Raw genomic sequence first — 72,089 nt, forward strand, 5'->3', positions numbered from 1 at the left:
GAAAATCTCCGGAAAGAGCCACCGACCCACGAGAAGCTACTGACAGGCTTTCTCACATACCCACATTGACCGAATCTGAGACTCGAACCCACGCAGACAGAGGTGAGATGGCAGTGATCCGTAACGGTGAGCGCTTTAGACCACCCGGCCACTCGAGGCCCCTTTTATCTTGTAGTATTTTGGGACAAGTGTCGAAGTAAATGTTAATTGTTTTCTCGCAGAATTGTTGTCAAAGCTTTTAGTAGCTTTGGTATTTTAGTAGCTAATAAAACTGTTTTGGGATTATCGAGTTTAGAGAATATAAAAAATAGACAAGTAGCTAAACAAAATATATAAACTGCAACAACCATTTTTTGAATATCTAAATTTCTAGTATTTCCCGTTTTGGAATTAAAAAGAAAATGTTCCAAGGTCTTGGATTATGATAGTCAATGGTGCCATGGATTTCGAGTCTGCTGATCAAAGTACTCACAACTCCTATTCTTCAAAACTCTGAAAGACATTTTAATCAATTTGTAAAAAAATATAACGTTGGATGGTTCTAAATTGAAAATCTTCCTCTTTCCCTATTAACTCTTATACAAACTTACAGCGTTGAATCTATACACATGCTTGTGTTGTGCAGTTTTCGAAACATAGGTAGCCCTGCCATATCTTCACGCCAATTGAGGCTGGTTATTTATATATTCTTTTCATTGAATTTAATATTGGTATTATTTTAATACTGCTATAGGGTACTTAAAAGTTTAATCTTATGAAGAGAAATTAAAAGAGCATAGTGGTATAGCTGGCTCGAGAGTCTGCCAGTCTCATTTTTCCGCGACAAGTAGATGTGTACTAGTATCAAATCAAATATTACGCAGAAGGGCAGTTTATTAACAACGGCGAGGGTGATACACAGACAGTATATTGCCAAAAGAAAAAAAAAGGAAAAAAAAAGAATTTGATTCAGATGAGTATAAGATTGTTGAACTGAATGAGAGGTTAGAACAGGACGGCAATTTTCTACATCGTTTGGATTAAGTGTCAGTGTCTTCAACAAAGGCTTAACAAAGGAAGTTTTTAAAAATGACGGGAATTACCCGGATGAGACAAAAGTATTGATAACATGTTAGTGAAGGCAATATTGAATATCAGCACTCTAGCACTGGTGATGTCAGAATCGGGTTATTTTTTATTTCTTGTAATTCTAAATATTGTCAAAAGAAATTGAAACAAAACGTGAAAACTTTGACAGTTCTCTTTCGGAAGCATTTTGCACTATTCGGCACAATAGTTGTAACCATTTGTGAACTATGTTCAATACAATGGACGAAAATTATCAGAGCTAAAATTACACGTTGGTTAGCTGTGAATAATACATATAAATGATAACTGTAACAAGAGATGTCACCCTTATCAACGTCATGACGTCTGTTGTTTATGACGTTATTCATATTGATGTAATGTAATGTTTACAGTTACTGTTTTTATTTTAAATTTTATCAATCGTACTTGGAAAGGCATTCAACACAATTAACCTTGGTTTAATGCTTAATGATGATGATATAAAAAGAAGAAGTAGAACAGGAAAATGCCTGAAAATGGATACCACAGAAAGTAACAGATTCTACTACCGTAAAACTTCAACTAAAATTATGTAAAATTTCTACTCCCGTCACACCAGAACTACTGTTATTACCACCACTACATACACATTTATCATCAGCTGCAGTAACACCCCACGATCAGTACCATATAATAATACTATTAATAATAATAATAATAATAATAATAATAATAATAATTGGCACTACATTTTGCAAACGGGTCGTATATAAATTATACATAAATACATAATTTTACCTATCTTGTGGTGGGGTAGGTTGCGGGGTTCCCTGACACTACCAGACAAAAATAAACCTTCACAATTGCCACTTGGAATTTGGCCATCATTTTATTCTTGCGCACGTTTTTTGTGTTTCATGAACGCTTTGAGTAAATAGAGATATAGATTTTTGCTTTTGGTCCCTTTCAAGGAAAGTTAGGGCCCTATTGAAATTTTAGAAAACACACCCCTCCACATCACTTAGCCTGATCCGGACCTAGTGTCGTCTCTCACACTCCTATTACAATACGTTATTACATTTATCACATTATCCTTTTCTCAATATATTCAGTAGCAATAAACATATAATATTACGTCACGGCGGCCTTGTGCAATATTCGGCACTAGAATTGTCTCCATTTGTTAAATATGACAAAAAGGATCGACAATAGTTACACATCTGAAAGGACAGATCTGTTTTGATGTGAGTGACACATTGAAATTGACATCGGTTTTAGCTAGATTATGACGTTGGATGTTTATGACGTTAATTGTGTTCATGGTAACGTGATGTTTAGAGTTACTGTTCTTTCTATAACTCGTTGAAACAAATCTCGCCCAATTTACCGTGCTTTTTGATTCCTAATGACGATGTTTTGAGCTACCGTTCTTTTTAGTGATCGTACTCAACACATTTATACGTGGTTTTATTCACAGTGATTACGATATCAAGAAACGTAAACCAGAAATTCACAGGAAATATTAATTGAACTTCAGCCAGAAAGAAGTACACAACAATAATACCTTCGCAGTATGAAAACCAAACCTGGGAGTAATGACAACTACCAGCACAATCGAAATTATTATCATTATTATTACCGCTATCAATAATATTATCATCACCATCATCAGCACAGCCACCACCATTAAAATGCAATAATAATAATAATAATAATAATAATAATCCATAATTATTAAGGTAATATATAAGCTCAGCTTATTTCCAAGTAATGGTAAAAAAGAATGAGGAATAATTTATAATTATGAGAGTTCGTTAGAGCACAAAACACATTGTAAACTAGTCTTTGTTGTACGCATCAATACTTGCCACCCCCACCCCGAAAATGAAAAGAATAAATAAAAAACTATAAATAATGTGTGCCTTTGCGTAAAAACAACATATAATTACGAAAAGACCAAGATACCAATTTTAGTTGCAGATCAGAATGGTGCGCATGTTAACTGTGTGCTTTAGCCTTGGGACGAAGCTCATGGGGCTAAAAGTAGCCCAAATGAGCAAAGTAAGTGATATTTGAATTAGTGGATTCATGCCCAATAATTATGTATGTGGATCGCAGTTATTTCTAAGTCACGACATAGGGACTACAACTGTGTGCCACAGGGCGTAACTCATGGGCGTCATTCTACCTCAACATTTAACATATATTGAAACGAGAGTCGTTGATCACATACACCGATTCTTCCACATGTTGGCCCATATAACAAAAGCTATCTAAAAATCAACTCGCTCTTGTCATATCAATGTCCTCGCCATCCTTCATGGACTTATCAATAATAAAATTGCTACTGAATGGAACAAATATTTTGCTTTGTTGTTATATAAGATGCTTGCAACTCATTCTCGTTCTTTAAATGTGTCTTGATTAATAAGATAATGTCGTAGCCAAACAAGTTGTAAATGAACCGTGAGATAAATGTTTAGTAACCCATTTAAACTTGCTTGTTATGTGACCATGGTCTCATTAGTTGTTTATAAATATTTTTCTTTCACATGCATGACATGTACATGGCAAGCTTAATTGTTTTATGTCATCCTCCGTTTACACCATCGGTTTTGAATTCCTCGGCTGTAACGTGGCGGACACAATTTTTAATATCCTACCGAACCAGTTATAAAATACGTGACTGCAAACAGTCACTCAGTAAGCGATTGGTCCGTAATCGATCTGGTTAGAAATAATTTTTTCAGATGTTTAGATGCGTGCATTGGTCAAGATATAATCGCCTGTTGCATAGCACCATTAACATATATCGGGTTACTTCTTTGTCTTTCCAATAAAAATGTAAATGTCTAGCCCACATAAACATTCCAAGCACTTTTAACTGAACTTTGCACATATAATGCCCATGCGCCATCAAATAAAGCTACTGTTACATAAAACGAAATAGTTCCAAACAACGCTCAGTAGAATGTGCTTATATGTGAAAGAAAGCATCCTGGCCAGATACATCTAAAATGTATGCAAATGATGCCGATCCTCATTCAAGGATATATGTTATTGCTAAATATCAAATAGTCGTTGTTACTAATAACATATAATCCTTTAAAATTTTCGTTTCCAAAAATCGCTGGATACAATTTAATCAGTATTACGGAAAGCATAGTGGCGTTAAAAACGTTTTAAAGGTTGCACAAACGCCGCCGATTCACAATTAAATATTGTAGTCGTTACAAAATATAAGATCATTAAAGGTTCTCTTTACAAACTTCGCTCAACAGAATTTGAATATGATTTCATCGAAAGGACATTCAAAATGAAGGCTTTAAAATTCACATGATTGGAAGTCGTCCGGCATCAAATATATTATCCGTTACTGCCAAAATTTCAGTCTCGTTTTGCCTTCCAAGGTGGCCGAAGTAAGTAAAAATCTAGGACAACGCATCAGCTATTTTCCTCAAAAAATGTAGAATGGAATTTGACCAGATTGACAGAAAGCAAGCTGGCATGAATATCTATTAAAACTATATACAGATAGCAATCAAGTCTGATACCCATTTCTAAAAGGAGACAAACTTTAAACACATTTATCCCCAAAAATAACCCTGAAAATAAATTTTAAAAATTTGACAGTGCAACGTGCAACAGACAGCTTTCAAATTTGTATAAAATGAAAATAAAAATATTAAAACAATCTCCAAGTGCAGAAACGTTTATCATCGGTTACGAAATAATTCACATAGAAGGAAACTGGTAGGAGGAGAAAACAAAACATGGTCGAGCAAAGGTTGCATTCAGTAAAGGTGTTACAGAAAGGTTTATATTTTTGTTTTCTTCAAGTCTGTCTAAATTTTGTTTTTCACGTCCCTAAAATTTAAATGTGTGGAAAATTAATTATTTGAATATGTATACTACTATAAATTAGTTATATGCGTTGTTACAAGTAATTTTTTACTGAGGATTGTTTTAGCTGTATATTTGCTATATAAATATATTTCAATAAAAGTGACCAAAAAATCTCGGTCCAGCACAGTAATTTTAACTTGAGCAAAGACTGAATCTGGAACCCAGCACAACCAAACCAAACCCGTTCCATGGATATTCCGATTTTATTTTAATATACTAAAACAACATTGCATCAACTTTGTCAAGTGGCTAGAATGTACCATGGTTCATTTTACAAGAATGATGTGATGGTTGTGCTTTTTTTTTTCCAATCTTTTACCCAATCACTCTTTTCATTTGATAGGTGTGATTATGCGATAATACGTTGCTGTGAATCTTTCACCCCCCATGTGACGCAGTTGTGTGAAAAAGTATCCAGTTGTATCCTTTTCCATCCTTATACCACATATGATAATTTATGTTTGTGTATGCATGTGTAAATATTCTCATCGTTTGTCCCATCACTCTTTCGATATATATAATTGAGTAATGGTATTTTTGTGTGTAAATATTCCACCTCCTCCACATCGAACCATCGTGGCATAGGCCCAACTGAGAGAGACTATATTTTTATGTGAATAGTTCTACCCTCTTACCAATCACTACATCATTGAGACTGAGTGATGGTATATTTGTGTGTATACATATTTACCGTTTTCATTCCTTACACCTCTGTTCAGTTCCCTATGGTTATAAGGGCTATAGAGGTTGTAATAATTTAGTTTTGTTTATAAGAGGTTTGTGGAGGAGTTATAGGGTTGTAATTCTGAAAGTAGTGATTGTAGTCATATTTGAATCCTGCCCCATATTTTACATATTGTGTGCAACACATGTGTATTTTAAATATTACCATACCCTGTGACCCTTGTGTTATTGTTGTTCCCTCTTCAAAAAGAAAGAAAGAAAAATAATTATGGCCATTAACTGAAAATCTCGTGATAATTTCATATTCAGCTCCTTTTTTACCATTACTGCCAGTGCTAAATTCTTGTTATGCCTAAAGAACTATTTCTGACACACTATTATGGGGACAACACAGGGACAGTAATATTAAATTCCCACAGGTGCCTATAGCGTTATTTTGTGCTCTTAGTAGCCTCCTATGTTACTCAAAGGCAGGGATGTTATTCACTGCACTACAGCCACTGGATGAATCTAAAAGTGAATCTTTCCAGTTGATTAATGAAAGAAGGATATGTTACTCACTGCACTAGAGTCTCTGGATGAATCTGAAAATGAATCTATTCGGACCATACAGGGTGTGATCTGTATAAAGATTAATTTGATAACAAAATATCAGAACATCTCATTACATAACTGCTTTATTTTTCTCAAACATGATTTGTTAGTAATGGCAATCGAACAATCCTTAAATAATAATAACAACAATAATAATAATAATAATAATAATAATAACATAATATCCACTATAACATTGATTATAATGATTATGACTTAAAAGAATTGGCATTATCATTTTCTTATATAAACTATTCATATCTACTATAATATACAGTTGACCAATCATTAACTATGGCATCAGCAATGACTTTAATGACGATGATGATGATGAATCAGCATTATATTTGACTCTTGGACTCCCAAACCGATACCCTTCCTCCTAAACCTCGAATGAAATCAATACACACAGTTTGGTTAAAGTATGTGATGAAAGAACTGATAGTCCTGTGTAAAATCCATCTTCTTCTTGCAGTCACATCAACTTTTACCTTTGGTCTTTGACTCCAAAATAAACAACAGGTTTCTACCACCCCCACCGCCAAGTGCAATCATACAACAGATCATCATACATCACCCTTTATTGTGCAGAAAAACCTTTTTATAGTTTAGTCGCAGTGATCTTTTAATGTTATATTTGGACCCCTAAATTGATAGGGGTCTTGTACACGTATGTGTGAACTATCCACGCCCCACACAGTTTGGTTATTTTAACTCTTGGAACACTGGTGGTGCAGAAGACTTTGTTCTTTCCTTAGTGAGTGATCTTGACCTTGGCGTTTCTGAGAATGTAATTGCTTCATACTAGTCCTCCTTACCTCAAGAGAAAAGCATCTGCAAAGTTTAGTAACTGGAGATTGTACACAATTCAAACTATAAAGCATCTGCAAAGTTTAGTAACTAGAGAATGTGCACAATTCAAACTACTATGTGGAAACCAGCTAGTAACAGACATACATCATAATGACGCTATCCCTTACGCTTGGTGAGTAACAATGACTAAAACAGAATAAGTGAAATTCATCAAGAAATTTGCAACTCACAAGAAGACAAAAAAAGAAAATATATGAAATCAGCAGTACTGTGCAAAAGTTATAACACACTGGTAAAATGCATGTCTACAATGACAATATATATATATATATATATATATATATATATATATATATATATATATCTCTGTGTGTGTGTGTGTGTGTGTGCATGCATGTGTGTGTAGTATTGTTCGCAAGTTAAACAATACCATATAACTAAAATACAGGTCTATAATTGCATGAAATTGCAAAATTTTCGCCAAAGATAATGTTATATTATGTAGTAGTACCGAAACTTTCAAATACCACCTACATTAAAGGTAGATGGCTGAGACAACTCTCAAATACCACCTACTTTATAGGCAGGTGTCTCAGACAAACGGGGGAAATCAATGAAATTACAGTAACATAAACAATACAATATATCATCAGTCCTGAAAGAGGTGCTTAACATCTGTCCAATGTTTACGTCTTCCAGTATGGCCTGATTCAGCAGGAATCAGAACTTGTATCTGATGTTCATGCCAACAAGTAATGGAATCAGAACTTGTATCTGATGTTAATGCCAACAAGTAATGGAATCAGAACTTGTACCTGATGTTCATGCCAACAAGTAATGGAATCAGAACTTGTACCTGATGTTCATGCCAACAAGTAATGGAATCAGAATTTGTATTTTATGTCAATGTCAATAACTTGTAACATATGATAATGTCGAAAAGTAATGGAATCAGGACTTGTAACATATGTTATGTCAACAATTGATGGAATCAGAACTTGTATCTGATGTTCATGCCAACAAGTGATGGAATCAGAAATTATGTCTGATGTTCATGTCACCAAGTAATGGAATCAGAACATGTATATGATGTTAATGTCAACAAGTAATGGAATCAGAACTTGTATCTGATGTTCATGTTAACAAGCAATGGAATCAGAACTTGTATCTGATGTTAATGTCAACAAGTAATGGAATCAGAACTTGGATCTGATGTTCATGTCAACAAGTAATGGAATGAGAACTTGTATCTGATGTTCATGTCAACAAGTAATGGAATCAGAACTTGTATCTGATGTTCATGTCAAGAAGTAATGGAATCAGAAACTGTACCTGATGGTCATGCCAACATGCAATGGAGTCAGGGGAAAACAAAGATGCTGATTCAACCATATTTATATGCCAATATTGTGGCCTGGCAATTTTCCAAATTATTATTGTATATGTCTTATAACTAATGTCATTCAATTGATCAGCAATGATTTGGTTTCAATTTAGATGAATGGTAGGATCTCATTTACTCATTTTGCCCTTATTGATCATATTTTGTAACTGAATTCTCCCTATGCTTGATATTCCAGTTTGTCCAGCAATTATTATCTATCTCTAATTGTTAATATCTTGACGTGTTTCGAAAAGAGAGCCGTGAAAAAAATATTGTATCCTACTTTATACAAACAAACACTCTCAGGCAAGTTTTCAATTTTATGTTTCATCTTTTTACTTTGCATTCTTTGCATTTATTTTGCTTCAGTTCATATTGAAAAGTGAAATAATGAGATAACTATATGTAATCTGTTCTAATATCAATTAATTGGCGCATCAATGATTCTCCAGAATCAAAATGAAAAGAAGTGTCTTGGAGTTTGTCAGTTAAGAACACAGTGGTCTTCTATGCTTAGAATAAAACAGCAGAACACTTTTTGTCGGTTGCCAAGTCTTTTGCATGTTATCTCACTGAATGTAGGAATACACGATGGAAAAGACTACCATATGGAATGGGATCTCGGGGATAAATGACCAAATATGGTAGAAAATCCAACAGATAGTAGTGCTGTACAACGATATGGAATGAGATCTCTGACTGATAAATGGCCAAAAAATGGTATAAAATCCAAAAGAAAGCAGTGCTGTATAACCATATGGAATTAGACCCTTCCTGTTAGTACAGTGCCACTTACTCACTATATAATATTGCTTCCATTTTGTAGCATTCTAAAATAAATGTCTAATCATGTTCTAACAAGATACCCATGTAGGCCTAACATCCATCACTTAGGTAACTTACAAATATAACCTTGTGAAAGCAAATTCATCTATGTAGTGAAATTGTGGAATTGAAGCAATTTTTGAAGCACCTTGTTGCCACAATGTCTATTAGAAATAACAAAATACAAGTGTTTCTGGTTTCTTGCTAAATAAAAAATTGGATTGGATGGTTAGAATAAGACTTTTAAATTCTTTATCCCACCCCATTTACCAAAAGTGAACCATGGCTGCACCAGCTTGCTGTATTCGTTGGAGAAAGCCTCAGTATTACTCACGAAATAATTTTTTTGCCACTAGTTTGATATACCCTCAGTAGTATAATTACATCAATAATTTTCGTTTGTCACATAACTTGCTATAAATATGCATGAACCAAGAATAGTAAAATTCATAATCTTGTCTTTTTTTCTCTTAAATACCAAATATGGATCCGAAAAATGTGATTCATACCACTGTAATATCATAAATGCCATATAATAATGAATACACATGTGATAACAAAATTTTCTTACACAATGAATTTATTTGCATGTATCAAAACTGCTCGAAGAACACCTACCTAGTTTCTATGCACAATGCTGCAAATGCAGCAAATTCATTCCAACATTATGTTTAAAAGATGTTTATTGGCGTATATTATGGATGCACACACAAATAATTCAATTGGATAAACCTGCTCTAAGTTCAGGAGTAACTTGTTTGAGACCCTAATGATATGAGCAAATATTCCAGGTCTGATCAAAGATGAATCAGAAATATGGTTCGATCCAATCTGATACAAGAACAGCTCATTAATGTGCATGGACCTTGCTCATTAGTAAATTCCTTAAAGATGGTGATGGTATAAACCGATATTGCATGCTTCATTGAAACTGGATCGGCAATATGGATTCAGGAATTGTAACAAGCACCTGTTGCTGGATGGACACATGACAGACACTGTACTATACCATAAACTCACTTGGTCTTGTGATAATAATATATATAAAGTCTAGTACACAAATGTGATATTCTATAATACAAAATACAGTTATTATGTTATTATGCTTATATACATACATTCTATGATGTAAATTTACGGAAGTCTATTATATAAATACACATATATTCTGTTATACAGATATAGCCATATTCTATTATATACATGTTAATGGAGTAAACCCTGAAAAGATAATCCAGAGTGAGCCAACAGTTACTAGTTTCAAGCCCAAGCTCAATTTGCTTAGAGAATAGGTGCAAGAGGTTACCCACAATTGTGAGAGAGAATAATACAATTCAGTGGACAACTACTGCCTGCCACAAAGCTGGCCAGTCACAACAGCTGTTGTCCTGCCACAGCTTACCAGCTGCAATGGGTGCTTGGAACATTAAAGTTACCGGTATACTAGATATCCAGACTGAGATCACTGCAACAGGCAATAGAAAGAAGAAACGAACCCTAGAACAATGACACATGCCCTGTCTGAAGGACTCAACATATCAATGATGCACATACAACTTCTGTGATAAGTGTCATGCTGCATAGACTAAATGTTGACATTCCAACCCTCCAAGACACATCCCTCACATCATCAGCCTCACAAGGATTACACTGCTTTTGGCCAGAAGAAATGAGAATATGGAGCAGTTTCAGCAGTGAAAAGACTCCTGGGGATGATCTTTCTGCAGGTGGTTTGGACAGTACCTTGATTTTGTGCCTATTAATGTTTGAGGGCGCCATAAACTTTGTAAAAGGTGTGTGCCCCAACATTCTACTTATACCCCGAAACAATCCACCAGTTCTATGATAAATTCGAGGCCACCATCAACAAGATCACAAACTATAACAACCTGTATCAGTCAGATTTTAAATGTAGAGCAGGTGCTGCTCTTGACACATGGCCCACTATTCTTGGACATTATAGAGATGGGGAAATTATTACAAATGGGCAGAGACTACTTCAACTTTGATCCTACCATGACCTTGGCATCATAAATACCTACTTTTCTGACAAATACTCAATGCAAGATGTCATGGAGACATACCAGATCGGCCACTGGTACCGACTTTATCTGATCATTATCAGGCAATTAAGCGTCAAAGCATCCTGATCACTCACAGCTACCATGGTGCTGATAGCAAAGTATTCAGCAAAGTCAGACTTCCAATAATTTGCACTGGTCAAAACATAAATGAATCCCCCACACCAATGTCGGTACCACAGCTGTCAAAGATAAGTCACAGCTGCAACACGTTCTCTGCTTCAGTACCCCCGGTACAAGTCCACACCAGAAATGGGAGCTATACAAGAATATTATCTAAAGCACAGCCCTGTCAGGTCTTGGTGAGCAAAAGAAAAGCAATAATTGGTTTGAAGCAAAGTCAAATGACATAATCCAAGTCTTGAGGCCATGTGATCACCTTATTAACTAAAAGACTGACTTTATTCAGAATACCTTACAAGCAAAATGAGAGCTGCCAGATGCAATCCTTAACATATTGCAAACCACTATTTCAACGACTATTGATTGCACCTATGTCAGAACATCCATACAGTAGATATTGGCAGCATCGGAGCAATGCACAATGGAATCAAGAAGGCAATATGTACTATTTAGAAAAACGATGTCACTTCTAAAATCAGTAACCGGGGAGACAATAAATGCAGACCTGCCAACCCCAAGAAGAATCCTTGAGGGAGATTTTGAATTTTTTTTAGGCAGATTTAAATTATTTCAGGGAGGATTTCATCAAGGGAGAAACATGTTGAACACGTTTAGAAAAAGTGAACGATTTTGAAATAAACATACTAATTCAATTTTAAAATGGTTATTTTTAGATAATAAATATCAACATATAAATAACAGACTGAAGAAAACATAACAGTGAAACCCATTAATAAGTGCTTCAGCTTTGGTCTGCTTCTTCAAGGGATGAATCCACCAGTTTTACAAAATGTCACACATCTTGGGTGTTTCTCTTTGTCTGCGCAGATGTCAAGTGCCCGTGAAATAAAGTACATGAAATTTAAAATACTGACTCAGAAACAAAAGACAATAAAATATAAATTGCATACATTAGCAAAAATGAATTGCACTTAATGTCTCTTACTTTTTATTAAAACTTAAGGCACTATTAAGTATTTGTTTCTCTTCCCGAACATACTATATATCTTAGGTAGTTGTTGTTGTTGTAGGGTTTAACGCCATTTTTCAGCACAGGATAGGCTATACATGGCGGCCAGTATTAATGGTGGAGGAAGAACCCGGGAAAACCCCGGAAAGAGCCACCGACCCATGATAAGCTACTGGCAAGCTTTCTCACATACCCATATTGGCAGAATCCGAGACTCGTATATCTTAGGTAAGTAGATGTTCTCAGGAAAGAGCTGATACATCTAAATTGTTAAAGTACATTTTTGGGTTTATGGGCCATCCATTTAGTACGTACGCAAACATCAGGCGAATCTTGGCCCATCCCCCCCTCCCTGTACACATGCGTACTTTTTACCCACCCACCCGGCGTACATACGCTTGGCGCACCCCCACCTCCCGAGTTCTATAGAACGGCCTATCTTTTATCCACGCAGTAACAATCACGGATTAATAATATTAACGTGTTTAATAAAACAGATAGTTCACCGGCGTTGAATGTCTGGCTGCATCAAGGAAATAAGTTCCGTATCTTTAAACGTTTGTCTAGTGTCGGCTAAAATTCAAGCGCCGACTAACCCAGTCGAACAGATTGCGTATTATACAAATTATTTTCGAGGTTTCACACACACACCATTTGTGCGTACGTACATTATCATTAGACCCCCCCCCCCAATTACGCAAGCGTATGCATTTGGTTTACCCCTCCTCCTCCATGCGTACGTACTAAATGGACGTCCCCTTACGGTTAAATAGTAATAGATAATAATAATAATAATAATAATAATAATAATAATAATAATGATAATAATGAAGTCTTAGTATTTGTATTTGTATTATCTGCAGATGTATCGATTCAATTGTCGTTTATTCAACTGTATCTGATTTAACCGATCTATTATTGTATCCTAAAGATAATCATAATTTTGATGCTGGCATTCAAATTACAATTTGCAGCATACAATTAAGACCATAAAAATAAACAGTAAGATTAAAAACTTACTTTTGTGACTGGAGATGTCGACGACAATCATCGCGCCACCACTGGCAACACGGAAACATGAATTGCACGTCCTGCAAAACGCTGTATGTGTATCAGTACCACGAGTCAGGCATGGAAATTCCAGGCTATACAAAAACTTGGAAACCGAATCTCCCTTTCTTTTTGACATTGCAGAAGAGATCACCAAACATATGGATTCAAGTTTGCGCGCTTTTCAAAGAACTTCTGCACGCTTCCAGTCTTACACACTGAGGAATTTCCAAAACATTTTTCGTTAAACGAGACGAATTTTCCCCAATTTTTGTGACGAAACGATTTTTTTCTGCGAGACAAAAATAATGAGGGAGTGCGGGAGGTGCGGTTGAATTCACGGAGCCTCCCGCAAAAAACGGGATGGTTGGCATGTCTGTAAATGATTCTGACAAACAACTAGAATGCTGGGTAGAACACTACCTGAATGACACAGCCATCAATGCAAGTGAGTGCTTACTTACCTTAGCCGAACTCAGTGATGAACCAACTGTTGATGAACTTAGCAAGGTCACAGATAGACTAGCAAATGGATAATCTCAGTCAAAAGAAGGCACAACAGAAGCCGTCAAGTAGAGACATTAATACAATCACTGTCTACGAAAATAAAGGCAACATAAGCTATAACTAAAGTGGCATGTCCCTGCTGAGCAACATAGGCAAGGTGTTTGCCTGACCTGTCCTGAACCGACTTCAGAAACTTCAGAATCGATTATACCATTAGTCAAAAGCGGTTTCAGAGCAGAAGGGTCTGCTGCTATCAACATGTTTTCACAGACAGCTGTCAAAGAAGTACAAGGACCACATAAGGTCATTCTACACAACTTGCATTGGTCACAATACTCACACCATGAATAGAGGCTAAACTGTTTTCATCTAAGCTACCTCTGATACATCCTCAGAATCTCATGGGAGGATAGTTTGCATCACAGTGGATATATATCAGGCAGACACACATACCCACCCACGGCAGGATGAATATAAGGCTTTGGGCCTTGATGTTGGATAGTTGGGAAGTATATGATGCATATGACTGACGTAGCCGTAGGTACGAGGTCAATCAAAAACTTAAGAGAAGTGAGAGACAATTGTGATTAGCAGAGCAGAAAAGAGCCCACAAATAGAACAAGATGAAACAAAAGGTGGCAACCAAAGACACCAGATTCGAGTATGACAATTATTGTCACTCCTGTGTGGGTCTCTTCAGTCAAAACAGACAATTCTCATCAACTGACTGACTTCTTCAGAGTACAACTCTATAGTCTTCCAAGACTGAAGAATGCCAATCTGACAACACAAATACCATACTAAAAGAGTTATTCTGGTGTGGATCAATGGGACATTTGATAGAAAGTTATGTTTCTCTGAAATGCCTAATCTCTTTTAGCGTTAGGGTCTGATTTCTACCTCCCATGTCAAGCACAATCATAGACTTCAAAAGTCAATTTTCTCTATACCCATTATAGGTAAAGGAAAGCAACTCTTACAAATTACCTCCCTTACTCTGCTAGCCGGCACATTATTTGGAGTTGGGAGGCCTAGAAGAGGAGAAACCATGTCTTCTCTCACACCTTCCTGTCTGTATGCAAGAAGTAGGCTGAGATGATCTCCTACTGGATGGACATGCTTTAAGTCTTTTCAGAACTGGATTCTGGAGGTAGCAGATTAATTCCCTAACATTAACGTGGTTCGGTATTTGAGACAGAAATTAGCAATTTGATCAGACTTTTACTTAGGCATCTCTGAAAAAAAATGATCTAAACTTTACACTGGGATGCTCGTTTTAGTTTTCCTTTTGGTTAATGTTTTTTTTTTTTTATTCTTCATCTACTAAAGAGCAAAACTAAACTCCAACCTAGATACAAGATACAGTATAACTACAATCACACGTCTACATATGTATGATACAATAAACAATACAACTGCATCACAAGTGTAAATAAATGTATCATTGTAGTGTTACAATGTACAGTATAAATAAAATTATACATCTCATTGTAGTGATACAATGTACAGAATAACTACAAGTCTAAACATATCTCACTGTAGTGTTACAATATACAGTATAACTACAAGTCTAAATATATCTCATTGTAGAAATACAATGTACAGTACAACTACAATAACAAAACTGACTCTCATTGTAATCATACAAAATACAGTATAACTAACATCAGAATGGTAAATGATCAAAATAATAAATAGTGTGTAGTAGGGGTGAAATGATACGCCTGTGCCACATATTGATACGATTCACAATATAAAGTCAAAGACACGATACATATTGATACACATATGGGATATAAAACTTGATGGTCTTTCCATCTTTGGAAGATAGGTGGTGTCCTTGTATGTATTTTGACATACTGGATGCATTTATAGTACACATAATACGGACAAATATATGTTTTCATGCAATTCTCATTGATGACAAGATAAAAAAATACTTTTCAAAAGACTACTTAATGGTTGTCTGATAGTTTTGTTGAACGCTTTATGCCATATAAGGCAAGCTCCATTTAAATCACTTTAGCCACCAGACCCTTTGTTTTGCACTGCATGAACACTTTAAAAATATTTTATTACCAATTTGACATCTCAGTTAAACTTGGAAGTCATTATGATATCTTTAAAACAGAAGAAACAATGCAATTTCCTCGTGCAAAATATCTCCTCTTGAACAAATCCAGGCATGGGAATGAGGATAAATACTACAATAATCTATCGCATTGTACTTCCTGCAAATGCAAAAGACTTCTGTAACCATGCAGCGTCTATATTTGCATTTTAAGGCATTTTATCTAACGGCAGAATCTCCCCTTTGTCAAATAAGGGGTAGTAGAAAAGGAGGGGGAGGAGGAAACAGACAAAGTTCAATATTTACCTAACACTTCAATATCTAGCTCTCTTACTGTTCCACTTTGTAAGAGATCTGCTAAAACCAAAATCTTTAAGAGACCTCACCTCTAGTTCTATAAGCATTACTATGTTAAATGTTTGTTACCATATTTTTGTATGAATATTGTTATGTGCTTCCTTCAGATAGGGCATATATATGGCTAGGGTTTGTTAGCTTCAAAAGACTGAGAAACTTATCTTTATGAGTGTTACATACAATTTCCAGAGCTCACGTATATTATCTTTTGGATACAGCAACTCATAAACAGGATTTATCGCTAACATAAACATAGTTTCACTTTCTTGAATCAGTAGTTTACTAACTACTATGCCAGATTTATTGTATGTTCCATAATACTGTATTGGGGATTTTAGTCCATGAATGCCATAGTCTGCTGTTCAGAGTTATTCAAATAAATATTTTTTATTCGTATTTATTCAGTCTATCTTAGCCTTGATAGGACAACTAAATGGACAACTAAGTTGCCTAGAAATGAAAACTTTGTTGCTGTTAAGAAGGTGAAGATGACATCGCCCTGTGATTTATTTTAATGCACATTGAGATACTGTGCATTTTGAGATGCTCCCTGCCTTAACCATTTTTTCCGGTGTTGTAGAACAAGGTAAAATGTAGGAATCAAACCATCAAATAAATAAATTGCACTTACAAAATCTTGCACAGTCACAGGCTTGGATAGCGGATTGACAATTAACCCTTTCCCAAGTAAGTTACAGCTCAGATTTGTTATTACGTCTATGGTTATTGCGGATATCACTGGTCAATTTCTGCAAGTTATCATTTGATGATAAAATCATGAAAATTCGTGTTTCAACAATTAAACTATCGTAAGTAAATAGCAATTTGTCGTTTAAGAACAGAATCAGTAACCTAAAGATTTTAACTGCCACGTGTGCATTAATTTTTTCATAAAATAAGTCTGAAACCGTAAGTGAACCTTTCATGAAGAATTAATGACAGACATCACCCTGTCTGGGAAGTACCACTCTGTTAGATTGTCTGTTTTCATAAACATTTGGGCAGATATATTAAGGAAAATATTGAACTCATAGAAACCAACATCTAAATATTATGTTATTATATACTTAGCATAAAAATTCAATTATGTTGGTCCCAATATATGGGGAATTGCTATGTTGTGGAATTTAAGAAGGACTGTGAGATCAAAGTTTTTATTCATTTTTGTGAAAATATGGAAAAATTCAGTGAAGCAAATACTATTTAGTCAATACCTGATGTTACCAGACATATTAGTCAAATAATAAAAGCATATATTTGCAATCTTCCAATGGACTGTTGTAAAGAAGCTAGAATGCAAGTGGTTACATCAAGAAAGCCCCTCCTTCTAAAATAGATGCACTCACATGTTGGCAATTTTGATTCGGTCGGAAAGAGGGTTTTAGTTTATTCGCTTACCAACTATAATGATTCACTGTGTTATCTATGAATAGTTACGGTAATGTTTAATCAGCAAAAGAGAAACTGAGACAAGCAAAATGGTATGAAGATGTATGAATTTCTCTCATGTACATGTTACAGGGGTAGTGTCAAATATGTTTAAAATTTATTTCAACTACCCCTTTATTGTGAACCCTCATCAAGTTAAAATAATTCTTGTTTAAGGGTACTTCATAAAGCAGGTTTATTAACCTGCATTTACAATAATATAATCTAGTTACTCCTATCAGTCAAAATTCATTACAATGTATAGCTTCTACATTGCTTTTGAGTCATGTGATCAAAATACACTATATATAAATACAAGTTTTATACACATATAAAATGTGTTTATAATATGCGTTAGGGGATGTCACTTCCCCCTATAATTCCTGTCCAGCTTTACCCTTGTATATGGTTTTGTAGCATTTGATTTGCAGGGATAAATTGATTGATAAAAATGAAAACTGCATTCTACTTTTAAATAATATTGTATTTTAATTAGGCTCTGTGTTCTGCCCTTTCTACATTTAATTTCAAGATACTGCTAAAAAGGATATAGAACGGCATGCAATCTATTTTTGTCCATCCAACATGTACAACTGAGTCATAAATAAAGTCAGTTTTGGCATCAAAAATCAATCACTGGTATCACCATTAACACTTTCCCAGCTCCAATAATCAGATATACTTCATAGCTTTTCAAATTATGGTCAACATCACTATCATCAGCCAATATTTGTCGAATGAAGTTGTAATCTGAAGATGAACCACGTAAGTTCAAACTATGCTATAATGCTTATTCCATTGCACAATGTGCCAGTCAAGTTTAATAGAACAACCATTCATGTCATTCTTGAAAACCCATATGTGTTGACATTTGCCTACCCCAAAGCATATGTCGTATAATAAACACAGCATATGCTCATATGCAGGACTTTCAACTATTTTCAACTGTTCGCCAGGTGTGTGAATTCGTACAAATTATGCCTGATTCATGCAATTGCAGACCCAGGCAGACTCTGTTTAAGTACTTTACATATCAATTAATGACTTTTGCACAACTTGTCTGTGTTGCTCTGGTGGCACTTTCGGTTTGTCACACAGGGAATAAGCTACATCAATTTCTGATTGGTGGTTATTGTCTAACCTGGACCAGAACAAGCGATAACTATCAATGAGAGTTTGACATATTTCACTGAATGACACGCCAGAAGTGTAGCCTTCAAATCGTTCAAAATGGACAAGATAAAATTCAAGTAGAAACTTCACGTAAATGTCGTTATTAAATGATGAGTAAAGTACTTCACTATACACGTGAAACACATTTGGAATGCATCTGTTATGCTGAACATGCTGTCAAGTTAAGATGATTAGCATGGAATCTGAAGGGGTCAAGATTACAAACCATGTCACTTTGTGTTAATTTAGATGGCAAGTGACTATTCTCAATAGTCTTTTTAATTTCCCGTCACTGCAAATGCTGTTTCAGATGAACTCTAAATTTAAAGAATAACCAATCAAACTAATAATAACTATTCATGACTGCAGAAAACTAAAATATCTTGCATACTGTAGGTATCGTTTTGTATTGATTCTCCATCTCTTGTATCGATGTGTATCGTTACAGCAAAAGTATTGATGCATTAATATTGCGATGGATCATTTCACCCCTAGTTTGTAGGGAACTGGGTCTAAAATGATAATGATGTAGGACAAATGGCAATAATAGGGCTGTTCCATTTAGATATATATGGTACCAGGGAAGGCAGTTTTTTTTATAAAAAAAAAATATTTGCCAGGGTACTTTGATTTTACAGTGTTCATATTAAAATGATTAGAAATTTATAAATTGCATCTGCTGCTGAGTACTCACTTTAAATGTGCTTTCTGTGCGTCCCATGTATGTTTTAATGGAACATCTCTCAACTTTGCAAAGTAGAAAATATTAACAAACCAAAAATGTAATCATCTATGATCCCTCAAATGGAGTTATGCTCTACTATACAAAAGGAATTCAAGAAATAAAACATCGGTCTTTTATCCTTTTAGTCACTGAGTATCAACACTTTGTCATATCATTTTCAGTAACAAAATGTTTATCATATGTCTGGGTTGATATCTTCAAAGGATACCTATCTTATTGGCACCATTTCCATTTTAATAGAACTAGATACCATAAGAATCATTTTAGCTTAAACCCAATGTTGCTATAAGTATATATTCATCACAGGTAGATATATTAATAGTTTTAAGATGATCACCATAATGGTCATATTGGACATATGCCATTTTCATTTAGAGCAAACCAGACATGATAATGGGACTTTGAAAAAAATCATCATGTTGCGATATTTGGCTGCTCCGTTGCAGGTCAGATCAGCACCTTTCTTATTATAAAATAGACATCAAAAAAGTATTTAAATTTTTAAAAAAGACTTTATCAACATGACTATCTTTGTTTGGAGAAGGGGATGTCAATAAGACAATTTTCAAGTCAGCCATATTTTGATGTCACTAGGAACCTTATTAATATTGCATAAAGTCTTTCAGTTAAAACCCTTTATTGATATGTCTGTCCATTAAGGAGTAGTAGTGATAATATGCTTCTTAAGATGGCTTCCATGGTGGTCATATTGGCTGTAAGAGGGTTGCCATTTTCTTAAAGAACCATGCAGACCTTGGAATAAATGTGTTTGTAATGTTTCAATTCCTTCATTGTTTAAGAGAAGTAGTGACAACAACCTTGTGTTAACTGACCACAGATACCTGACACTGGACTATATACGACTCTGTCTTGTATGCTACTCAGGTATATAAATATGTAAAATGAAGTAACTGTTATGTAATGTTTCAATGTAATTCTTTCCTAGTTTAAGAGGAGAAGCAACAACCTTGTGGTAACTGACAAAAGACTACGGATTCCTGATGCTAGACTATGGACGAAGACTGTCTCATAAGCTATTCTGGACTTTAAATAGGTACAATGAGTAAAGACTGTCTCATAAGCAATTCTGGTGTATAGATATGAACAATGAAGTAATAATAATACAACTGTTCAATCTACATTCCTTACGGTTTTAAAGGAATTTTTATATTTCCTACAGTTCAAATGTCACCACACCTTGATGCTGAGCCTGAATTTTCCCGCACATACAGTAGTAAATCTTGGCATGTGCTGTGTCCTAATTATTTCCACATACAGTAACAACTCTTTGCATGTGATTATGCATGATTCTGGTCCAAATTATGGCCACTTACAATAGTGTTTCTTTTGGCATGGGATCATGCATGCTTTGGATTATGCATGAGCTGGGACTTAATTACAGCCACATACAGTAGGTACACTTGGGATGAGATCATGTATTCAGAAGACATTTATGCTGGTGCATTGGATCCAGTCAAGCATTCTTCTTTCACAATGGTAGTAACGTCCAACAGGGCAAATCTGAAAAATGCATACAGTTCTTGCTATAGATTCCACTTTAAAACTCCTATGGACTGTTAGAATTTCATTCGGTAAATGCTGAATGCATGTTTCATATCATCAAATCAATATAACCTGGTACAGTGCAATTTACAAGTGTGTAATTAAAACAAAACCCATAACTGTATAAATTGAATGAAAGGATACGTTGTTTTCCATGCCAAAAGTTAATAAAATATATAAACAGTTGCTAATTTATATATCAAAACTAGGCCTGTATATGTGTATGTATGCATGTGCATGTAGTGTTCAATGGCACTTACCACAATATTCGTTGTCTGGTGCCAACTAATGGTAAAGATAAAAAAAATGCAAAAGAAATCGCACAAAAAATTCAGGAAAAAAAACTTCCAAATATTTAAAGATGAATGATGTCAATGGAAAATATAAAATGTAAAGATGTTAAAATTCTATAAAAGGAGTATAAAATAAAATATTAAGCTAAAACAAGTAAAATCTTTAAAAAAAATTAATTCAAAATATTCCTTATATAATCATGTCAGCTTAGAGAAAAGTTTAAGATCTGGATTTCTGACCATACCCTGTTTGGAATTTGGGCCTAAAAGCTTCATCATCTACTTGATTAGATTGATTAGGGAATAGTAGGGTAATACACTGTGGAGTGGTTCTTTTCTCTTAATATTGCGGTTTTCCAAACCTGAGTTTTAAATGAATTTAAAGTAAAATTCCCTGAATATATACCATATCAAGCATCTGGAGGTTTAAGATTTACAAACCGATCCATACACAATTCAACGATATGAAGTTTAGATCTTACAAAATGGCATGTATAACCAGCACAAGAGCTTCTGATATGCTTCACAATCTGCCAAGGCTCTTATTGAATCCAGAACTTTTCTTACTTTTCTCTCTCTGACATATCTAATCACACTTTGTTTGCATAAAAACTAAGTTTAACAAATTTGCCCTCCTCCACAACAGGACTAAAACAGCCAGCAATCAAAACATAAGGATGAATCATCATGAATTCAGTACAATCAGCAGAAGTATATACATTTTTAGAGTTTGCAAATTTGAACCCATTTTCTTTTGCCAATTTCTAAGCTCAATTTATCTGTAGCTGATATTAAACAGTATGCATACTCTTTGTCCTGCAGCAGATAACAAAAATCATTGTCATGTGGACAGTTCCTGGATTAAATAATTGCACATTACTGTTAATGTTGATGTTAAACAGGTTGACTAACAAAATGCTCCCTTGATGTGCATTCATCTCCTGAGGATAGCTTTCAGAAAGGGTGATTCCTACTGTAACTCTGAAATTCCTGTCTTTTCAACTTTTGAAGTATACGTCAGGAAGGCGGCCCTTTAAACATAGGCTGAATATGTTATTCATTATGCTGTCCTTCCATGTGATGTCATAACCTTTCTCAAAGGTGAAAAAGATGGTAACTATATATTCATTCTTTATAAAAGGGTATCTGTGTGCCATGATAAGTTGTATTTATACTGTGCCATCATATTGTGTCCATGTTATACTTACTTGTATCTCTTACTTAGCTAACATGCTTCGTAGACAGAGATCACCTGTCTCTTTTGCTTCTCTAGTTGTGTCTTGTATCCCTGTTTACCAAGTGCATTTTCAATATCATTAAGCACAGCATCAAGCTTGTTCCAGAAATCATTAAATTCCTGTTGGCTAATCTTTCCATCCATGGAATGACCAATAATATGATTTCTATATGAGCGAATTCGCTCCACACTAGCTCCCAGAGATCTGTCCCTTGGGTTATCTAATGGATCATTTCCCCAGTGTGTTGATGGAGCAGGAACTGCGCTGACATTTCTGATCAGAATATACAACAAAGAAATGTCAAACTGGTCAACTGTAGCCATATACCGACCCTTAGGATCTGGGAAAACCACTTGACTTAGATCCTTGTTAAGAAGAGCATTCTGCCATTGTCCAGGTCTGACCTGTCGTCTGCTGGTCAAGATGGTTTTGTTGGCCAGGATTGCTTGGTAAATGCTTGTATGGGGCGCTGGAACTTGGGTGAGGAGGACTTCTCTCATGGCATTTCCACAAACAGTCACAAGAGCAACACAGAGACGAGCATGATTCATGTGCTCAGGCATTATGGGTGCATCAGGATCATGTCCCTAAAGAAAGAGGAAGGTCATTATTATTACCACGCCCATATCATCAATGACTAAATATACAGTATAACTGAAATCCTATTGATCATCACACCAACGTAAATAGTGTTAAAGAGATTTGTTTTGTTTTGTTATATTGAGATGGAAAAAAATACATGGTCTTTCCTCTTTGTGGACATATGGATAATCTCCAGTGTTATGAAATGTGTGCAAATTATATATGGACTGCCCATTAATCAACAGCGCTTTATAAATATCATCATGATGTTATTTGTATGAGACCCTCAGTGCTATCCAACCGCTCAAATGCATATAAATTTCATGTAATTCGTGCACTCATGCATCAGTCATAGTATAATTTAATATCTTAAGCGAGCAAACAATGTCTAATTAGCCATAATGTAACTAAAATGAATGATCGTAATTTGTAATTATCAATAATGAATCTACTGTGGCATTTAGTCATTATACATCTTTATTAGCAACAGCAAAATATTTTCATTATATATTTTTATTATGTAGGCATATTTCCCTGATCAATGACTATCCCAAATTGGTCACCTGTCAGGCAAGCCTAAATATCAACTCTAATGGTATTTACTCCAAATTCAACAAATAAGCTATGGGCAAAATGCAAATTCTTATCTGTGGTAGTGTTTTTATGTGAAATAGTATATGAGATAGTATGTGTGTATGTGTAATTGTGCATGTACAATTACTTATAGGGGCTACGGTCATCAATAAAGTTCATACCCATCTGGTCTATAACATCGTAATTGTGAGTGTAAATTGTATTTTCGGACAGTTTCATTTAAATCCTTCTATACTGTTGTACATCTAAATGCCAACATGTAGTCCTGCTTTTTGATGTGACAAAACTGTTTTGGTCATTTCCATATGAAATCCTCAGTTACAGATTAAACAAAACAGTGCTTTAGATCCAATAAAGGTTGCCATGGTAGCTTAGTTGGTAGGGCAGCAGACTAATAATCCAACAACCATATGGTTTGATAATGCCTGAGTCACTTTAACTTGTATGTCTTGAGAAAAAGCACTTAGCTCCCATTCCAAGTCATGACATAGCTAATAATGAGTTAAAAGTGCCATCACAATCAACAGACGTAAAATAGATCCAATGACTTCCAATCAATACTCAACACAAAAAGCATCTGTTCCATAACTTCCATCAGATATGTTTCAACAATTTTCAATAAATATAATGCCAAATTCCAAATATTCCTTTAAAATCTAAAATGTTTCTCTGTAAGCACCACAAATTGAAATTTATCCAATAAAGTTATATCAACTTTCAAAAGATTACAAGTGAATCTATACGTAAATTTTGCACTCAAAAGTAAATGAAATCTTATTTTATATGTATGGATCATTCCCTCTTAAAAACATTATTTAAGCACAAATAAACATTTTTGTAAAACTTTCCAACCAATTAACTGCTTTACTGTATATAAATCTTAAAGGCACAGTGATTTAATTATCGGTACACATTTCCAGGGATGTATGCCCAACAATAGTTTAAATATTGTTCCAAGATATATGTATTATACGCATATAGTATTTACCTCTATGTCTATAAAAAAAAGAAAAAAATGAGAAAAAAGAACAACAGTAACTACGACTGTTCCATTGTGCATATTTGCTGCATGCAAATGTCAAATGATGTCACAGGACATCATTTGATGTATTAAATATGTTATTGCCATTTCACTTGGGAACCGTTTTCCTACAATGTTATCTGGTAGGGTATAGAGGCCTCATTTATTGATCAAGCAATTTATATACCAAACTAGTCAATGTTAAAGGAGAATAAACACCATAGAGAAGGCAATAATATAATAGTATTACCCCTCCATTAAGTCATGTCAAAAGCAACTCACTTCATCTGCATGCCATGTTTGAAATGATGCATGCAACTCGTACTGCAAGTTCTGGCCCAGGTAAGAGGTAATCTTGGTGAGGTTCAAAGTAATGAACCTTCTAACCCTGCTGCACAGCTTTGCATCAGGGGTCTTGACTTCATCAATCACCATCCTTGTTATTCTTGCAAATACAACATGGTTCTTAATGTACACTGTTAATCTGTGGAAAAGGTCAAGATCAAAAACACAGCAGCCACAGAAAATGAGATTTTCGGAGGTATCCTTCTTCTTGGCAACTGGCCAGTGAGCTACACAGGCAGCAAGAAGCCTGTGAAAGATTGGAGTTGGCAAATACTTCCCTGTAAAACTGCAGAACATGTCTGGTGTGCTCACCATACAGGGATCTTGCTCAGGGGAGATTACTTCTCTTGGAGATTCTTGACGAAGCATACAAGGTGCAAGAAAGTAGTTCTCCACCTGAAAATGTTAAATAAACATACATAGAAAGAAAGATATTTCATTTCAGAATGCCTTGTACAAAGTTTGGTACATTAAGTAGCTGAATTCTTGGAGAAAGCTTTGATAGTTTTCTATTTTTTTATTTGGCATATTTAATTGTGGATGAGCATTATTTGTATAGTTGTGCAGATTTGAAAGCCCTCTACATTCAATCCTTAGATATGACCAGATAATTATTTTTCCCAATGTGCAATCAAACTCTCCAGCCAATTGTCAACTTGAATATCTGATATGGTTTTAAATCAAGCAATCATTTAATAAGAGTCAAGGATTAACTAAACAGCCTGAATTTACAGGTAAATCATTTGGAAACAAAGTACTAGATCACAAGACCCATTAAATGCACATTTTACAAGATAATGGATCAGTCTAAAATCTTCGGAAGCACAGTTACCTGGTACAATGCTCAAATACTCCTCCAAATTACGAGGGCATTGTACAAAACAAATTGTTATTTACTTACTTACCTGCCACGCCTGCAGCAAACAATATGTTTGTGAGACTAAAATAGAATTCCAAGTGAAAATAAAAGATCATCTCAGAGATATCCAAAATAAGGAGGCGTAAAAGTATAAACATTTTAACCAATCTGACCACAACACAAGTTATGTTCAGTATCAGGCAAAATAAATCATCTGGTCAGATTCAATGCTTTCTAGGAGTAACATTAATCGAAAATATAAAGAAATGATTGGATGCACCAATTACATACTCTATATCCAGTAGGGATCAGTATATGTTTAAAGTTGAGTTCAGGCAATTTTTTATTTTTAAAGACTTTATTGCTTTCCAAATGTGTCAAGTGCTGTCGAGTTATATTTGAGAATAAATAACTGACAGATTTGTATATCTTTAGCATAGGTGGCCATACCTGACGTATCTTAAATTGTTTCCCCTTGTGTCCGTGACAACAATACCAATGCTGCTGTGATGCACTGCTGAATCAGACTTGCTATGTTTTCAGATAGGGTCATATAGTACACAAAATGACAAAAATGTAATTTACTGTGACGTATTAGGTTAGTCCAATCCTACCAGTATCTTACCTCATGTATACTTGAAGCTAGGCTGTGAAAGTGAGGTGCATTTATGAAAAGGAGGTGGGGGGGGTAGTGTCTTGTGCCCAAAAGTGAGTTTACTCTTCTGAAATTAAATTCTGGAGTAAATTTAGTATATAATAACAATAAAATTTTCGTTTCCTACATTAATAGTGGGTATATTTCATTCTCTGGTACCAAAACCTATTAATACGTTTACTTGTGGCATTGTCACTCATTAAAACATCATGTTCTTGTTAGCACACGATTAAATATATCCGGTATTAACCTTGGAAAAGAAAACGTCCTCTATATACTGGTTCAAAGAAAAGAAAATAAACTTTGAGGTGTTTATAATCAGGTTCCTTTATTCATAAACATAAAACTTCATAAATATTTTGAGAAAAATGGATACAAAAAGACATCTGAACAGAATTTTCTATTCATATGATAACTGTATGTATTGAAGTGATAAATATCATCTTTAAAACAATGAACATATATGCAGGCACTCCAATTATTTACTAATCTGATCAGAATTCGAGTTATTTCCCTTTATATGTCTTTCCTGGCCTTTATGAATACAAATCTATCCTTGTAACAGGCAAGAGAAACCATGGAAAAGGTTTTCAAGCATGAAATCCCTACAGGCTAAATAATACAACAGTCAATGAAATACAATAATGCGTCATAGTAACATGTTTCAAATAGGTAATAGTTCATTTTCCAACATGTATGTATGTATGTATTTATGTATGTATGTATGTATGTATGTATGTCTGCATGTATGTAAGACTGGGTTTAATGTCACAGTAGCAAAATCCATGCTACATAATGCCACTTAAAAGATAAGGTTTTCAGCTCCAAATTCTACAATTTCAGACAACTTAAGGAACATAAACCCTTGCAAATAAAAGTAAACATAGTAATACAAGGTAAAAAATGCTATAATTCTTTAAAAGGAATATGAGGTAAAAGATTTTAAGAAAGTTCACCAAAAGTCATCTAAGTATAATAAAATAGGTAATATTGAGGTTTTTATCAAATTAAGTGTGTTACATTTGGACAGAAATCTGCAACTAATGCAAAAACAGAAGAAAACATAGAACCTTCATATTTACTGACCTTCTCTCCCATCTCATTAAATGACCTCGGCTTGGCAAATATGTTTAACTGTTCCATTATCATCAAGATGTGGTCTTTGTTTGCATGCAGTTCGGGATGATTCTCCTTTGTCCAGATAGCATCTGTGAATGAAAAGAAACTGACATTAGATTTAATAGAGAAAATTTGATAATGAGATACTTTTGAAAACATTTACTTCAAAACATAAGAACCAAATTAATTATCATAGATTTGGAAGTGTAAATGTTACAATTAATTATTTAATTTCATTGAGAATATAATTTATATTCAACAAATCAGTAAAACCAACAATGCAAAAAATATCAACCAACAAACCATTCAGGCTATAGTATAATCAATCAAATGTAAATGTGTCCAAACATCCAATAGCAATGTATCTATCAATATATATATATATGTGTGTGTGTGTGTGTGTGTGTGTGTGTGTGTGTGTGTGTGTGTTTGTGAAATATAACCATTACATTAATATCTGCAAACAAAATCAGATGACCAAACGTGAACACACGAGACTCCAATTAATTTTAATTTCAAATTTGACTTCAGGAAATAGGTTATGATTGTATTTTCATTTTCTTGAGCCGATGATGATGACAGGTTATGGATATTAATTTGTGACTACCATCAATGAAGTGACTAATATCAATTTCACCAAAGATGTTTACCTGCATTATGCAAGGGATGGTATCTAGATCTGAAAGACTGGTGCTTTTGGTGTAACTCTTTATTATTGAGATCAGATTTTAGACCTGTCCAACAGATTTATATATATATATATAAACATGTCACATGTTATAACTTTTATGATGATTTGTATGCTACACATGTTTCTCTAGTATGACAGTAGCATAATTCATGATGGTTGGTTGAGTCCAGAGCCATTACCAATTCATTCTACTGACTAAGACAGGCCATGTTTAGATTTTTAAAATTTATTTCATACGCAACTAATATAAATCAAATTGTGAATAAAAAATATTTCTTTGATAATACTTGAGTAATAATAATGCAATTTAGAAGAATTTCCACTAGTTCACAAACCGGTTTTGAGAATATAGAAAGACATTATATGGTGTTGTTGCAGAAATAGAAATAGAAAAGGTATTGCCCACTGGTTGATATGGAAGTCACGTCAGAGTGATATTTCCATGAACAGAACATTTGGTTGCAAGTCCCATGAATCATAAGTTCCTACTGAAGGGCATGTGTTCATCCATCATTAGCAATGAAATGCTGAGTAAATATGACTTGGTACATATGCCCATAAGTATCATTAAAGAAGCACATTTTACTCCAAAATTGGCTTTTTTTAAAGCCAGAAGAAGTTACTTCCCCTTGCCCTGGATATTACTATGCTTCTAGCTCCCTAACCTATGTGAAGCAGCTTTGTCTCTACATTCTCAGATCATTGTGGAAAGAGTGTTTATCTCCTGCTGCACGATATCATCCATTCATTGGTCTGTGGTAACATCTGTAAATAGGAACATATGATAGTGGAAGGATGTTTGAGGAATGTCATATGGAGGTCCTTTGACATGATTTGTAAGACCCATGGTTGTCAAGTAGAATTTTTCCAATTCCATGATGCAGCCTCTCCTTCCAAGAATTGTTTCTTTCACATCATCTTTCCTGACTTGTACATGTCAGTGAAAAGGAGTTTGGGAGATAGAGTTGCAATACGAAGTTAACCCTGTGATGGTCTTCTGGTACCATGGACTTGGACAGGAATGCATTTCTCTCTATAAGCTAAAGGTTAATGGAAACAGCTATGGCAGTGGACAGTGAGAACTGAACTGTGATGCTGAGTGCAATGTATGCTCTGAACTCCGTGGCATGTCTCACCAGCGTGATCAACAGATTGCTAAACTATAATCATTAAGATTAAAATGAGCATAGGACCAAGAGCTAGTAACATGGTATGTTAGTAACCAGTAGTGCATTGAGAAAAGTATCCCATTCCAGCGTACAGAGAAAGGTTTTGACATTTCCTGGGCATGATTTATCTCACTTGATTGTTGGGACTTCAAAATAGAAAACACATGTTTTTTGTGTGTGTGTGTTTTGTAAAAGGATGGTATAGAGCAAAGCGAAAGTCTTCACACAAATAGTTCATCATAATTTGCTTTAAAAAATATGGCTTATTTGCTCAAAGATTACAAGTAATCAAATCATTTCAGTTTGCTAAACTTGCATCGGACAAAACATTTTGGTATGAAATTGTTCACTGGTTTGCAGAAAAAGACTCTTATTTTGAGAATGCCTGAGAGATGTGTATTTCTTATTTTAAATTGTAGCTGTTGTAAATTGAAGAATTCCAGCAGATGTCAAGTTGTTACTACTTCATGAGAGATTCTCTAAATCTTGGATTGCATCACACATATTGATAATATATGTTTTCACTAACAGGATCATGAAATAAGATTTGTGCCAGTAGTGCATGTACACAATATTCAATTCCATGGAATCACAAAAGCAAATGATCTTTAAATCAGAAAAAGTTACTATGGCACATAGTGATGGAGTATCTAGCAGCTCACTGGATGTGACTGTCGATGATGAGGCATTAAACAAAAACCATCAGATGAGACAATAAAAATTATGCTCCAATTGCCATTGGATAGCAAAACCTTTTGAGTCAAGCTGTTAATGAGATGTTTCCATTATCCAGGGTAGCTAATGAGTACAACTACAATTTACAAGAATGCCCCACTTATATCAATGTCCAAACATTTGATATCATGCCCTGTTTTGTCACAGAAAGACCAAAGACACTTCCTTTTAAGAAGTGTCCCAGTAAGAGGTTTTAAAACGGAGGTTGAAAATTGCTAGAAAATGATTTAAGACTTTAAGCCAAGTAGATGAGTTAATAAAAAACTTTACAAGGCCCAAATAAAGATATACTAATGCAACTGGAAGTTGGCATTATTTGACGGTCAAAAAGGGTTATCAACAGTTGCAATCTTTGGTTGTTAAAGTACTCTTCGCAGCATAATCTCTGCCATAGCAATAATTAGTGCGGCTTGCAAAATATAAGCAATTGCTGAATTTTATGACAATGTCTAAATGCAAGTCTTTCTTACTTCATTGCCCATATTCACATAGTTATGTACAAAGGGTACAGGTTGTCACCATGAGGACAACTGGTTCTGCACCAACTGGAATATGGCTATTTATTGGGCCTGTAACAGGTCAATCAATAAAAAAAGCAATTTTAGCAATAACAGTAACAGTCCATAAATGTGAATTTATTAAACATCAGTACAAATTATTGTCAGAAAACACATCTCAACTGTTCCATCAGTGAAAGTACAACTCAAAATAAAACTATAATGTAATGTTTATGACATACATTATGGCTTTCAGCAGTATACAATTTTATATTACTTAGTGGTATTTCAGGGATAACAATAACCATGTGAATCTCATATCACCAATACAAAAGAACAAGATTCACTTATACGTTCCTTTTCTTTGCCACATACAGCAAACACTCCAACTATGATGTTTTCATGTCTTACCGCTCCTTTATGTTTCTTTAAGGTAAACATGACTGCATTTCCAGGGCAGTACCCCATGATCACAAATTCAGGATCATTAAGAAATGATGCACTGAATATATCCTCAAGAAAAACAGAGTTATTGCCTACTAACTTGTTGCAAATTTGGGAATTGTGTATTGTCCTTTAATATGCATTAAACCTGTTCTAATCTATAGCTTACCTGACAAGGTCATCAGCTTATTCATCCGTTAAAAATTACCTGTGTGATTTTTATTTTATATCTAGAGTTAGGTCCTCCTGGTCCAGTAGCCATAATGAATCAGGCCAAAAGATTACTAGCTGGTACTGCTAGACCCAAATCTTATTCTGGACAGTTTTCATCATGGTGTGCAAGTACTGCCAATAAATCATGCCATGGACAGTTTTCATCATGGTGTGCAAGTACTGACAATAAATCCTGCTGTGGACAGTTTTCATCATGGTGTGCAAGTATTGCCAATAAATACTACTGTGGAAAGTTTTCATCATGGTGTGCAAGTACTGCCAATAAATCATGCCATGGACAGTTTTCATCATGGTGTGCAAGTACTGCAAATAAATCCTGCCATGGACAGTTTTCATCATGATGTGCAAGTACTGCCAATAAATCTTGCCATGGACAGTTTTCATCATGGTGTGCAAGTACTGCCAATAAATCCTGGCATGGAGAGTTTTCATCATGGTGTGCAAGTATTGCCATTAAATCCTGCCATGGAGAGTTTTCTCGATTCATCATTAGTTTCTTGCCAAAACATGGCTGATCAATTTTCACAAAAGAGTTTAGATTATACTTCTGATTATCACAGAGATAACAATGTTATTCGGTAATCTCTGATTATGGTTCATTTATATACCATATGAACTTTGTGGCCATACGCACATAAAACCTTATGCAAACGATTTGATTTTCATGATGCTAAGAATGTGGATTTTAAGTGGAGACTTATTTCCAAAGAAGGACCAATGATTGCTGGGTTACTGATTCATTGTTAGTATCAGCTACAACGTCCACACAAATTAGATAACATAGACTTACTTTTGACATGCAATCACATTTCAGTTTTCATGAGTGTAGGTGAAACCGGATCAAATATACAAATATCTTAAAGTACGAAAGTGGTGCATGCATGAAACATAGGCCACATTGATCTAGTATGACTGAGTTACATTCCATGAAATACACCCACAAAGAAATATGCATGTGTGGGTATAATTGGGTCCAAGATACAGAGGTAACTAATGACAATAAGAAGAAAATTAAAAAAAAAAAACATACTCAATCATACAATTTCGGTCATGGGGACCTGGTAATTGTAGGTCTAAGTTGATTTCATTGGGAAGTATTGATGAGATGCATACATATATCCAGTTCATTAATTGAAATAAAATATTGGATTTGGGTGTAATTAACACCAAGGTAAATTACACAAATCATCCAACCTTACTATTAGGTCACAAAAACCCAAGTTCTGGAATGAATGAGTTGCCTTCTTCGAGATATATCCATATACCAAATAGTTTTAATGTGGGTAACAAGGGGTTCATTATAATAAGGTATGAGAAACAACAGTATATACATTAATCACTTTTGTCACATTGTCCCATTGTTGTTGACCTTTGTTGACATGTATCAGCATATGAATCTGCATTGTGTTGGTAAAATATGTTTCAAGATATCTTAAAATATGTGTCACTCAAGAATGTGAAGTAGGTCATAATAATCATGTTTTAGTATGGTTGAGTTACTTTTGTTAAAGCGTTTGCAATTTTCCTAAGGGTTTGTGAAATATTGTCTGAGATACTGAGGTGTAATAACAACGATTGAAAAAATGAACAAACTGGCAAAATGTTTAAATTCACCTCTAAACTACTTCAAAAAGGATAAATATTTTACGAAAAGGCAATAAAAAATAAGAAATGTACAAACCAACAAGTTCTAAAGTAACTATTCCTTTCTCCTTGAAGTCAGACCATTTCTGTATGATATCACTGTGAGCAGCACTGGCAGCAGGGCTATTTGATTCAGTGCCATTTTCAGCTGGGATATTTGATAGGTTGGGCTGGGCATTAATGAGGGACTTCAGGGCATCAATCAGCCACTTTGGGTCCAACACAATATTATCCCTCAATAATTCAATGCTGAAAAGTAGCAATATTTCAAAAGGTATTGTATGTAATGACTCTTGTGTTATATAATAAGGTTCCTGGTTTAAGTCTGACACAATGACAAGAAAGCTGATTTTAGTTTTTACAAGTTAGTTTCTATTTTACGTTTTTAAGAAAGTAAACAACAATGAATCGCAAGGGCATATATATATGTATATATATAAACTTTAATGTAATCATTAGAACTGCCAACCTTACTTTGAGTTAGTTATTGAGCAATTATATAAATCTGTGCAAACCATGTTGTGCATTTGACAAACAAATCAGAAAAAAGCAAAACTTATTGTGCTTTTATTACATTACGATTCATTTTCAAGTGATGGCTTCTAAATACTGAATTACACTAAATAATACTGCAGGTCTGCTTTACAATCTCACCTGAAGTAGATGATAGCATACAAGACTGCTACCTGTCTTATAATCTCACCTGAAGTAGATGATTGTGCCCGTTTCATGCAGATATTTAAGAAACAGATCCAGTTCTTCACTTTCTTTTATTTGGACAGTTGCTTGCTTGTTTAAATCTTCCACGGCAATCCGAGGTATCACCTGCAATTACAAGTTAGCAAAAACATTAAACTCCTTACTTTATAAATAAAATATTATGTTTTCATCTGTCATTTTGTGACTTTATGTAATCATCATTTAGCAAAAGAATTATGTGTTTAAATTTGACCCTGATACTATTTAAGTAGATATAGGTATTCTAATTTGGCTTTGAAAATATTCAAGACAGTATAGGTACCCTAATTTGACCTTGTCAATATTCAAGAAGGAATACGTATTCTAATTTGACCTTGTCAACGTTCAAGATGGTATAGATACCCTAATTTCATCTTGTCAATATTCAAGAAGGAATAAGTATCATAGTAATTTGATTTTGTCAATATTCAAGAAGGTATAGGTACCCTAATTTGACCGTGTCAATATTCAAGATGGTATCGGTACCTTAATATGACCTTGCTAGTATTCAAATAAACTTATGGATTGGCTTGATCATCTCAGTCATATGCTGTGCACCCATCAACAACTGAATGTGTACGCTACAGGCCACATTGACTTCCAACTGCTAATATCCATGTGAATTTAATGACATGGCCTGATCACCTCGGTCATGCGTCATGCATCCTGCAGCCATCATCAACTGAATGTATATATCACAATGCATACTAATGACCATGTCAATTTGTCTAGATCCCTTTAGTCATGCATTATACATCATGCCAATATCCAAGTGGTTTGTCTAGATCACCTTAGTCATGCATCATACATCCTGCCAATATCCAAGTGATTTGTCTAGATCACCTTAGTCATGCATCATACATCCTGCATCCAACTGAGCTTATGAGTTTTGGTATGGTTACCTCAGTCATGTGCCATGTATCTTACATCCAGAAGATGCTGGAGGCAAGTGTCAGGCATTGATCAACAACATGTGTATGCGAAAGCCTAATGTCAGATATCCAGCAACAACAGCATTGTATAGCCTCCAGGGCCAGTTATCCATCAACAAAATCATGTGTATGCTATGGGTTACAATGATCACCTTGTCAACTTATGGCTTTGTTCCATCACCTTATTCACATTTAATTTATCCTGCATACATCAATAACTGTGTGTGCATGATGAAGATTTCACTGATAAAAATGTGAAACTTGCAATTAATACTAGTCTATATTAAAAGACCATAAGTGAATTTGATATTAATGATGTGTAGGAAAGAATGATGTTGCTTGAGCTATGACTGCATGCCTTTAAGGACAGTCCCGCATCTAAAATGTGTTATTCATGTACATTTACAAATAATATGCTGCCTCAAACTTTAACAAGTGTATACTATTACTAATTAGATTTTGTTTTGTTCTAACTGTGAATGTCAGAAGACAGAAAACGGACATGTGAATGTCAGAGGAGAGAAAAGTGACAAGTGAATGACACACAATAGTCCCGCATCTAAAATGTGTTATTCATGTACATTTACAAATAATATGCTGCCTCAAACTTTAACAAGTGTATACTATTACTAATTATATTTTGTTTTGTTCTAACTGTGAATGTCAGAAGACAGAAAACGGACATGTTAATGTCAGAGGAGAGAAAAGTGACAAGTGAATGACACACAATAGAAAAGTGACATGGGAATGACAGTATACAAATATGTGACATTGATAGGAGACAGAAAAGTTATGAGCGTGACGGAAGACTGAAACTTGATACGGGAATGACAGAAGACAAAAATGATGCAAGAATGACAGAAGATAGAACAGTGAAATGTGAATGGCAAATAATAGAAAACTGATATGTAAATAAAAGAAAACAGAAACGTGACATGCAAATGAGGTACTCGAATACAACTTTTGCACAATTACTAAGTTATGTGTTTTCCCCCACCCCCTTCCTCCATTATGCCACACGTGTTATATCCTGTCTTACCTTGCTAAGGAATATAATCAGTCATGATGATTTAAAGCCATATAAAATATTGTCAATGCTACATCACAAATTTGAACCCCATTTCTGCTGCTCATCTTGGAACTCTAAGTGTAACTGCTGGCAACATTCAATAGCATGCATACTCTTTGGTCTATAGTAGACCCCCCACCACAAGGAAAATATTAGACTTAACAGGGCTTTGGCATTTCACTATGCTGTTAATTTCTTTGGGGAAAAGGGTGACTGAGAATATACCACCATAAGGTACACCCACATCCTGAGGATACTTTCGGAAAGGGTGGTACCAAACATAACACTTAAAAATGTATACCTTTCCAAACAGTGGATAAAAAGGTAAGAACCTGGCCTGTGTGACATTGGTTGAACAGGTCATTCAGTTTTGCTTCTTTGGCATCTGAGTCAACAATAAAGATCTGACAGTATTTTTTTAATTTTTGGACCAAGAGATCAGAGGAATCTGTCATGTGTCATTCATATCATGATTTTATAAATACAGCATATTAACAAGATTGGACAATGAATAGTAGGATCCTTTACAGTTACTGGTATCTTAGCATGAAATATCCAGTAGTTATTCAGATTTTCTGCTGTTATTTTAGCATTTAAGTTTTTAAGGACATTTTCATTTCCTGAATGCATCTTAATGAACATCAACACATCAAGATAAGTCAACGCACTTAGGAATTGCCCAAGTGTTTGGGATCATATTAGCAATTGCATTATATTCCCAGCAAATAGATGACTGTAATGTTTCCAATCTGATTTTTTTAAATGTTCCTCTTTGCCTTAGCCCTTGAGGATTGGAAGTATTACTGTTACGTACGTATTTAGAAGTGAAGTTATATTAAAGAAATGAATCAGGGACGGTCAGATCCAAGCATGAATAGGATCCTGTGGCTGGATGCGGGGAAAATAGACCTAAAACTAACAGGGCAAAGACTGTGTTTTGAAACAAAGCCTTCTATTTTCATCAGTCTCAGAATGGTATTATTACAGCTCCTACATATATTTTGAACATGGCTACCATTGTGGTCATATTGGAAGGATAGGTATTCATCGAGTAGCAACTACAACCATGGTAAATCCTGGGACAAGAAAAAATATGTCATGCATGAAATAAAGGAACATTTTCAGTCTCCCAAGGTGTCAACCTAACTGTCATGGCTTATATAGTTCACGTCAGAATGGCACAGTGTCCTCTAGTACCAACTACATGCATGATAATCTTGAGAATGGAAAACTAATTTTGTATCATAATACTTACATGCATGTAAAAGAAACATTTTCAGTCTCCCAACACTTATACATACAAATCTTTTAAGACAAATTGTAAAGATCACGATACGTCACATTTCAGTGACTGGCTCTTGTTCACTTCTCTTAATAATCTCTTATAAATGACTACTATTGTTTTTGTATGTTATTAATTTTGCATGTACATATTATCCAATTTCTACAACATGAAGTAACTTAAAGTAAACAACTTCAAAATTCGTAGACTGCTTAGAATTTACCAGGAGACCTGTGCTATGGTGTACAGTTCTCACAATGTGCATACCATGCTTGGAGATACTTATATCCTTGCTTATTCCTAACATATTAGATGAACATTTTTTATTTATTCAATGTTTTTAGCAAATTTCATTTTTCCAGATCTTATTTTAGGTACAAGTATCATTGCATTTTCATTTACAATGTTTAACACCCTAAACATTTACTGTTTGCCAGTTATATATATGATCCTTAGCAAAGTGATTAATCTATATGAAACACATGTTTAATAAATATTTGTCAATACAACAGGCAATCAGCACACATTGCCATAAATGGCAGATACTTGTTATAAAATGACTATAATGTAGGTCAAAGTTTGAACATATATCAAGTAAACCATCATCGTTCAGTTCTAGTTTTGTGTTTATAATTTTCCACATATGATTCATTACACTTTTGATTTGGTAAGCTGGTTGTTTCAGCCAGTTCCTTGTGTGTGTGTGTGTGTGTGTGTATTGGATTTTTAACATGGCTTTAACATATTTCAGCCATATGACTATGATATCTGGACTGTGGCACTTTATATTGGCATCTAACACTGTGGCATCATGCTGCATATATTTAGCATCATGTCCCACCCAGTCACATCATTATCTTGACTCCAGGACAACGAGTCCTATCACTAATCTCTTAATGCTGAGCTCCAAGTGAGGCAGATGCAAGTACCATTGATATACGTCTTTGGTATAACTCGGCCGGGGTTCGAACCCGCGACCTCCTGCATTCAAGGCAGATGATGTAACCATTAGTTCACCATATCAGTTGCCAGGTTCTTTTGATTATAATTGGTACATATTGTTTTGTTTTCTGAAAGATAACCAGGCTAGTTAAATATATCAACCCTGAAACTGGCTTTACTAAGAGAAAATGTATGTGAAGGCAATACTGGAGTTCTTTGTTCTACAATATTAATGATTTTATCGCCTTTTACTGCTTAATTTAACACAAATACCATAGCTGAGTAAACACTTGTTTAAGGTCATAAAAACAATATATCACTGCAATATTACTGCAATTATTTTCAAAGCATTATTCTGAATCTTCTTAACCGCACTTTAACTGAAGTTTAGTACAGTGGTGTTCATGATTCAAAACCAACTGATATACTTCATACAACGCACATTAAAGTCTTCAATGCATATACATGTAATGTCATGATGGGAAAGGCGTCACTATAAATCTAAGCGATGATCCACACAGTATTTTCATTGTTTTAATTCTGGTACCACACATTTTAATGACGTAGGTATTTAAGTTTTCAAAGCATACATTTTCATTACTGGTGACTTTTTACAACTTAAAGCAGTAATGCATAAATAAACAGCGAATGAGAGCAAACACGAGAGAAGTTAATTTTAATATGGTTACAAAAGTCTGCTAATGCTCAATAATTCTTATTATTTAATAAAATTATACATCTTTTGAATAGGTAGAAATGATAAGAAAACAGGAAAATCAAATATTTGGTTCGATTTAAAAAAACAAATTGTATTAATTTATAACATTTTCTATATAAAAAATCATAATGATAGTCACTTAACAACAGCAAAATCTTTGAGTTTTTTTTTTATAAAAAAATAACATTTGAAAAAATACACTATGCAATAAGTAGAGAAAATGTCTAAGGTCCCAATACAAATAGTACACATCAAATTTAATATAATTTCATGTCTCAAGTTTTAGAAGTCCTAAAAAGATATTTCTGAAAATAAGTTCACCGAATTGCAAGATTTATAGTGTCCCGAGACTTACTATCATTATGGTTGATATCATTATTAATCTTCTGGTAAAAACCCAGTTCAGAGATGACTTTATGTTTAGCAGGAGTGGGAATGACAATATTTGCAAGAAGGTTTCCATGGTGGCCATACTGGGTAACATATTGTCGCCATTTTCAGTTGGATCAAACAAGACAGCATACAAAATATTTTGGTGTAAAACCAAATACTCATATGACCATCAATCTAAAAGAAGATATAAGAAGATTTTCATGATGACCGCTGTGGTGGTTATACTAGATATCAGACTGGCACAATTTTCATTCAAATTGAACTTGATGCATTAGAGGTCTTCTGCTGAAAATCCTATACGGATATGATTTTCCATTCAGGAAGACATTCTTAGTGGTAACAAGATTTCAAGATGACTGCTGTGCTGGTTATCTTGGATGTCAGATCAGTATGATTTTTAATGAGAACCAACTGAATAAATGAGCTTATCTAATTACACAAATGAACGCGTTTGAATCAGGCAGGTAGCATAAAATGTCAACCACATGCACATATTTACATGTCTCAACACAATGATTGAAGTGGAAGACATATACAATTATGTACATACAGCAAAGAGTTTAAAATCATGTACGTTTCGGTCTTTGTAAAATAATACGATACCAGAAATATATTTTTCATTTACTGTTTTGAGTTAATGCCATATCTCAGTACTGGAGAGACTATAAGCTTGGTGGCAGTATAACTGCTGGAGGAAGAACCTGGCAAAACTCCTTTAAGAACCACCAACATACAGGAAGCTACAAGCAAGCTGATGTGTCCACACTGACTTCACTGATGTAGACATAGGTGACAATAGTGATCAGTAAATGTGAGCCCTTTAGACCACACAGCCACCCAGGCTGCCGATACCTTTCATTTAAAAGAAGTAATTAATAAAGTCAATAATGGGATTGAGACATTACTAAATGAAACCTGTTACCTGAAATATATTAGTGTTAGCAAAACTATGAAAACTAATTTCGGAAAAGACAATATTTACATGGGCAGTTGGAAAATACTCATAATTATTTAAATTTAAAAACAAGTACAACTTATTATGAATATTGATAATGTCCATCCAAAGCCCATGCTGGACGTTTTAATTTATGCATGTACAAGGATTGACAATGACTTTTAAAAGCACCTGTCCATCCAGTTTAAGTGATAAGTACAGTTATCACTCTTTCAATGAAACTTGCAGTTTGTTTTGTTCTTGATGGGTACAGGCAAGATGAACAGCTTTGAAAAATCTTATGCTACAGAGAGGTTCTATTTAACACAATTCACTTTTTAACCATTCAAACTTTGTTTTTATTAAAATGAATAAATTGATAGAGAGCTAATCCTTTCAAGTCACTTGCCACATAAGACTCTTGGGATACAAATTATACTTGTCCAAATTCAATTTTGACTTATCCTGAGCAATAAGATAATACAAAGTCAAACCTGAAGGGCCCTGTACTCCAAAGGTTTCATAGAAATGGCAAATGTCGATAAGCATGTATTTAAATGTATACCTTCACACCAGCATCCTTGAGCCTCATCAGCTGCTGCTCCAGGAGAAACCACCGAGTGGGTATCTGCTCTCCCCAGTATGGCTGCTGTGAAGCCACTTCTACAATTTTCCTCTTCAACTTCTCCAATTTGTTGTCAAGAACTGTGTTGTCAATTGCAAAGTCCTTATCAACCACGTGAACTATGGTAGGTTTGTCTCTTAGATAAGAGCGAATTTTCTTTAGGTATCTCTGACCATGCTTGCGACAATACACCTAGAAATGGAAATACAATTTGTCAAGTAATAGACAACCAATCTCCTTTATAAGAATGATTGGTTGTATGTATACAATGATGAACTCTAGGGTTGGTATAAAGACATTTTGTCAAAATATATATTTGCATTGTCTGATGATAAACCTACTTATTATTCTGAGACTCCCTAAGACACCTCCAAAAATGTCTCAATTGTTCATTTCTTACACATGATAAACACTGATATATCACCATAATAAACTGTTTGTGTCATTACACTTTTTTATAATGTATCTGAATTAGACTGATTTAGTCTCAAAAATGGGGCCCCGAGTGTCCGAGTGGTCTAAAGCGCTGTCCGTTACGGATCACTGCCATCTCACCTCTGTCTGCGTGGGTTCGAGTCTCGGATTCAGCCAATGTGGGTATGTGAGAAAGCTTGCCAGTAGCTTCTCGTTGGTCGGTGGTTCTTTCCGAGGTTTTCCAGGGTTCTTCCTCCACCATTAATACTGGCCGCCATGTATAGCCTATCGTGTGCTGAAAAATGGCGTTAAACCCTACAACAACAACAACAACAACAACAAAAGTCTCAAAAATTGTTCTATACAGTTGTATTGCACCTACATAACTTTGAGGATGAGAGCAAGATGAACATTTAGAAAAATCAAGAGATCTCAAGCCTTATAGTGCATGTAAGACTGTTAAATTCAGGTACTGTCTAGACCAGTTGTTCCCAAACTTGTTTTGGTCAATGTCCCCTTGGTTATCCTGAACACCCCCTATCATACCCAGCAAAATGCATTATTCAGCATTATCGCCACCCTCGGTAACCACATCATCCCTCAGGGTGCGATGCTGTTCACTTTGGGAACCACTGGTCCAGACATACATGTAGTGATTTCCCTCCATGGCACACATTAAACACATGAGCATTAGGCAATGTTAATTTAGTCTGTATTCCTGGTATCCATGTTGAATTGACGACATAATCTATATATACTACAAGATGTTCTACTGGGTACAAACCAATTTCCAGGAATCTAAAATAAGACCATTTCTTCTGCTCATAGCTTCCATTCAACTGCTGAGCATTGAAACAATCTTTACTTTTTCTTGTAAACTCCAACGTACCAAACCTGGTACATATATTTTTGTATATTTCTGAGTTAACATGTTCACAAGATACCAATAATGCACAGCACAAAATTCACTGACATATTGATTCATTATTAACTTGAAAGCATGGATAGAAAATCGTTGATATTGTCTCTGACAAGGTCGAGATAAAACCACATAGACAAAGATTCAGAGTCTGAATTGCGTTTACATAATACATGACTTTATCACAAATTATCCAAATAATAATAAAAATAATAATAACAATAATGTGGATTTAGTACAGCACCAAATCTTTAGAAGCTCTTAGTACTTTATAAAATGAGATAACACATAAATATATACAAGGAGATGATTATAAAAACACCATGAAATTACAAAAAGAATCACGCTGATGATAATTAAGGAAGTAAACACTATTAAGTTTTTAAGTCTATTATTGTAATTAAAATCCTGTTGCTGTGCTAAAAATGTCATAACCCAATCCAACCACAACCCCCAGTTTTTAGTCTCTATTAAAAAAAGTGCCAAAAATCAATTTACATGAACACTGATTCTACTCTACATTTACATGCAGTGTTAAAATGTGCATGTATATAAATTCTGGCCAATACACACTTACTGATAAACACTCACTCTTACCCACCACATACCCCCTAACTCCAAAGTATAATTTCTACTTAAAAATGCAATGAAGACAACGACATTTACATGAATGCATGAGCAAGAAACAAGTGGTATCATGTTTTGCTCTAGACATAACTTGATGTTTTGGTGGTATGTCACCACAGTGGAGGTGGTCCCAAAAATTCACCTTTACCCTGTCCATCAGTTTATGTGAAAACCAAGGAACTGATGTTGAGTCCATATAGGAGTGCCTTCGACTGGTAAACATCATTTTTGTAACTGAACACAGCAACTTCTTGGAAGACATGTGAATCGGAACGCATCTTGTAATTCCACATCAATGTGTGTAGTCTCCCCTCCTTAATGGCATTTAGAACTTGTTGTGGTGTTTCCATCCTAAACCAAGGGGAGCAAATAAATTGAGTTTGCTTAGGTCAATGACAGGGCGAAGAATAACATTTGCCCATAGAACAGCTTCAAAACAAATGCCTGGCCAATTTAAACTGGACGGTTTATACTGCCCTCTTCTGGATATTCAGGTAACTGAATTTTCTTCTGAGGAGTAGTGGCTATGAATGAAAGATTCAATTCAGACTTTGTACCTTAGGGAAAGCTAAATAAGGAGAAGTTGTGCTGATGTAATACTTCAGCCCTTTATGGGTCTCAGGTCAATGACGTGAATCCTGCCAGGAAGAAATGAAGCCATCAACATACCTGGATCTGTGATAAGGATGGCATGAAGATGATGTCTTTTTATTAGGATGGTAGAATATCACGGAGAGAAATGCTGGCACAAACGATCGCCATTTTTATGCCTCTCTTTCACTTTTGTTTGGGAGAACAGAAGTTTTTGTCAGTTGTAGATTCAACAAGAGAGCTTCCCTGTGTTCTGTGCATCAGAAGTGTATTAATGTAACATTTTGTGAATTTCTCTGAAATTCCCTACACTGTAGATGATACTGGGGAGATTTATCTCAATCTGTCTCCTTAGTGGCTTATTTCTTTATTTCCTCAATCGGACCATAATAGATGATATTATGATAAAGTTTGGCATGACGTTGTCTAGATCAAGAGGTAAGGGATATTTGATACACATATCTGGTCTGTAAATCTGATATGTGAGATGGTAACAGAGACTTTGTGTTGCCCTCTATCCCACTCCCCATAAGTTGATATCGTGTTGAACCCATGTGACAAACAACCTACTGGTATAGCCAATAAATGTTTATCCAGCTATGGAGGTGAAGAAGGAGCTGGAGCTGCCCCAGAGCGTGATGGCTTATAACGCTTCTTGGTTGATGACCTATGTGCAGCGTTATACCCTCCTGAAAGTAAATCCTGCACTGAAATCGCCATCCCTCAAAGTGCGCTTCAGTGAGTTTCCATTAGTAAAACATCATGTTTCGAACTATGAACTGGACACTAAGATTAGTACAAAAGATATACATGTATGAATCCAAAATAGTGAATGTGCTTTTCACATCACATACCATAGCTAGATATATTTAAATACATCTAAGACAATGTGATGGCATGGACAAATGATCAGTTCAAGGATGCCTAAGTGTGTGAATAGGCTAAGCCATGATAGATAAAGACAGGTCTTTGTCACTAATGAAGAAAAGAAAAGTTCAAATGCATAGATGGGGTGTAATTCCCTTTCATGCGAAATTTCTTCCAACTTGCTTTATAGTAGAGAAGTTCCAGAATACTGGTATTGGATTACAAGGTCTCTTTGTCTTTAGACAGCATATTACAAGGTAAAAGCTTAAGTAGTGACTGAAACTTTCACATGATGTGGCACTAAACCTTGTAGCAAGAGATCATTCTAATCCCCCTTAGGTGGGCAAGTAACTTAAAGACTTTTAACTAAAATGTTTCAGCCTGGGAAAACTCTATTTGCAAGGCAGTGTTAGTTCTTTGAAGACATGATTGGGGAACAAATTAGAAGAAAAAAGAATTTGTGTCTGCTATTTGGCACATGATTCAGAATAACACATGTTCCAGTCATACTGTGAGGATTTAGCTTTTTTATGGCATCGCGGATAGTGGTGTTCCCTGTCAATATGTGATGAGAATGTTTTTATGAATGATCAGCTATGTAATTTGTTAGCGTTGAATGCATCTAACTCTGTTATAAATACCTGCATCTATTATATAAATTTCCAACTGTATATTGCTTTCAGCCTGTGATTGCTGATTGTTTCCTTCATGGATACTGTTCTGTCTAATGCAGTAGTTTATCTCATTGTAGTGACCTCATTAAGATTCACTTCCGGGTCATCCCTAGTTTTGAATTCCACTACCAAATTTCTGAAGTTTTGTAGAAGATTTTGTTTTGTATTTTTCACTGCAATGAAATTGTGTTCTGTGTGAGGTAATTATTAGTTGATGGATATTTGGCGATGTTACTGTAAATATTAGGGTTTTCTTCATTGAATATTATTTTCTTGAATGACATTCATAGTGATCTTAAGATTTTCTGCAGAATTCTGTAGGAATTTCACAGAAGCCCATATGCCTTATGGAATTTCATAAGATATATAAACCAGAGGCTTGGTGCAATAGAGAAAGATGGTATTAGACGCACCTGTATTTCAGCTATAGCCTATTTCAAATATAGGAGGTAGAAATTTCTGCATATAAATGTAATAGAATCTCATATAAAGTTGATGGCTATGTTATTTAATATGTAAAAGCATTGCATATACATTATTTCCTCAATATTATATGCATGCTGTTTGAATTTTCAAACAGCAAGGGTTGAAATGAAGTTGAATTGTCCAAATGGAAGTACATTATAGTGATTAGAAGTTGTAGTTTTAATCCAGTCATTCTATTTATTTCAATTGGTGTAATTGAGATGTTAGTTATTAACCAATGTTTGGTTTGTTTCTTTTACTGTGATATTCAACACTATGCCAATATAATCAAATAGGATGATAGTTTAAATTATTTCAATTCTTAAGGATATTGTTTAGTCACATATTCTCATCTGTTACTGTTGTGCATGATTAAATTATTTCTGCAATAAACTGAGGAACTCAATATTAAGAGTTTGGTATTCAATGATTTTTAGGACATATATCCACACACACAAGCAATACAATTACATAGAATTGCATACATCCACAATGTTGACAGTAACATACACACATCCTACCAAAGGACATCATAATATATATCCTTGGGGCTGTTCCATTTAAACATACATGGTACCCACCCAGGGAAGGCAGTTTTTAAATAAAATATGTGCCCTGGTACTTTGATTTCTCAGAATTCATATTAAAATGATAAGAAAATTCTAAATTGCATCTATGGTAAAGTATACCACTTTAAACGTGTCTTCCATGGGTCACATGTATGTTTTAATTGAACAGTCCTAATGGTGAAGGGGACTTAGGTCTAATTTTCCAAAGTAAAGCATTGGTGGAGTGTGCGTCTTGTTAACGTGCCATTTGGACTAACACACTAAGCTGGAATGGTTTTTATAAAATGATAGCAATGAATAAATCATGGGATACCATCTACAACGTTTAATGGCCATCCGTTTAAAGCTATGAAACATGTTAGTGTCTACAATATTCTCTCAAACAAAACAAAATTAAAGCGCAATGACACCAATGAAAATCAGTGGAACAAAGTGTTTGTTTGGCATATGTATATTCAGATATTGGGGTCCTAAGCGGCCGAGCAGTCTAAAGAGCCCGCCTTTACCAAACACTACCATCTCAGCGCTGTCCATGTGAGTTCTTTTATATAGCTTGGCCAATGTGGTTCCAAGAAAGCTTGCCTGTAACTTTATGTGAGTCGGTGGTTCTTGATTTTCCTGGGTTCTTTCTGCATCAGCTAATATGGCCCCCATGTATAGCCTATCATGCACTAAGAAATGACATCACCCTCCCCCCGTACCCCCCACCCCACCATACATGTATCAGATAATGAACATAAGATAGACCAATTTTAACAATGGTAATGGTCCATGATATAACGAAAAACTAGATATTAAGTCAGACACTGCACTGAGCTTCAAGATAAAGCGGACAATTACTGTAACAACAAGAGGCTCAAGAGTCATATCTCTCATCTGGAATTCATAACTTAATAGTTGATCATTTTCCATTATCAGGCTTATGTAGTATTGTAAGAAGAGAACCTATGTAAACAATTCACAAACTTTATGTCATGCTCACATGACATACTGTACCATATTTGTGATAATAGTTTGTGCTAACAATAAAGGCATACTTAAGTGTCATGATGATATGAACTAATTACCAGATAGATATCTAAGCAATTTATTTTGATTTCTATATTGAAGAAATCTTCCAACAAATCAATAAAAACCGAATCATAATCCATACAAAGAGGAAGTAGTCCCAATGCCATTACTGCCATGTGTTCCTTAGATGTCAGTAGTGGGGTTTTGTTACTTTGATAATTACTGGTTATTCTTACCACTAATAATTATCAAGATGGCAAAAGCCAGCTGCTAACATACACAGAGTTGTTCAGTTCAAGTCAGCATGACATCTGTATGCCATAAAATACAATGAAATGTTAGCATTATTATCTTTTTTCCTCATGGATTACATAATGTAATTGAAAGAGTACCAGACTGAAATATGTCATAACATGATAATATATCTCCCTTGTAAACATATTTTATGACGTACTAACAACAATTGCCAATGCAGGAATAAGATCATGAATAAAGATACAAAACGTCCGATATTCTCAGTGTAGAATCAAAGGTGGGATTAATTTAACTAACAAGAATAAGGAGAGTTCCTTTGATCATTGCTAAAAAAAATTTCATCTCAGATTTAAATGAATATCATTTAAACACTCTAAAGCAGTGGGAAAGTGCAAAAGATAGACAATGATATTTTATTTCGTGGCTGGTTTTCTACCAGGATTGGAGAATACTGACAATAATTAGAAATGACATTATTACCAGTTTTATCAAATTAAGTACATATCCAGCAACAATAACGAAAAGTATCAGCTCATATTGGCCTATGTTTTAGTTCTTATATACAGACGCAAACCATGTTTTGGATGTACCCAAAAAGAGTCCTCAGTAATTCTCATGAGGAAACAAGCTGAGTGTCATCCATTCCACGACATCAATTAAAGGGGATCTTAATTATCCTCAAAATAGACTATTCAAACATGAATCTAAAGTGTTTTATTATGAATTATTGTCACTATAGTTATTATTACTACTTTATTATTATTTCTGTACAATTTTCCAAGAAGAATTGTGAACCTGTGCAATTTGAAAACTCCTATGTTTCCTATGTAATACACCCATAAAAGCTGACCTAAATTGAGGTGGCATTGTTGATAAGATCTGTTGGGATCCGTTACCATGATATGTTCTTTGTTAAGGCCATTTACTCCAACTGTACTAGATACCCTAATTGTGTTAATGCACTGTAAAATAACAAACCAAACCAGAAACATGTTGCAGATGTGAAATCGTTTATATAGTTTTATCCAGTTCAGGTTTTCATCCTTTTCTTTCCATCATTCCCTTGCAAAAAGATACAAGCAATAGTACTACTTTGAGAGGAAGTTGGATATTTTATAAATGCTACGTTTCTTGCATAATCCACTGATAGAAGTCGACACAAGCTGTGGTGGCCCTGTTGATAACAGCATTCATATCCAGTTACCGTAACCTGGAAGCCCCATGTGACTGACTGGTCTAAAGAGCTCACCTTTACCAATTACTGTCCTCCTACCTCTGCCTGAGTGGGTTTGAGTCTGGGGCTTGGCCAATGTGGATATATGAGAAAGCTGCCTGTAGCTTCCCATGAGTCGGTAGTTCATCCCGGGGTTTTCCTGGGTTCTTCCGCCATGAGTTATACTTCCTGGTACATATTGCATATCTTGAACTGAGAAATGGCGTTGAACCCCCAAAAGGCAACAATGCTGTGTCATTAGGCAATGACATATACTGTAACTGTGTCAGCATTAACTGACCTTGATGTCCTGCAGAACAACAAAAACAAACCAAGCGAGAAGCATATTCCATGTGTCAAATCATTGGCAGAAATTTTCCAAGTATAAATTTTCATCTTTTCTTTGTAATTCTTTAGAAAGGAAACGAGCTAAAACTTTGCTTTACGGGGAAGCTGAATATATATATATATATATATATATATATATATATATATATATATATATATATATATATATAAAGGAAGAAATCCTATTGATACAAAAACAACAATCAATAGTTAGTGTGAACACTGAATATTTAAGAAATTTCCTAATTTCATTCAAATTTGCATTTCATCTTCACTTACGCAACCTTTTAATTCCATGCAGAACGAAGTTTTCAAAGGCAGAAACTGTTTTCTTATTTATTATGTCTCCTTTCAAAATGGAATAGTATTACTAAAATGGCATATATTTCCTCTTGAATTTTCAGCTTTATCTTCCAGCAACAAATTACATGAAAGTCATTAAATCATCAACTGACAAATAAGAAAATCGGACAGAAACGGTTTGCTAAAAGTAGGATGACACAGAAAGGGAGGCAAGACACAGCAACATCCCACGAATGGACTGTAGGAAACATTCGAAATATTCTTATGTACTGATGCTTGTGCTTATTTATGTTTGGTCAATGGGAGCATCCCAAGACCCATCCACTGGCTAAGATAAAAAATAAAAGTGACAACTTACTCGTTGAGCCAGCACAGGAGAAACAAATCTGTGAACATGATTTACAATGCTGCCAACAATACTCCGTCGATTCTGAAAATAAAAAGAGCGAATGCAATGGTATGCAATTATTCATATAAACTACAGCCACGTCTCTAGCATCCCACTTCACACCCTAACATGGAGATTAGCATACATGATGATAGCATATATATCTTCAAAGCAATATATACAACTTAATTGTAAGATAAGTTGGACTCTCAAGATTATATCATTGACATAACATCTGATAGATGACAACATCTCAACATTTCCTTGCCAATTATGAGACATGAAGTGTTCGCAATACTCCTTCATACATAACTCGATGAAAAGAACAATCAAGCCAAAAATATAAATGGAGTAAAGTGATTACTTGATATGTGCATATTCAGATAATGACCAAATAAGATATACTAAGTTTCACAGTGATCCATGATAGCTTGTGAGACAAAATATTATATCAGACACTGCATATACAGCATGATAAAAGAACAGTCAAATATGTCAATGGAGCAAAGTGATTTCTTGAAATATGCACATTCAGATAATGACCGTACAAATACTAAGTTTCACAGCAAGCCCTAATAAATTGTGAGACAAAATATGCCAGACACTGCATTCAAATGCAAAATGAATCAGTCACCAAGAGGTCCATGTGTGATATCTTTCACCTGGCAGATATAACTCAGCTATAGACCATTTCCATAAGCAGATTTATGTTGTATTGTAAGAAAACAACCTATGCAAAAAAAACCCACACACAGTTTGAAATGCTGATCTGACCTATTTTACCATATATCTAGTAAGAATTTGTATAATATGCAAAAATATAATTAACAGACAGTCAAAGTCGTTCAACATCTTGAGGATAATAAACCAATTAGCAATCATATTAAAATCATATCTCCACTGTAGTACCTGAAGATACAATAGCGACAGCTGTGAGGTCATATTCTTGTGATCTTAATAAATAGGCAATGGAAATGCAGCTTTCAGAATTCTGAAAGTGAATCAAATAGCTCAACACACATTGATGCTCTTCAGCCATACATCTCAGTCTCCTAAACATGAAGATATCATACTTTATTTGATTGGCAGATCAAATTAGCAATCATGGTAACAACATAGGTCATCAGAACATAACCCAGACCTGCCAAGTTCCCTGATGAGACTGTCTGAGTAAAGCAATTGATTATTTCCCTAAGTTTGACCAGTTTTCAGTAAGATACAACAAATTATCATAAAACTGCTATTGTAAAACTGGAAAATGCATGTAAAAGTTAGGTATTTGAAACATGCAGCGATGGTACACATTATGCTCAACTACAGGAGTCTGATGTTTTACCAATCAAGTATGATGCAATCTCTAACAACATGAAATCACCTTATCGGTACCATAACTTAACACAAGGAGTATAAGCATGACAACAGCCTTCGCTCGATTTGACTTTTGGCATGAGTCTTTTATCACTTCAGAATCGGCAAATGATTGAAAAGCTACATATATCCATTCAAAATACAGTAATGTACCCAAGCATAACTCTCGGACAACCATCGCATGAACCTAATCCGGCAAATTAACCTTTATTTTCTCCATTACAGTCACATAGTCTTTCTACAGGACTCCATCAGACAGAAGTAGCTGATTCTGCCACAGAATGAATGACAATTTGAAAGTAATTTCACAAAATGAATGGTTTCACTAGCCTTTTGTGTCAAATTGTATCATATGATAATTTTATATAAATTTCCTGAATAGAAATATCTAGTCAAAGTTAAGATAGTAGATATGACTCTTGATGACATCATCACATTTCCACTATTAAAGCTGGGGCGAATGCTGGATTTGGTAATATTAAAAGATAACACAGAATCTGCTCCATGATCGGTACGAGTATCAGATCCTAATGATTATTTACTGCAGGGTAAAATCTGGTGAAATAGGCTACTTCCACCTATGGTTTCAATCGTTATACACAGAAAAGCACCAAATTTGAATTAATTCACAGTGGTTTTGAATATTTATGATGAGGAATGAATCTTCATCTTTGCCCCAGACATTAAGGTATGGAAATTTTCATCCAAAAAGAAAATGACTCTTTCCATTGATCAAAAGGCTTCCTTATTTTGTTAAGAATTGTTGTCACTGCTGTTCGTAAAGTTGCAGCTTTTATTATTATTATTATTATTATTATTATTATTATTATTATTATTATTATTATTATTATTTTAATGTTATTCTTATTACCTTTCTATTACAATTATTCCATTTGTACTGATTTACATACGGAAAATAACTCACAAACTTTGTCAAGCTGATTTGGCCTATTTTAGTTGATAAACATTTGAGGAAAACAAGATAAAGTCATAATTAAGTCGTTCAAAGTCAGCCACCATTTCGATGATATTAGCAATTACCTGATAGAAATCTCATGAATGTTGGTTGATTTCTAAATACATATGGCATAAATCTCAGGAATGTTGGATGATTTCTGAATACATATGGCATAAATCTCATGAATATTGGTTGATTTCTAAATACATGGACATAAAACTCATGAATGTTGGTTGATTTTTAAATACATGGGCATACATCTCATGAATATTGGTTGATTTTTAAAAACATGGACCTTTGTTACAACATGAATATAAATTATCTAATTATAAATCCATACAAAGAGGTATTACTGTAATTCTTACTAAAGATTAAGGTTTCATTAATAGTCATTCAAAGTCATCCAATATTCAATGATATGAGCCAATTACCTGTCAGAAACTTCATGAATATGGTTAATTTATAACTTTTGTGCATTGACGTTTGTTCCAACATGCCAATGAATTGTCTAATATTAATTGTCTAATATTAATCCATACACAGAGGTACAACTGTAATTCTTAAAATAAGATAAAGGCTTAACGTATAGCCATTGAAAGTCTTATTATTACCATTGACAATTATCCATACAAATTAAAATGGTATATTAGTCTTAGTGGCTTCTTTCTCATAAGTTACAAAATGTAACTGAACATGAATGAGACTAAAACCCAGTCAATCACATGACAAGCTGTCATTGTAAACATGTTCATTTCATGTAATAACTAGAAGATGATGATGCATGATAAATTGTGAAAAACATTTCCACTGAATAAAATTCAGGAGAAACATTTGATCATTGGCAATATTTGGCATCAGACAGATTTAAGCAAACATTGTTGTGTATACATTATAAAGTGGTGGGAATGTGGAATGAATGAAGAATGATTGCTACAACCAGATGTTTGCACCCCAATTTAATTTACCCATTAGATTTGCATCATCACTAATGATTATTCATAATTACTTTGAAAAATATTAATATCAGTGTAATACACTTGATTCCGTATCCTGGAGAATGAAAAATAAAGTGAACTTATGATTTGTAGCAATCTTTATACAGAAGCACGCAAAATCTGGATTAAATCAAGGTAATATTCAACAGTGATCATAAATTAAGCATTATCAGAATTATAAAATGTTGATATGAAAATGTTCCCAGAAATGATGCTGGCTATCCTCCTTTAATGTAGCATGGACCAATGCATCATCCATGCTACCTAACCAAACCTCAAGAACAAGGGCTGGGGGCCCCAAGTAACCAATGTTCTAAATCGGTCACCGTTAAAGATCACTGCCATCTCACCTCTGTCTGCGTGGGTTCGAGTCTCGGATTTGGCCAATGTGGGTATGTGAGAAAACTTGCCAGTGGCTTCTCATCGGTCGGTGGTTCTTGCCGGAGCTTTCCTGGGTTCTTCTCCACTGTTTATACTGGCCTCCATGTATAGTGTATCTTGTGCTGAAAAATGGCATTAAACCCTACAACAACAACAACAACAACAACAAGGGCCAAACCAGGAACAATATGGATATTCAGAAAAGGGTGAAAGTCCAGGGGCCGAATACCTCCATCCTTACAGAAGGGAGAGGAATCCGAAGACTTCCTACCATGGCCTATACAACTGTTCTGACTGCATGAAGACAAACAGAAGGAAATTTTTAGAGCACTTGGCCAACCTAAAGTTTAAGGAAAAACTGATTACAGTTCGCTAGAATGGAAAAGACACCATTATCCTGAACCCATGCCCATGGCAATATAGGACTGTGCATAGAAATATCACTTTACAGAGAAAGTGAGAGAGCACATAGACATTAAATACATGTTTTCATTGCCCCTTGACTATCCACTAAGGGTGCAGATAATACGAACCCTGTTAGTTATCCTTTGAGGTATGTGGAATCACTGACCCCAAGCCTTGGAGTAAACCGTTTGTCCAGCTTTTATCTAGATCAGTGGTTTCCTATTCCCATGTCATGATGTAAATTTTGGTATTGAAGAAATCCAGTAGAGATTAAGTGGGACTATAGGGAAGATGTGATACCAGTCTACCCCTTTCTGAGAAAGGGTAACAAAGTCCAACTCCCTATCCCCAGGAATTAGATGGCATCATTGAGTCAAGGGAGGTATCAATCTGGTCAGTCCCCTGACTATCAAATTTCATTGTCTGGTTGCCTTGTCACGTCTGGTGACTAGTTCTTCTACCCCAGTTTTTAAAAAGAGATTCACAGTACCTGCCCACATGTTACCAATCAACAACCAGTTTGGAGATTTATCCAAGCAAGACCAATAATCTTCCCTGTACACAATCAGTCACTGGTACTATAACTACCTTTCAGGTGCTGTTCATCCTTCTTGGGAAGGTGAAAATCTACCTCAGGCCTTGACAAGGGTTAAGGGACATATCTTTCGCTACATCAATCACCAGGGATCCTATGTCTTTTAGCAATCTTCAAACCACAGATATCACTTCTGGTTCTTGGTCATTGAAGGAGTTGACTTTGCTAAAATAAGATGTGGTCCAGATCCCTAATGGGAACAGAGGAATTCATTCTGAATTCTTAACAAGAAAGAGGGCTAAGTATTGGGACTTCCTAAATGTTCCACAGTCCACCTGACCAAAGGTAACACATTAGACATATGATTGTACAACCAATACATGATAAACAGGAGAAGTAATAGTAAAACAACTGCTTTCCTATATCGCCACACTATGTGACATAGTATGTAAGTGAAAAGGAAACTACAAAACAAAACCACTGGAAACTAGAAAAATGTTACTCTAAGACTGATACTAAAAAGGGAAAGAACACAAGTACAGCCTTTCAGATCAAGGAACCAAAATGATTAAAAATTGGAAGAATAACGCAAGACATAATTCAAATAATGCAAAGGCTGGGGAGAAAAAGCCAATATATAAAGCAGGAATGGCTGATAAAATACACAACAACAACAAATGAGTTGAAAGTCACTGGTGCATCCTAAACCACAAGTGATTCAAAAGTCCATGGAAAAAAAGATGTTACATGTGTTCAAAATGTTAAAGGAATAGACTGGAATCATGTTCTTTTTATTATTTCTGTGCATCTAACTCCTAACTTAGGAGAAAATATTAAGATTGGATTTAGGGCCTTGGCATCTCTGGAAAGCATTGAAACAGCAGATAATGTATTACTGTTACTGACATTTAACCTTGGCCTTTTTAATAGGACCACCAACTTGGTACTTGACACAATTGTTATGATAAATAATAGTTACACAAGATTTCACCCATTCATCTCTAATGGCTCTAAAATTACAGCGTGGAAAGGTAAAAGTAACAGATAATTCAACATTAAGTCCCTATCATTGGCCATGAAGACACTGTCGCAGAATTGTAACCGAGTGGGTTTTTGAACGAAATGAACAAGCCAAACACAATGTAAGAAAGATGGAAATTTATGAATGAGTTAATAATGATAAATATATGATGTAAAAATACAATTGAAAATAAACAAAACAAATATTGAATAAAATGAAGTGCAGATCCAAGAACCCTCATGGGCTGCACTTACCCTTTAAACAGTATCTTGTTCAACAAGAACAAAATTATAAAGATTCAAAAATAGTCTTTGAAACAACTTAAGATTCAAAATAATCTTTGACACACCTGAAGATTCACAATAATCTTTGACACAACTAAAGATTCAAAACAATCTTATCACGACTAAGATTCGCAATAATCTTATCACGACTAAGATTCACAATAATCTTATCACGAATAAGATTCACAATAATCTTATCACGACTAAGATTCACAATAATCTTATCACGACTAAGATTCACAATAATCTTATCACGACTAAGATTCACAATAATCTTATCACAACAGACAGCGTTGTTCTGGAAGCTACAGATGACTCCAAGAAACTTTAGACTGCTTCGTACAGCTTCGGACCGCTCTAGTTATATTCACAATAACATTTTATATACATTCACGGCTACAAACACGGTCAGCTACCATAATAGACAGCTACTATAACAGTCAGCTACAAACAGTCAGAATCATCTTCAAACACAGTCAGAAACAGCTTCCAACACAGTCACAGCTTCCAAAACAGACACAGCTGCCAACACAGACACACAGACGCACAGACGCAGACGCAGCTACAGATTCACATACGCAGCTATAATAAAACCAAATGGGACATAATAATTTATGCATAATTTATATATATATATATATATATATATATATATATATATATATATATATATATATATATATATATATATATATATATATATATTCATATATATATGATATTACTTTTAAAAATCTGCGTTGTAATAAACATTATTACGCGATAACACATTACAAACCGAATAAGCTTCGCCTATCAAATAAATATAATGTAAATTTAACACTTACCCATATGGCTGGAGAATAAAGGAGAGTGTATACTCCTTGACGTGATCCAAAAATGACCAGCGTGGTTTTTCGTGATTCGTCTTACTTAAATCCATAGGAAAGTGAGTACAAGTAGGGGTAGAATACCCGTGCACCTCATGTTAGTCATGATACCCGACACAAGTAATCTGTGGCTAGGTACATGATATACAGTCGCTTACCTGGAAAAATATATTCACCCTATAAAACGTTGTACGCATGTACAACGAGAAATAGTCTAATTGTTTTAAGACAAAACCAAGTTATTTCTTTGCCTTATTCTGTGACAGACACTGGTCCCCAATGCAAGGTCTATCTTAAAACTGACAAGAAATATTCCCCTCCATCTGTGAAAGGGGATAGTTATCTGAACTGGGGTGGGGGTGGGGGAAGCGTAAATAAAAATACAGGTACATCTTGCAAATATGATGAGCAATTTTGACACATTCAGTGAGTTTTTGTCACAATCATGCATTCTAGACTAAAGCCTCATGGACCAGATCCTACTCTTATTAGATACAGATTGTGAAGATATGACCATCCATTCAGGAGAAGTAGCAATAAGATTTTCAAAATAGCAATATGGCTACCATATTGGATGTCAAAACAGTACCTTTCTCATTAAGGTCCAACTAGACCATCGTATAAATATACATGTAAGGTTTCAGAGCAATGTTCCATGTAGTGTAGAAGAAGTAATAATAACAAACTTGTGATAATGGACAAACAAATAACAGACAACACAATTTAATAAGCTCTTCTTGCCTGTGACGAGTTAAATTGACAAGGGATGCATCGGGTTTCACTTGCTGTTATTCCATATGAGCTGTCAAAGAGGTGGGGGAATGGAACTTATTAAGGTATGTATTTCAAGCATGCCATAATGTATCTTTCAAGATAACAACTTAGGAGTGCTTACCTGACCACATTTCTGATTCTGATGCTATTTAAAGAAGGATGAATATTTATTCCACTTACTCTTTCTAATAGATAACTTCAGAAACTTGCATGGTTCGAATTTATCAATCATGAAAATTTTGCCTGTATCCTCTAAGTATAGTAAGGCTTGTGTAAATCAAGAGTCCAGGAAAATAAATAACTGTCCTGTTCTCTGACTCTCATAATATTGCAGCTTCATGCACTCTAGAAGAATACTAATATCAACAGAATAAGGTAATAACTCATGAAATATTAAAACTTCCTGGTATTACTGACAAACATAACCGATTTTATCCTGAATACGACTACGGTAGTAAAACCTCATTCTATCCTGAATAGGCCTGTGGTGGTAGTATCCCATTTTATCCTGGATATGACTAAGGTCATGCTCTACTATGTATGTGTGTAGTGTCTCTAGAAACATGTGTTATATATCGCAAATATTTGTGTACGTTTTCACCAACACAGGAAACGGTTAAAGCATGCATGCGCAGTGAAATCTAAAAAACAGAAACGTGGAAAAGATATTGTAGACTTGAAGATAGATCGATACAATGATGGATGACAACTCAGATGTAAACAGGGATGTTGACTGCAAGGGGAGCGACACTAAAGTTGGCGATTTGGATAATTTTGATGATAATATTGACTTAAATGATGGGTTAGAATTGAATCAAGTTGAGGAAAGAGATAATGCATGGTTTCATGCACTTTTCGACAGTGATTCAGAGAATGAAGTTGACTTTGATGACTTTCAAGAGGAATGGGTCCGGGATGATTTTTCACCTCAGCTGCAGCCATGATTTAAATTGACAGAAGGGGTAACTGTTCAACCCCCAGAAGAAGCCAATGCACAAGATTACTTTGAGTTACTTTGTGATGATTAAATCTGGAGCACACTTGCTGATGAAACAAACCGTTATGCTGAACAGGAGCACATACAAATATTTCTGCTGCTACTGCTGTATGATGCTCGATTTTACCACAATGTATTTAGAACTGCTTCTCAGGAATCAGACACTACAGTTGAAATTGGTAAACATGATAAAATGGGTTAAACACCTGTGGAATTTGATCAATGTGTGTTCCCACTAAAATAACTGGTGGCGGGATGACCTTATAAGACGACGTATGGGAATTTGCAGAATTCAAGTTTGTTTTGTCGGGTGGTGCACATGAATGTATTGAATTCATCCAGATCTCAACTAGGTCTGAAAAAGGCAAAATACAAAACATCATTGATTCTGTAAATGATGTCAGAATGAAGTTCCTTTACTTACTGGCAAGATATTTTTATAAAATTCAGTCCCTGACACAATGTTATTTATATTACCTAAATTTATAATAAAATATGTGAAGCCTGAACTCTTATTAAAAACATATGGTGCTTGCAGCAATAACTGACTTTCATTCTTATCCTTCAAGTCTTAATTGCGGAAACGACCAAATAAAACTTCATCCACCAGCTTTACTAGAAGCGCATTTTAATTAGGCATTACATATTTCTCAAGTAGTTAGTCAACTTGCTGCTAATTAAAGTTTTAAAATAGTGGTGTATAATAAAATAATGTTGTTGGGTGGAATTTTATCTTACAAATTTCTGAAAGATAAATTTGATATTTATAAATCATTAGTTGGAGAAGAAACCTGTTAATCATGGAAGGATAATACTAACACTAAAGCAGCAGCAAATCAGGAACAAAAATGAGACATTTTTTGGTGCATTTAGCTAGAAACAGCACATAACACACCATGAACTTTACACTTCATTATCCCCTCACTGTCAAAGTAACACTCATCCTCTACAAGATCACTGACCTCTCTACTGGCATCTGAAACCAAGAGGTATATGGCACGTCTTGTTAGGAACAACTGGTGTGTAGTGTAAAAGGCATACTGCCCTGCAAAGTCCAACATTGTCAAACGTGCATTTTTGCTTACATCTTGTTTTGTTTTATCTGGATTTTGTTGCAACAATTTTAACATTTCCCTTAATGGATCTGTCTTGTCATTTTCAGTGGCAACATTTTCTCTAAGCTTTGATCCAGACATTGTGTTTGTTTCAGACTGAGTGAGATTGCTTTGAACTACAGTGGAAGATGATTCTTCCTGAAGACTGGATGTAGATGAAAGATTTTGACCGAAGTTCTGCTGTTGAGAACGGTGATATAATACTTCTGTCCTCTTGTCATCATCAGCAACATGGCTCATGGGATTGCCATCAGTTCTCTCCCTTTGACTAGAGCTTGCATCTAGTTCCTTATCAACAACCCTTCCCCCTGTTTGGTAATTCTCATTTAGGACCCTGACAAGGCGCTGCAGTTTATGATCCTTTTCTGAATCTGAAAAAAGAAGGAACACTGAATACAGCTAAATTCTGCTTTGCATCAGGGTATCAAGCTGTAATGAAATTTGAAAGCACAATACAGTTCATATAATTTTTGTTCGTCCACTACATTTTATGGTGCAATTATGCTCCTCCAGGTTCACTACAAGATCAAGTGCAGCAGTTAAGGAGTAAATACCAAGCTACTCACCACCAAATGTCTATTGTCACATGTGTACTTCCACCATAGAGGCATCAATTAAATGCATTAATATTTTCTTAATATAATTCGTATGAAACGTTTGTGATATATTTATTAAATTTGTACTAACAATTCATGAGATAAGTATATAGGCAAATCGAACATTGATTAGGCATTGGTGACTTCTAGTCTGCTGCCCACTGCACTCATACAATTGTTTAATGTGTTGCATCAATGGTCATCAACAAAGATTTTGACAACTTTTTTACACTCTTTTGAATATTCATTTAACTCATTAACTCCACATGCCATGTGATCCTTTGCAAAAAATGTAGGTAAGATCTGGAGTAAAATGGGGACAGGACTCAATAAAATAGTGGGTCTGATATGCAAATATAAAGAAGAGGTCCAATTATCATTCTTATGAACATGCGGTGATGGTATAGTAAATAAAACGCTTCTTTTAGACACTGAATCATCCAGGTAAATGAAACTCTAACAAATAGCTGTGTTTGGGTCCATTTATAAGAAGCCTCAAAAATGTACTTGCTACCTCACCTTCAGGCGAAAATGAAAAGAATTTTCATGGGCCAATGAGTTGATCATTAATCTCTGGCAAATAATCAAATTGAATTCCTGATATTGTTTTCAGAAATGCCATACTGATGCTCAATCTCTATCAGACAAAGCAATGAAACTGTTATGAATTTGCATGAAATACCAATATGAAAGTTTATTTCAAGCAGTATTATATAAATTAATTTCATAAATGCATTCTGTCCTTATGTTTTACTCCAAAAATTTAAACCAGGAACCCATACTATTATGAAATACTGTACTGTATTAAGTCATTCAGTTTAACTGTTCCAATTTGGTAATTTCACATGTCATATGACAGTTGTCATACGCAGGGCCATCATAAGGGGCAGGCAATATGAGCAACTGCCTGGGGTTCAAACTCTGTGTGTGTGTGGGGCGGGTTATGCCATTTTGTGCAGTTTTTGCATTATGTTTTCCTAGTGGAAGGCACCAAAGGTGACACTCATCCAGGGCACTATTTCATCCAGTGAAAACGTGCAGCGGCTCAGGTCATAAATCTGCAGTAAATGTAGAATTAGCCTCTTGAATGTCACCTATCTCTGTGTGTGTGTGTGTGTGTGTGTGTGTGTGTGTGTGTGTGTGTGTGTGTGTGTGTGTGTGTAGTGAAATCCTCAAATTGAACACTCAGGATACAAGTACTGAAATCATTTAAAAACAAATAATTTTTTTCTTTTCTTTTTCCAATTCAATTTTTTTCCCAATAAACTGAAACAACTCAACTTCAAATAGTGAACCAAATTTTGATCTTGAATTTCAATTTTACTCCTAAATGCCCACCCGCATAAGTTGAACTAAATGCCAACTTGGAAATGTAATTTAGTTGTGAATTCTAATTGTGATGGCCATAATGGAATACAACATGAGATTCATTTCATTCAGGACTAATTAGACACCATAACAAGTATTTTAATGAAAACACCATGTTGATATGTCCATCCATTCAGGATGACTAACGATAACAAGATTTTCAAGATGGCTACACTGATGGCCATATGTGGGTTTTCTACAGATGTTATGAACTGCTGAGAGAGTGGTGGGTGCAAGATGAAGTTGTTTAGATTTGCAACATGTACAATGATGAAGAGAACCTATGTATACCTACCTCTATGTTGTTTTCATGTAATGTGGCTGAAATTTCTTTGGATATTGTACTTTGTGGAAATCGTACATGGTCTAAGCATACAACTAACAAAAATGACTGCTCCCTTGTGCTTAAAAGCAGCCTGGAATAGTCTAAAAGTATGATGTCTTTAACAGTTATTAAAATAGTGAAAACACATTTTTCCTGACTAGACAATGCCAGCTTCTGAAAGCGCAATTAATGTAAAAATAAGAAGTCATTTGCTCTTTATTACAATTTACCTCTGAAGTCCAGGAAGTAGTGGAGCTAGTAGTGTTTTTATAGGTGCACATTTGAAGCAAGGCGAAGCTGTATCCTCAGTAATCAAAAATACACACATCAATCAATCACTAATAGAAAGGAAATAAAAGGTTCTCTTTTCAGTACCTTAGATGTAGAAGGTGACTTTTAAGTAACCAGTATAACCAGTGAAACAAACCTGTGAAATTCTACCTACGCAAAGTAGGAAACTGTAGAGTGCCACCTTAAAACAAATATGAAAATTTGTGCAACTAAGTTTCTTATTTTCATATAATCGTGTATGTTGTTCTCAACACAATGGTACATTAAGTTTGATTTTTATCTATGAAAATAAGCTACTTATGCTTATTTTGCTCAAGCTTACAAAATATGCCTTGAGGTAGGATTGTATTTGTCTTAGAAGTCTCGGAACACAGGAGTGAAGTCAACTTAAATTTAAAACCGTTACATTTAAGTGAAAGAAATAGTGTGAAAATGTTTCTTTTCATCCATTCGTAATGAAATTAAGAAATAAATAACTATGAAAACAATGGAAAAGAAGGCATCCAAATTGGAAAACACCTATGGGCATTGCAGAAGAAAAATGCAAGCAGCTTGCAAAAAAATGAACGCTGATGGAAGGAAAGTCCAAAGACATCAGAAGACTACATAACACAGAACTGAGAATATGGGAAAAGGTGATGAGAAAAGAGGCAAGTCAATCCTCATAGAAAAGGACGAAAAAGGCAGGACCTGTCGAAAGAAATATTCAAAAGGGAAATTTTGTCATAGTGATAGTGAATAAGTCTACACATCTTATGATCTAGTGCAAGTTAACAAAGCGACAAGCCCAAGTTACCTCCCTTTATTAGAAAAGAGAGCTGGGAGATGTGGTTCAATAGATTTGTTGTTGTTGTTGTTGTTGTTGTTGTAGGGTTTAATGCCATTTTACAGCACACGATAGGCTATACATGGTGGCCAGTATCAATGGTGGAGGAAGAACCCGGGAAAACTACAGAAAGAACCACCGACCCACGAAAAGCTACTGGCAAGCTTCTCTCTTACCCATTTTAACGGAATCCAAGACTCGAACCCACGCAGACAGAGGTGAGATGGCAGTGTTCCATAACGGAGAGCGCTTTAGACCACTCGGCCACTCGGGGCCCCCTCAATACATTTGAAGAAGCTGCCAATGGTCAGAGATGGACATTGGATGAGAAGTTAGATGAACTTCTTCATAGGTTACATAAGTGAATTTGTGTATGGACAATTGTCTCATAGAGCACATGTACATGCAAATTATGAAGCATTATGCACATAATTGGCTAGTCGATTTAGGATTACTAAACCTGCAAAGACATGTCATTCGGTTTAGTCACAAAGACCAGAACTATGGTGAGATTGTTGAGAAGTATGCAGCTGAATTAAAGTGGTTATATTACAAGGCGTATACTAGCATGAAGAGACCAGATAATCTTTACTGAGAAGATTCCTTGATGGGTTGATAGAAGATAAAGCTCGCTTTCAAGCTGAGTATGTGAAACAACCGAAAATAATTGATTTTGCTGTCTTTCAAGTAGTGAACTTCCAAGAAACATTTAAGAATACAAATAGGAAGAGTGAAACATGAGCAGTCAAAGAATATAGTTGTTCAGACACTGACGAAGATGGTGGCCTAGTGACTGAACATGAAAATTTGTCTAAAACGAAAAGAGTAGCAAGGGCAGCACCAAGTAAAAGCAAAAATAAAGTCTTTAATAAACAAGTGCAGGAATCTGCAAGAGTTGACAAAGACAATAACGAGAAGAAAAATTCAAATTCATTTTGGGTTCTAATCCAATTTCGTGGAAACCAACTTCCAGCAGGCTTGATAATAGCCGCAAAGTTACCATGATGAGTCACATGGTGAAAAGCAGAGTTACCAGTCATGCAATAATGCCAGTTTTATTGGTGGTGATCCTTCTCATTTGAAATGTGAATATCCAAGAAACCAGAGTAGATACGACAGAAAGACAAAAAAGGGGAAAAGCCCAGAAAACAGGTGTGAATCAGGGGTATCCAGCACAGGAAAATGTTTAAACTCATTGGAACTGACTCCACTGGCCAAGAGGCAATCCAGGTTTTAAAAGAAAATGGTCTCTTTAGTGATCAAATTCAGCAATTTTCTAATAAACGTACAATCATTAATATACCTGTCAATATATCTGGTCGTAGAGGTATAACAAAGTCAAAGTGCATATATGTTAAGAGTTTTATAGATAGAATCCTGGTTATCTTTGTAGTAGATACTGGTGCTGAGAAAACTGTTCTAGCTGAACATGTATACAAGAAGAGCATAATAAAGGAGCAGAGGAAGTCTTGTGCCTGCAAGAGGATAACGACTTCTGGATTATTCAAAATGCAAATTCACTGCAGAACTAGACACTGCCAAGATGAATGAATAAGTCATTGTTGCTGAAATCAAAGATGAAGTTTTGCTAGGTACCGATGCATTGAAAGGATCTGATGGGAAGGTTGCAGACATTACTTTCATTAAGAATAAAGTCATCCTTGAAGGCAAAGGGATAAAATATCAACAGATTGTTAGAATCAGAAGAATTTGTTTAGCTGATAATAATATCATATCTGGTTTGAGTGAACAGATTGTAGATGTGTTTGCTGATCACCATAATACTGATGTTCAGGAACATGCATGTGATATTTTGATTCAATCAACACCACACTTTAAAGAAAGTCATCCTCTTGTGATAGTTTCGAGTCTTGATGACATTAATGTTACCAGTACAATAAAGGTGAGGTCAGGAATCTTTCTTCTGTCCAGTCTCTCTGAAAAATAAAGAGCTTTGATAGGTGCTAAGTTCTGTGGAAGATGAAAGTGAGAAAGGGAATGATATTGCCACCAGATGTGTCAAACTAATGGAGAGAAACCACAGATACCACTCTAAGCAAGCTTCCAGATTATATTAAAAAAAATACTTGTGACGAAGTAAAACTCTAACAAAGAAAGCATTGCATGCTCAAGGAAGTACACAAAAGAAAAACCTAGACAAAAATATACCTGAATATTTGAAAGCTCTTTTTAGAGAATCATCAAATGGAATGAAGTTTCAACAACAGAAAGAATTAGACAAATTGCTCATTGATTTCCAAGATATTTTCTCTCAAGATGAGAATAATTTAGGGCTTACGAATTTTGCAGAACACATGAGTTACACAGAGAACGCAAAACCCATAAAGCAACTCTTCCGAAGAGTTCTAATGGGATTTTGGTTATCAAGAAAAAGAAGTTATAGATAAACTGAAAAAAGATGGTGTAATTATAGAACCCAACTCTCCTGATGATGGGCATATCCGACTGTGTTGGTCAGAAAGAAACATGGTACTGTCAGTCCATGTGTAGATTACAGGAAGGTGAATACTATAGCAAAATGTTCTTCTTATAACCAAGAGTCAATGAATACCTTGATAGAGAAGCAGGTGCAAAACTTTTCAGTACATTATATCTCACATCAGGATACTTTCAAGCCCCAGTTAGGGATGAAGACATCTCTGGGACTGCATTTGTGATCAGTCATGTTTTTTTGAGTTTACAGTAATGCCACAGGGTTTCACCAACAATCCCACAATTTTTCAATGAGTGGTAAAGCTTGTATTTAAGGATTGCAGTATTGTTCCTGAATCATCGATATAGATGATATCACAGTGTATGGAACTACTTCTGTGAATATATGCAAGGACGCAAAGCTCTTTAGCATTGTATACAGATGGACAATTTGAAGCTGAGACCTGACATGTGTCAGCTTGTAAAGTATGAAGTTGGCTTTCTGGAACATAGAGTCGCAAAGAATGGAGTTATCCCTGATCCGAATAATGTTGCAAAAATACCTCAGTGGAAGTATCCAGGAAATGTGACTGAACTCTGTCAGTCCTTGGGTGCCTGTTCCTACTACTTCCTAAGATATCAAAGCCATTATTTAGGTTAACTAAGAAGGGCAGATCATTATAATGAACAAAAGAGTGCCAAACAACTTTCAATCAGTCGAAAGGGGCTCTATCAGGCATAAAATAATGTCTTTTTGAAGAGATAATGGAACCTTCATGCTTGACACAGATGGATGAGATGCTGAAATAGGAGCAGTCCTGTTCCAGATTCAGAATGGTCAAGAAAGGTTCACTGCTTATGCATATCGGTCACTGAACAAAGCTGAAGAAAAAGACTACTGTGTTATAGATAAGGAGTTGCTGGCCGTGCTGTACTTTATAGAATATTTGAAATATTACCTGATGGGAAGAATAAAAAAGTAAGAAGTGCTCACCAAGATCTAAAGTGGTTGTTTAGTCTCAAAGATTGAATGGGTTGAATAGCTAGATGGCTAGAAATAATGTCTGGTTATGAATTTACAGTAGAGTATAGACCAGGTTCCAGAAATGGGGAATATATATGGCTTTTCCCACTATTGTAATGAAAGGGAATGCAATTGTTCCGATGCAGACACAAACGAATATCTGAAATGTAGACAATATAAGATTTGCTATAAGAGGGTAAAATGTATGCAAAGTGGCCCATAATCAACTGCGCCAAACACTTGTAGAGTGAAAATAATTGAGCTGAATTATTATCAAATATGGAACAGAATTGTGGGTTAAGTACATAAAGAATGGAACATTTTTGTCACCTCTACCGTCAAGTTCTAGTACTGATCATGGCAGTTCTCAACTGGGTGAATCTTCCATGTTTTTCATGTCAGGGTCAGACAGGAATCACATCACAATCATCGTGTGAGGCATACTGGTCAGGTGAGACAAAGTTTAAAAGGCACCCAAGTTAGGTTAGGAATACGGACTGGTCAGGTGTGACCAGGTTTAAAAGGCAGCCTTAGGTTAGGAATATGGACTGATCAGGTGAGACCAGGGTTAAAAGTCAGTCAGGTAAGGCTGGGAGCCTGGGAGTAAGGACTGGTCAGGTGAGAAAGGATTAAAGGTCAGCCAGATACAGCTGAGGTTAAAAGCTGGTTAGGAAAGCAGGAAAGATCAGGGTTAAAGGCTGGTCAGTTGAAACCAGAGTTACAGGCTGGTCAGATGAGAAAAGACCCACAAGTTCGTCAACTGCAACAAAAGTCAAAGTGTAATTTCTATGAATCAAGGCAAAACATTCATAAGTTGATATCAAAACTACTGAACATTATGACCTTAAGAGACATAAAATTGTCTAGTCTGCTATGACTGAAGATGGGCTTCAAAAATTCAAGAAACAATACAAGAAAATAACAAGCATGTTCATTGCTGCTTTCGGTTTAACATTATGTGGACTATACATGGATGTAGTAGAGTAATTACTCTCAGTGATGCCAGCGTTATTGGATCTTACGCTCCATATCACAAAAGTTCATTTCATAAGAATCAATCACAGCAAGAAGAGTCCGACATAGGTCCAGTTTTAAAATGGCTTCAAGAGGACAAAAGACAACGTGCACAAGAGCTTGCCACATCAAGTCCAGCTATATACCATTACGTACTCCACTGGAATGACCTTATTTTGAAACAAGGTATTTTCTGAATCAGAAAGTTTGATGAAAGAGATGGCTCAGTTTCATATCCTGAATTACTCATTCCTAGCACTTTGCAGAGAGAAGAAGTGATGTACCAGATGCATAATGATTTTCTCACTGGGCATTTTCGGAGAAAGAAAACTAAAGAGAAGAATTTACAGAGGTAATATTGGTATGAAGTGAGAGAAGATGTAGACAATTGGGTTTCACAGTGTGAGGTTTGTGGAGCAAATAAACCTGCAAACACTAGTCCAAGAGCACCATTAGGATTAATGATGGTACGTTTACCTATGGATAGGCTGATTGTAGTAATGCCTTTTTGATGTAACTGCGCTATGGGGAATTAGTCACAAGCAAGAGGGTTTCTTCTTTTCTACATTTAATGGAATTCTGTTGCCTCTAGTTCCTCATGCTGACTCCCTGCCCTATGTTTGACCTGGCTTTTTAAATAATCCTAGCAGACTTCAGAGAGAACATTCCCTGAAGACCTATTCTAAAACTAAACTTCTGTTCTGATTGTGTTATGTGCAGACACTTTATCTATTCTAATCTACATATCAAAATGCATAGAATCTAAATTATGTAATCCAAAATAAAACCATATATGTACTCTCCATACATACTCTTTTCCCACTGATATTATCTGTTAGAATTTCCAAAAATATTCTTCTGAGTAGAAAATTACTTGCAACTTTATCCTTTTTGAGCAAATTATTTCAAAATTAAACTATAACTATCCAACTCTATTTTAAGCCCTTTATGGTTAATAAAACTTGCTGTAATTGATATTAATTAGCTTTACAAACACATAATCCAACTGTCCATTGTTTCAATTTCTCAAGACTGTAACTTGACACCATAGCATTTGAATAGCTGCTGATAACATAGCACTGACCCTAAATCACTGCCTCTAAATGCAACAGCAGACTGTAGAGTTACTCCTCTATCACTGACATACTATTAAATTTATGGAGATAATTTAGAAAATTTATACACAAATATATCTTCTCTTCCAAAACTTACATAAATACCATAGCACCTAAAATAACTAAATTTAGTCCCATAATATGATGATGAAAATTCTGGACCATTTCCTAGAACACCAAGAGGAAACAAATTCATATTAATTGTCACAGACCATTTTATCAAATGGGTGGAGGCATTTCCTGTGCCTGATCAAACAGCTGAGTTTACAACCCAAGTTATTCTGAATAAATTTATAATTCGTTATAGTTGTCCTGCTAATCTGCCCAGTGACCATGGTCCAAATTAGTAAGGTAGGACTTTTGCAGAACTTTGTGAACTTGTTGAGGGAAGACCAAGACAACACCAAGAAATCCCCATGCCAATGGTCACGTGGAGCGATTTAACGAAATGCTAGTCCAGATGTTAAGGGTATATCTATCCAAAGAGCAAAATGAATGAAATTTTAACCTAGGTTGCATTTCTGGTGCATATAGAGCATCACCACAAGGGAGTACAGGGATGACTCCTAAATTATTGATGTTGCACTGTAAAGTAACAATACCTGCAGAAGTCGTTTTTGGGAGTTGCGCAAACCATTTCAATGAAACTCTATCTTCCTATGGAGTCTATATGGAACTGCTGAAGATGAAGATGCAGAGAGGTCACAGCCTAGCTCGTGAACACCTTCAGGTTGCAAACAAGCAACAGAAGGACAATTATGATGTGAAACAAGCACTCCAAGTTTACCAGCCTGGTGATTTGGTGTGGTATCTCCACAACAAGAAGTGAAGCAGTTTGTCCAAATTTAGAGAAATCATATGGAGGACCATTTTTGGTCAATAAGAAGATGAGTGGCAAAGATTACCTGATCCAGTTTAATGTTCATGGCAAGGATAAGGTAATTCTTCACGACAAAATGAAACCATATAGAAGAAACTACCCTAATGAATGGGTCAAAGCTGTGTTAGATTTTCAGTAAACAGTTCTCTCTCTCTCCATTGTAGCTGCCAAGTGTGAGTGATGTGATTTTGATTTTTAACGTAGTTTTAACAATTTTTCAGTCATATCGCTACGATGTCTGCAGTGTGGCAGTTTATTGTGATGTCTAGAACTGGGGCATCATACCGCAGACATGTAGCATGATGTCCCACCCAGCCACATTATCCTGACACCAGACTGACCAGTCCTCACACTAACCTCTTAATGCTGAGCGCCAAGCGACGCAGCTGTTAGTACCATTTTTGTAAGTCTTTGGTATGACTCGGCCGGGGATCAAACCCACGACCTTCCGCATCTGAAGCGGACGCTCTAACCACTAGGCCACCGGAACGGTTGTGCTGTCAGGAGTCCTATTGACTGGTACAGTGGTGTAAGAGTAATGCAAAATATCCATTTATTACAAAATGCTTTAAATTTTTCTTTTAATACAGTTATAGCATGCCTGCCAAATAGACTTATGTGTCAAATTTCAATAATACAAAGTGAAGGGACTACCAATGTCTGAGATGTCAAAATTACATAGGAGAATACATCAGAATTACTGAACACATTTATAGTAAATATATTTGCTCTGGATTCAGTACCATTTTATTTTTTAATTCCTTTTTTTTGTTTACCAGTTCAAAACAATGTGATCTGGAACAGCATGTTCAGCACTATCCAAAGCATCAAGCAAAGATACAGGAATTAGAAGCTTGGGTGAGATTGTAAATGGCATCCAAAACCCACACCCATATGTGATAATAGCCAGAGATATGAAGAGGCTGAGAAAAGTGGAGAGACAGAAATTATTCTATTCATGGGCAAGGAAGAGTGAACACAAAGGTAAGACCCATTAAAATCAATTTTCCAGATGATGTGCTGGAGGAGGCCATGGATACAACCGGACTGTTTGAAAAGCCTAATGAAGACACCCTCCCAGGACTGTTACACATGGAAGGACCTAGATTTAGTGTTCTAGAAGTAGTGCTATATGGTAATATAGACTTTCCCACTGCTGAATCAGCATCTTAGAGATCTGATATAAGGCTGACACATAGTGTGCTTGATGTAGGTCTGACAAGCAAGTCAGTTATCGTTTGCATGTAGTTTGTATGCATTAAGATACGAGCTACAAAATTCAGCCAAGGCATTGCAAGTTGGAGATGTTCAAAGGGAGAAATCAAAAATGTTCAATTAAATAAAGGCAAACCATACAAGAGGTGTTACAAATCATCAAGGGGAAACCATGTGAGAGGGATGGACTGGTAGACAGGAAGTACCTGGTGGGGAAGAGATCAAGAAGCGAGGAAGAGAGGAGGAGAGGTGAAAGAGTAGATGAGAGAGATTCAAAGAAGAGGAGAGATGAAAGGCAACATCATCAATATTAAATTAAAATAGCAATATTGCTACATATAGATTGACGAAGAGCAATTTGTTTTTGTTCTATTAGCTTGATCTTAAGCTAAAATTCAGTTACATTTTAAGTATTTGACTTATTAATTTGGTCCATATTAAAAATAACAATATCAATGATTTTATCTTCGAGATATAGATATTTGTATATAAATAAATTTAAAGAATTTATATTTAGTGCTTTGCTATGTAACTGAATTAAGTATTTATTCACAAGCAATATATTCCATGACAATGAATTTTTGAAAATACTTTGCTGAAAATGTTTTAATTAATGTTCAAACGTTTTTCCAGAAAAAGTGATATGTTAATTCTCTCTGCATTTTAGATGATGATATTCAATGTCAAGTTCAAATTTAATTGATTTATGGAATAGTTGTGGAGTTCATGTTGCACACAGGTCCAGTTTATGTAATAAGTGTTACGAGTTGTATGTTCAGTTTCTATTTATAACATTTAAATTATATGTATGTCATATATGAGTTATAAAGTCACTCTTACTGTTATCTATAGTCATTTCATCTTATGTGTAGATGATTTATACTGTTTCAATTATCTGAAATGTTAGCAAATTAACAGTTTGTATTGTTGTTATTATTGTATATTTATATGCTAGTTGTATAAAGTGTTCTGTACATTTTTACACGGCTACACTACAGTCATATTTATGCATGATTTGAGTTCTCTAGACATTCAATATGCTTAACTGTAACTGAAGATATTTTATAGAATGTTTTATTTATTGCAGACAGACAATATGTTGTTTCTGTTATTTTTTTATTGAATATGAAGGAATCAATTATATATTTGTTAAAAAGGTTCATTTTTCTAATCAGGCCAAATATCTCATATGTAATTTTTTTAAAAAAATCTTTGCTTAAAATGTTTAATTAATGTGCAATTAATTATCTATGCATTTAGATGACGATATTCAATGTCAGGTTCAAATTTAATTGATTTATGGAATAGTTATGGTGTTCATGTTGCACACAGGTCCAGTTTATGTAATAAGTGTTATGAGTTATATGTTCAGTTTCTATTTATAACACTTGAATTATATGTATGTCATATATGAGTTATAAAGTCACTCTTCCTGTCATCTATAATCATTTAATCTTATGTGCAGATGATTTATACTGACTGACTGTTTTATTTAACTGCTATGCTAGCAATTTGCAGTTTGTGTTCTTGTTATTATGGTGTATTCATATGGTAGTAAACAAGTACATTTGTTGTATAAAGT

At 35.1% G+C, this 72,089-nt stretch overlaps 2 protein-coding genes across 2 annotated transcripts; both read right to left on the bottom strand.

The window, feature by feature from the left end:
- Nucleotides 1–22,828: 22,828 nt before the first annotated feature.
- Nucleotides 22,829–25,773, bottom strand: LOC149784580 (uncharacterized). The gene is made up of 2 exons (XM_089933294.1): nucleotides 25,332–25,773; nucleotides 22,829–23,439 (listed from the first exon to the last, which is right to left on the bottom strand). The coding sequence occupies exons 1-2, from the start codon at nucleotides 25,761–25,763 to the stop codon at nucleotides 22,840–22,842; spliced, it is 1,032 nt and encodes a 343-aa protein (XP_089789420.1). The 5' UTR covers nucleotides 25,764–25,773; the 3' UTR covers nucleotides 22,829–22,839.
- Nucleotides 25,774–27,424: 1,651 nt separating this feature from the next.
- Nucleotides 27,425–49,787, bottom strand: LOC149784581 (uncharacterized). The gene is made up of 6 exons (XM_089933011.1): nucleotides 49,689–49,787; nucleotides 41,015–41,266; nucleotides 34,145–34,266; nucleotides 33,479–33,690; nucleotides 27,995–28,116; nucleotides 27,425–27,520 (listed from the first exon to the last, which is right to left on the bottom strand). Exons 2-6 carry the CDS (start codon nucleotides 41,039–41,041, stop codon nucleotides 27,425–27,427), a joined length of 579 nt encoding a protein of 192 aa, XP_089789137.1. The 5' UTR covers nucleotides 41,042–41,266; nucleotides 49,689–49,787.
- Between the last annotated feature and the right edge of the window lie 22,302 nt (nucleotides 49,788–72,089).

Source organism: Sinohyriopsis cumingii, chromosome 14 (assembly GCF_028554795.1).
Source record: "Sinohyriopsis cumingii isolate HCF-2022 chromosome 14, ASM2855479v2, whole genome shotgun sequence".
In the NCBI taxonomy this organism is placed as follows: domain Eukaryota; kingdom Metazoa; phylum Mollusca; class Bivalvia; order Unionida; family Unionidae; genus Sinohyriopsis; species Sinohyriopsis cumingii.

Bases quoted from the DNA above. Each gene is read 5' to 3' on its own strand.
- LOC149784581 (XM_089933011.1), bottom strand. From the start codon at position 41,041: ATGAGGCTCAAGGATGCTGGTGTGAAG. The intron at 33,691-34,144 runs GTGAGATTATAA...GCTACTTTTCAG, and splicing joins GGCACAATCATCTACTTCAG to CATTGAATTATTGAGGGATA. The intron at 28,117-33,478 runs GTTTGTACATTT...TTTCATTCACAG, and splicing joins AGTTACTTTAGAACTTGTTG to ATGCTATCTGGACAAAGGAG.
- LOC149784580 (XM_089933294.1), bottom strand. From the start codon at position 25,763: ATGCTTCGTCAAGAATCTCCAAGAGAAGTAATCTCCCCTGAGCAAGAT. The intron at 23,440-25,331 runs GTGAGTTGCTTT...CTCTTTCTTTAG, and splicing joins AAACATGGCATGCAGATGAA to GGACATGATCCTGATGCACC.